Genomic DNA, 71,212 nt, shown 5'->3' on the forward strand with positions numbered 1-71,212 from the left:
ACCAATTCAAAAGTCTTGCACAAATAACTAGATACATGTATCACAATTCACTAGATACATGTATCATAAACTTTTAAAAGATTTCTTGAAAAACTAAGAGATAATATTGAAATATTAAATGATATTCTTGAAACAATAAAGAACTCCTAGAAAACATAAAAGTCAAAGATAGTATCCTTGTGAATGCATTAATTCCAACATTAATATGCTAATGATAATTAATCCTACATAATTAACGCTACTTAATACTCTCCGGATAATAAAGAGTGTCCATTTAGCCTTGTTTTCTTGGGTCAAAAGTGTGTCCACTTATCAAATCAAGAAATATTTTTCGTTATTTTTTTAGATTTGCCCCTATTAAGTGTTGTGTGAGCAAATTCCAAAACCTATTTAATTAGGGACAGTTTAGTCAAATTACGTAAAAAAAAAATTAGGAGTTAGTATTTTCTTAAAGGATGTACAAATAGTTAAGTGAACACTCTTTTTGATCAGGCGGGGGTATACTTAATCTTATTTTTCTTATAACTTTTTTATTCTTCTTCTTTATTACTAACACTATTTGTTCCCACTTAACACTACTGGATCCAACTTGACGCTACAAATTAGTATATATCATTCATCTTTCATCAGTAGTTCGGAGTGATCAGTGAGCTTAAAATTAAACAAGTTGACTAATTAACACTTTGTTGATACAAAAAACTCTTTCTATTCCACGATCAAAAAACTGGAGATGCACATCACGTGGATATAATAGTACCCACAACCGATGTTGACATCCTTGTACACATTTACAATACAAATAAACGTCACAGATACCCTGTACTTGATGCATCTACATGAACCTAATTACTCCATTTCCTAAGGCAAAAAATACATCAGACACTTATAACAGGATATCACCAAATGGAATCCCTTTCTTTCCTTTTTTCCTTTTCTAATTTGTGTAGCTGCCATATGATCATACTTCATTGAAAGACTGAGCGGTTCGAGCAACCTTGATAAAGACATCCTCTAAAGTTGTATCAGCCATACCCCAAGCATGAACTGTAAATCTACTCTTTGCCTCCTCAACTAGTTGAAATACATCTGCGATTTTCACTTCATGCTTTGGCAACTCAAACTTCTGTGTCCCTGATAAATGGTATACTCTATTGGCGTTTGGGCATAGGCGTCGCACCATGTTCTCCATTTCCACCTCATTGTCAGATGACGTAGTTACCGCAAATACATAAGACCCTCCATATCTTGCCTTCAACTGTTGATAATAAAGTTTGAAAATTATGAGAAAAACATAAAAAAAAACTAGGTAAGTCCAACATTTTTACATTGTCAATTATAATTCCAATTGGCACCACCGCACTACTTCTAATTGAACTATAGAGCATTTCTATATTTTGTAAAAGCTTGAAATTACCTCTGTAGAATTTCCTATGCACTGCAAACTTCCATCAACGAAAATTCCTAAGCGATCACATAAATAATCCGCTTCTTCCATTGAATGGGCTGAAATTATTATCTTTATCAGTAATCATATATCATTTTCATGAAAGAGGAATTAGGCAAAAACTCAAAAACCAATACATGTGGGATTTTTGCTGAAATGTGATTGACGTAGAATGCATCATATTCCACTATAATTACTTTCCAGATGAGATGCAAATAAAAATATCATGTCAAAACAGATAACAAGTAAACTAGAGATGGAAAGTTGATCTTTTACTAGTGAGAATTATTGCTCTGCCTTTCCGTGCATTCTTCACAACAGTCCACAAGGTATTTCTTGAAGCTGGATCAAGTCCAGTACTCGGCTCATCCAGGTAGACAACCTGGTAAATTTTGCATATACACAATTTCTCAATTAAGGAGGAGGAACATGAAGATATCTGTAAATGTATTTTTCACTCCAGGAAATACGACAGGACAAACGTACCTTGGGATTTCCAATAAGTGAAATAGCAACACTTAACCTTCTCTTCATTCCACCACTGTATCTTCCAGCTTGCTTGTCAGCAACGCCCCCGTTAAACAAGTTGAGACTCTTAAGAGAGTCTTCAACTGCCTGTAGTTATTGACAACTTTCGGATGTTAAGATCTGTTTATCAGCCCTCTATCAATTTAGAATGGGACCATCACTTACTTGATGTAAAACCTCTCCTTTAAGATTTTTAAGCCTTCCATAGAAAAGTAGGTGCTCCCTTCCTGTTAATGTATCCCAAAGCAAGCTATAGATGATTTCCAAAGAGGTAGAAGATTAATTAGTACTGTATTTAACTCTATGTCAACTTGACTTTGTAGTGCATCGATCGATTCATACTCATGCTGAGGACATACACCCATGATGGTGTATACTTTGTCCATCTCTGTATTTATATTCAGACCGTCAACAAATGCAGCACCGGAGCTTGGCATTGTGAGCCCAATCATCTGTTAGCAAAACTTTGTTACTAAGAAATGGAAAACAAACAAAAACTAGTTAATGTTGGATAACATATCTGGCAAATTAGATCACAGAGTACTGACCATACTAATAAATGATGTTTTGCCAGCACCGTTGGGGCCAAGCATACCCAAGCATTCCCCTTCAGGCACAGCAAGTGACAGTCCTCTCACTGCATATTTATCGGGGTTTCCATCTTGCCCTGGATAAACCTTTTTCAGGTTGTCAACCACGATGGGATAACCTGCTGTCGACCCTGCTAGCATCTGTTCAACCCTTTCCCTCTGTGAAATTAATGGGAGGAAATGTTGAATTGTGAAACAATAAACATAAAAAAACGTAACAGAGCTATATAAGAGATTGCTGATATTTTTTCATTATGAGATTCAATACTTGCGTCCTAGTAACTACTTATATTCGTAGGAGGTATAAATCAGTCAGTTTTGCTCTGATGTCCACAATTATATTGTTTCAATGGTTTGTGTAGGTCTGCGTACAGTCTATCCGCGTACAGTCTATCCTCCCCAGACCCCACTTGTGGGATCACACTGGGTTGTTGTTGTTGTAATGGTTTGTGTAAGTCTCTTTACTACCAATTTTCCTTCCTATCGTGATGTTAAAGAGAATAGTAAACTTCCTAATGTTTTATCAAAGGAAAGAGTATCAAGTAAACTTACCTCTTGGGCAACATCTTCTTTGTCCATTTCAAGACAAAGCCCAGATTCCTTCTTTTCTAATAAGTTCATAGTGGATACTGTCTGCTTCTTCCGGGAGTTGCGCAAGAAAAATAGGGGACTTTTCCCAGATGAATTGATCTGGTCCAAGTAAAAAGCAACAAGGAGAACCACTGCCCATTCCAGAAACATAATAATTATAGTCTCTTTCATCCCATTACCAGGATCATTCAAATTTTTCCATGTCATGCCACCTTTTTCACCCGTATAACTGCCAGTGCTAGAATATTCCCCAAACTCGAACAATCCACGATAAAGAGAAAATCCAGGATATAGCTCCAACAATATAACCCACCCTTCTGCAATATCACATATCAAAAATCCATGAAAAGAGATTTCGTATTAGAAAGAGCCAAATACTAAATAGCAACTTTATGGGTGTAAACTTCAAAAAAGGTGAAAAATCAAATGTTGTATAAATTAAATCATATTGGAAGCTTTTTTAAAGAGTCTCACCAACCAACTGTAAAACCTCCATCATGTTAATTTTATAATGCCAAACTTCCTAATAAACTGTAAATCCACACAAATAAAATGGTTCAAGAAAATAAGTGATCTTCAATATGGAGGACGACTAGTATGATGCAGGTGGGAGAACAGCGATGCAATGTTACAGCTAGATCACGAAAGTGTTATGCTTGTATCCTTAAATTTCCTCAATTTACCTGATATTGATGTATCCGTAATAAAGCTTGAGAAAAAGAATGCTCCTAAGAGACCACTTGCAAACACCAACATGTAGCCCATGACTGATACGGAAGTGGATGAATTAGTTTAATATCACATGTTATTGACTAAAAAACAAGGGGGAAAAGGCAGATTCATCCTTCTCATGATATATATATTTTTAACATGAAAACCCGTCTTGCAATAGCGACATCTAGTAAAGATATCAGACCTGTGGCTGTCTTGACATCTGAGAAAAATCCAGCCAGCAGAAAAGCAAATGCAATTTGCAAGTTTATGTAGGCGAAGTAGAACACGAACTGGATGCTGTAAGCATTATAACGAAAGAACTTTAAATCTGCAAATGGCGGAGAAGAAAAAAGATAAATTACCAAGCCACTAAATATGAATTTCGTGAAGGAATCAATTTAATAAGCTGCAGCATTACTTAAGACCGAGCCAAACCCCACAAAGCCTAGCATGTAGAGAGATGATATGACAAGAAAATAAGCATAAGTAATAGTCCAATAGGGGCCGTCCTTAAGTCCGTGCATTTTCATCATGATTCGTAGCCTCTGTTGCTTTTCATAAACCAGAGCTACAAAAACAACCTGTAAATAGTTAACCAGAGAATGAACATGAGACACTTAAAAAGGCAGGATAACAATATGACAAATGAAACTTATACCGTCATGCGGAGGCGGATTAAGGATTTAAATTCTATGGGTTCAATCGTATGTTTTTAGTATTGAACCCATTATCCTTTTAAAGTTATTGATTCATATCTACTGTTTATTACTGTTTTATTATTCTTATTTTTAATGTTTATTTCATATGAATGACAAAATGAAACTTAAAGAGGAAAGATAATTCTTACAAGAAAAATACAACATCTCCCACATTTTTGGAAAACCTTAAAGGTTGATAATAGGAGATAGTGACACTATGAAAAGAAGTTGAAGTCAAGGCCAGTTTAATTTTGATTGATTCCTATACATATTTCATGGAGTTTACATTGTAAAGTTTAGGTTGCCTTAAAGAATCAAACTTTTGTAGCTCTTCAGAAAAATAAATTACTTTTTTCCTTGTTCTCGAAATCAGAAACAAACCGCTAGTCAGCAGAACAACTTAAATTCACCGGGTATGATTGAATATGATGAAGTACTTATCCTCATGAGAAGAGGTCCACAGTACTAAAAGAGGCAACTTTAGATATTCTACTATAGTTGTTTAGAGAACAGATATCAGAGTTAATCAGAACAAATGGTATTAATAAAACTAATTACACTGCTGTACGTAAAATCAGTACTTGTTAATTTACTCACTGGAAAAAGCTGTAGAATCACCCATGAAAACATTACCGGTCCCATCGGACCGACCTCCGGGATCTTCATACTTCCGTGCTTGGGCATTTCTTTGACAGATCCAAACACAATATTAGTATCTGGTCCAAGCAAATATTGAAGGAAGGCATTCGATACCTGTACAAACACATAGTTTCTTTAACTATAAAAATCATTTCATTTCCTTGGTTAATACTCATCAATGTGGTAACAAACTATTCTTCCCTAAACTTACCATTTTAAGCGAGGAAGAAAATCAAACTAATATTTCTAAGCCTTGAAAGAATAAGATAAAATTTATAAGATTCTCCAATACATTTTGAAACCATCCCGATATTTCTATATCTAGTGAACGCAGTCATGAAGTATGAGAAAAAAAAAAGGAGTTCGTTTCCTCTGGGAAAGCACACTAATGATTAATCCGATCATGTGGATACAAATTTGACAATTGTTGATAAGGAGAGGAACAACATGTAGGAGAAGGTGGCAAAGAGTAAATGATTTACCAGGTTCACCATAGTAGGCACCCGTGTATATGTTGGACTTGGTTGAGAATCCCTATCGGTACCGTTATACCAAATACTCACATTGAACCTACTTCGATCTGTATTTAATAAATCATATGCTGCAAAAATAAGGAGATCATACAACTTGTTAAGAAAAAGATTGATATTTACATGATACTAAAATAGCATGTTATGCAAAGCAGACAACCTGCTACTATCTCGTTTATCTTTTTCGCCGGATTCCCCTTCTTGTAACCTTTATACAGCTCTTCATTGATCTCAGAAGGATTATTACGCCATAAGGGTAAGCCTTCACGACATTTTATATCTGCAGTAGAACATTAGGAAAACTCAGAGCCACTTATAAATTAAACCAACTTCCGTTTTCAAACTTTTTGCCAGCTTGTGTCTCGTGCTAAAAAATCTAACATAAACTAGATTAGGGTGTTGCCAGATAGAAGTAACGAGCACAAATTGTACCAATTTCACTGAAATTTTCAACCGGCACTCTATACTTGAAGTTCGGAGGACACTGAGATTGAACAGTATACAACGTCTGAAAGTAAGCAGGGTCAAGAAAATTTGTATGCTCAGGTTTAACCGTTGAACCCTGAAAGATTTCATAGGTAGTTCACTATCAAACAGGGTCCATGATATATAGCAGTGAATCTCAAGGAAAGCACAAAAAAAAAAAAAAAGGGAGGGGGGGGGGGGGGGGGGGGGACTCACAGTGATTAAGCTGGAGTACTCGACATCATCACTATCATCTAGATGTGATTCATTTCTGAGCAAGTTCTCACTGATACCTATGGAGTTCCATATCAATTGGAAATACATTAGAAGCCTTCTTTAGAAAACTAGTCTTATTTGCATATGGTATGTAGAATCACAGAAGATAAAGCATACTTTTTCCAAGAGTCTGATCAGTTCCAGTCAGAAGTACAATAGCTGGACAAGATTTAGACATTTTGCACGACTCATTAGGCAAGTCTGCATATGTAATATAATCAGTTCGTACAGCACTATATTCAGGATCTGGTATCTGTAAAATGGGTTGCCATTCGTATGGATCTTTAACTTCACAAAGGTCTGCTTGTGCCGGAGATGAGTATTCCAGACCACATTTATCTTCACATTTTCCGGTACCATTAGTGTCAATACATTTGCAGCCGCATTTAGATTGTTTTTGCATCATCGCGCCAGTAAGAATTTCAATGGTCCTTAAGAAAAGAAGGAGAAAAATAGGGACCGAGATAAGGCGACAATTTGCCTTGGCATTTCGTTTCTGTAACAAATTGAAAACAAACCAATCAGAATACCATTCAGTCTGGAAGGAAAATATGATACTGATTTTAATAACGATAAATTTCATGAATGGTCACTTAACTATCACTTTTTTTCACCAAAGTCACTTAATTATATTTTCTAATTGAAAAGTCACATAGCTAACATTTTTTTTCATCAAAGTCATTTAATTATGTTTTCTAACACAAAAGTCATATAACTATCATTTTTTTTTCCACTAAAGTCACTAAACTATATTTTCTAACACAAAAGTCACGGTCCTACTAAAGGATTCAACTTCCGATGGGTCATTCTTTTGTTTTTAATAATTGATACAAACTCAATTAAAAAGAATCGATCCGGTGCAAAACTGATGCAAATATTAAAATATTAACGAAACAAAACTAATCCTTCACCAAATAGGCAATCCTTCTCTCCAGGGGCTCTCAAGCCAAAAACATGTGAATTTTATTGGCCATTTTTTCCAATATATACTGAAAAGTGTTACATATTGTTGGATAGTAGGAAATTGAATTATACGGAGTAATAGTTATTACTATTTGCATCGATAGCAATAATCTTGTGATAATTCTTTTTTTTTTCAAATTTATTCACTCTTTTGGTATTTTAATAGCTCCATATAAGTTTTGAACCAGGTCAATTCTTTTTAATTGAGTTTGTATCTATTAGATAAAAAATAAAAAAGAACATAAAAATATTACCCATCGAAAGTTGAAATTTTCAGTAGGTGTGACTTTTGTGTTAGAAAATATAGTTAAGTGATTTTGGTAAAAAAAAAAAAGTAATAGTTAAGTGACTTTGGTTAAAAGGAGTGATAGTTAAGTGACATTCATGACTTGAGATTAGTAGCTTCGTTAGATTGCCATAAATCCATCAGATTTACTATAGAAAGTTAAAATTATATTTTTAGCGAAGCCATCACGTTCACTTGACCAAGGTGGCTACTAGTATCAGGAGCAGAGCCAGCCCAGAAGGGTGTGGGTTTGGCCGCACCCAGTAGCTTTTGTCCGAACTATATATTTGTATTAAAAGTTTTGTTAAATATGTACAAATTATTAATTAAGAATCCAGTAACTTTAAAGAATTAGAACTCCGAACCCACAAACATCGACTCCTAAGGAGCTCCGTCTCTGGCTAGTATCATCCTCAACAGAACGTACAAATAGAACGACGTAATTCCAAACCATTGTTTCGTTTTCGTCAATGATCAATCTCTAGTATACATTCAGATCCAGTCTCCCCTTCCTGACAGTATTACATGTTCCACATTGTTTATCCCGAGTTACTTCACCTATTGTCAAAGCTGGATTATCAGGTTCTTTAATCTTTTTAACATGGGGCATCTCGAGCACCTTCTCTCAAATAACAAAAATAAATAAGAAAGAAAAAGAAAAAAAAAATCAACTCCTTTTCTATTGATTCATCAAAAACAATTCTTAAATGAGGCCATGGATGAATTGAAAAAAAAAATCCTTATTGGTTCTACCTCCTATTTTTATGAAGAGAATGACTGTTTTTCGTGAAGGATTTTAAAAAAAGATCCTGATCTCCTACAAAGAGAGGAATGATTTGGAAGATCCAATACCAAAAATAGTGGTATTAATTGTGTTAGACATTTTCTAAGGATGTATAATGATTGTGTTGAGTTCTTATCGAGCTTTAAAAGGAGTTTATAATATTTCAGTATTACTCCACCCACTGCCTTAAATTTCAGGTCACACCCCGTACCCCACACTATTAAGAAACATTTCACGCACGGGTAAGCCATTAATTTTTGTATCACAGAGAGCAAACCTTGCACATACAAAGCCAAAAGAAAAAGAAAAATTGTTTCTATAATAGAGTGCAAGACTTGCAACTAGAAAGGGAAAAAATGAAATTGTTATTCGAACCGAGATCACGAGTTCGAGCGTGAAAATAACGTCCTACAAAAATGCAGGATAAGGTTGCGTATGATAGACTCTTGTGGTACGGCCCTTCTCCAAACCCTACGCATAACGAGAGCTTAGGAAAAAATGTACCTGATACGTCAAATTCTTCCTAAGCAAAGCATCGGCTTGAGTCCCGTAACTCGCTGGAGCTGTCACCGAGTCTGCCATTGAACGACCTCTGTTTCAGCCCCAGTAAAATAGAATAACAATTTTTTTTTTTTTAAACTTAGTACAAATGAGTTCGTTAGGAAGAATAACTAACTCTTAAATAGGGGTTGTTTCAGGGTAACAGTGAACAGCCCTTTCTTTCGGCTTTAAATCTGGCTGTAAGTTAATCTCTTTAAAATGACTAAACTACCCTTTGCACGGTTAATTAACTACTCAAATGTTTAGAGTCAAAAACCACAGAAAATTAGTCCTTTTTTAAAAAAGGAAAATATTAGTCAACAAGAAGCAAAGGGCAAAACGGTAGTTCAACATATATATCTCTGTCACCCAAAGCAAGTTAAGGTAAGAAAAATTTAAAATAAAAATTCATGGTGCGATACAGAACAGTTAAAAAGTACGGTGTAACGAACAAAACATCTTTGAACGTTAAAACATCCTTATTTCCATGCACATAACTCGGTTAGTCACTAGTTCATATCAGTACTTTTTATTTATTTAATAGAAAGGCAGTTATTCCAGTTAAAGAATAGTGAAAACAAAAAGAACGTTAGAATTTGAAGAGGGGAAGAAGAGAGAAGAGCAAATGGAATTGCAGGGGGGATTCCCTCTGCTAGTGCAACAATACAAAGCATTATTCAAGAAAAATGTGTTACTTGCATGGCGTAACAAGCCCGCCACATTCCTACAGCTCTTCTCGTCTTTCTTCTTTATCTTCCTTCTCTTTTGCATTAGAACAGCTAACGAATCGCGCAAGTCTGCTTCCACCTTTGCCAAGGAATTGCACGATCCACAGACGATGGGGGGCCCACCAATCCCGCCCTGCGAGGACAAGTTTTTCATTAAGACTCCCTGCTATGATTTCATTTGGAGTGGCAAAGATAGTAAAACTATCGGGGATATTGTTAGGAAAATTATGGCAAATAATCCTGGTAGGCCTATTCCTCCCAACAAGGTATGGCAACTACCTTCTATTGTCAGTGGTGCCTACGGCTAGTTTTTTTATTAAGTAATAAATAACGAGAAAACTAGGTCTTACCTTACTAATCCTAATGAGATAAAGAATCTCTACTAATTAACAAGCACGGAGAAAATAAGAGCTAGAGAAAATTAGATATATTCTATGATTTTCATAGATTTTATAATATCTACTTCTCCCTCCATCCCAATATAAATGGCTTAGTTTGACTGGCACAAAATATATGGAATAAAAAGAGATTTTTTTAATCTTGTGGTTAAAGATTTGTGTAATGTACTAAAATGTCTTTGAATCTTGTGGTTTTAAACTTGTCATTGAGGATGTTTGAATTGTCACTTACTAAATACAGAAAGAGATACTCTTTTTTGGACAAACTAAAAAGAAAAGTAAGACATTCAAATTGGGATGGAAGGAGTATGTTTTAATGATTTAACTCATATAAAGAATTTTTACATTATACAAACAGGTTATTACTTTATTTTTAAGGCTATTGATCAGGATTATTATCGACAATTACATGTTGTTATCGGTCATCTAAAATATATCACACTGTCTGAGCACATATGTTAAATTCAACAAAATGTGTTACATTCACAGCTGCATTTGCTCTTATTCCTGTACCTAAATGAAATGATTAATGTGAAAGAGAAAGCCACAATGACGGTGTATTAGGACCCATGTAGTTATCAAGTTAATACAGAGAAAGATAGATCACATTGTCTACTGCAATTTTTGCGCGTATATCCTTTTTTTTATTATTATCAACTGTGCCATGATTCCTTCGATTTGATGCATTGACAGTTAAAACTTGTGTTTGTTGTACCAGGTTCTAGCATTCAACACCAAAAAGGATGTGAATAAATGGCTTTTTGATAATCCTGTGCGTTGTCCTGCAGCTGTGCACTTTAAAATACTGAATGGGAATAAAATTGGTTATAGTCTTCAGACAAACTCCACAGCCGTTGTGAAACGAGGACAAGAAGAAGATCCAACTTTTAAATTCCAAATCCCACTTCAATTAGCAGCAGAGCGCGAAATCGCGAGGAGTCTGATTGGAGGTACATACCTCTTGTTATGATCCATTTACTAGATAATGATGGTTAAAAAGAATTTGTTCTTTTCTTAAGCACACCTTTGTTCTGTGTTTTAACTTTTAAATACATTTTCAGATCCAAATTTCCCCTGGGATGTCAGCTTTAAGGAATATCCACATCCTCCTGGTGATACATTTAATGAAGAGGCTTTAACAACAATAATTTTTTTCTTGGCAGTTGCTATATTTGGTTTTGTCTTCCAAATCAGTGCTTTAATCACTGAAAAAGAACTCAAGCTTCGGCAGGTATCTCCTTTGCCATTTTGATAAGATCGAAGGATCCAAAATGTAAACTTGATAGGTTCAACCTTTATGATTGGCCGACTGAAATTATTTTATTGTTTATAAGGTAAATAGTTTTGTTAATGTTGCCAAAAGATAGAGGAACATAAACCTAGGGTTGAGTTGAACCAACTTGTCCTCCTCTGGCTAGCTTCATTGGTTCATTTTCTAAATGCCATATTTGCCTTGCAGGCAATGACTATGATGGGTCTTTTTGATACTGCCTATTGGTTGTCCTGGGTCACCTGGGAAGCACTCCTCTCATTTTTCTCTTCTGTGCTCACTGTGATCTTTGGAATGATGTTTCAATTTGATTTTTTCTTGCGCAATAACGTAATAGTCGTGTTCCTTCTGTTTTTCCTCTTCCAACTTACTATGGTATATCTCAATCATCCCTTCTAAACTTTTTACCATATACACAGTTTTGGTAATGCGAAACTTTTTTGATAAATGTTCTGTTCCTTTTGCAAGGTTTCCTTTGCATATTGGCTGTCTGCTTTCACTACCAAAGCAGCTTCAGCGACAACTCTGGCTTTCGTCATCTTTATTGTTGGTTTCATTACTATGGTAAGTCCGTCCTTAACTTGAAATGTTTTATTGTTTATTACTCATCTGGGGATTAACATATTCGTCATGTTCCATTTTTCAGGTCATTTCAAATCTTGGATTTCCCTACAGCCCTCAGTTTAAAGCTGACTATAGGACTTTATGGTCACTGTTCCCGCCAAATCTTCTTACTATAGGTCTTCAGTTACTTACTAAAGCAACTGAAAGTCCTAAAGATCCTGGTATTAACTGGAGTAATGTGGCAAAGTGTTTACCTAAAGAACCAGGCTGTGTAGTTACCATGGTAAATAAAAATCCCTATCGACACCAAATTACTCTGAGAGCATACGGTCTTTTCAGATTCCAGTCACGTGTTTTATTTTTTCTACCAACTAATTATATATTCCCCTTCTGTTAACAGCAAGATGTGTATATACTGCATGTGAAAACGTTTTTTTTCTGGTTCGTTCTGGCTATATACTTTGACAACATAATTCCAAATATCTCTGGTGTGAGAAAATCAAAATTCTACTTCCTATATCCTGGGTACTGGACTGGAAATGGTGGAAGTAGGGTAAAAGGTAAACACAATACATCCCACTTTACTACACTAGTCTAGTCTTCTGTAAGCTGTAAAAATCTAATTATTCTCTTCCTTTTTATGTTAGAGGGAGGAAATAATAGCTGCTGTTCAGGTTCATTGCCACGGTTGGAACCTATTACACCAGATGACGAAGATGTTCTTAAAGAAGAAACCACCGTTAAACAGCAAGCTACGGAAGGTGGATCTTCCAACATTGCAGTTCAAATACGCGGTCTTGTTAAGACATATCCTGGAAAGTCAAAAGGTTGCTGCAAAAGGAGTCCTCCTTTCCATAGTGTCAAGGTACTTTATCTATGGTCCTAGTAGTAGCTATGTTGATGGTGCAATTGTGATCCATCATTAGAAAAAAAATAGGAGAAAAAATTACAGTATTTCTGATCCATTGAGCATGGAATCTGCCACTTTGACAGTTAGTCATCTCAAAATTTTGAAGCTTTTCATTTCCGTGGCAACCTTTTCTGGCGTTATTGGGAGTATTTTATCAATCAGCAGGCCCATGTGTGCCATAAAGGAATACAAATGATGACTTGGTGGAAAATGAGAAGTCCAAATTGCAAATAGGGACGGATCTGAGAGGCTCGGTTACGGGTTCACGTGAACCCAGTAACCCCAGTAGTTATTAAGAAATCTACTAAATAACTATAAATATGATTGTATCCCAATTATAGTTTGTAGTATTTACCTGAGGTTGTTGCAGAAACTCATAAACTTTAAGTTCTGGACCCCTCTGAATTTCCAAACAAGTATTATAGCAGGAACGTCTTTACTCTTTGTTTAACCATCCAAACTTTCACGCAATCTGCATCTTGCTGTTTAGAGTCCCTCTCTTTCTAACGACCATTATTTCAGCAATAGCGAGCTGAAAGTTATGGCCTCACATTTCTTAAATGATGATCGTAGGGCTTATGGTTGAACGTTGAAAAGGATCAGTTACTTTGTATGCTTGGGCCCAATGGAGCTGGGAAAACTACTACTATAAGTTGTTTGACTGGGATTAACCCTGTTACTGCAGGAGATGGTAATAGCTTTGATCACTCACATTTTTACGTTCATTAAAGTTGCACATGTGTAACATGAAGCATTTTTCAACAGCATCTGTATATGATCAGTCCATACGAAGCTCTATGGGCATGACAAACATTCGAAGGATGATGGGAGTTTGCCCCCAGGTAACAATTTTTTGTGTGTGATCTTCTCTTTTCAAGTCTTCAATGGAACCAGCTGATAGCATGCTTTGTAAAAATTGATTCATTTTTTCGTTTTATAGTTTGATATTCTTTGGGATGCATTATCTGGTGAAGAGCACCTTCAGCTTTTTGCCAACATTAAAGGTCTACCCCCTGCTGAAATAGACACGGTATTGCACAAAAGCCTAAAACTATATCGATCCTTCTATACCTTTATATAGATTCTATGAATTAGCTGTTCTAAAAATAATCAAATTTCATTCTTCAATCAAAAACAGGTGGTAGCACAACTATTATCCCAGTCAAAAATCACAAAGGTGGCAGCCAAGATGAGATCTTCTAGTTACAGTGGAGGAATGAAACGAAGACTTAGTGTTGCTGCAGCTCTTATTGGAGATCCAAAGTTGGTTATTTTGGACGAACCGGTAGGTGCTGGTAGTTAAAATTCTTCCATATGATGTTTTATGAACTTTTATGCTAAAAATAGTTCTGTTTCCAACATTTTCATTCCCTAATATCTTCATAGACTACTGGTATGGATCCGATAACTCGAAGGCATGTTTGGGACATAATTGAGAATGCGAAAAAAGGGCGTGCCATTATCTTGACAACCCATTCAATGGAAGAAGCTGATGTCTTAAGCGACCGCATTGCTATCATGGCAAAGGGAAGGCTTCGTTGCATCGGAACTTCAATAAGGTTGAAATCAAGATTTGGAACTGGTTTCATTGCTAATGTGGGATTTTCTAGTGAAACATCATCTCAACCTGAAGCTGTGAAACAGTTCTTTAGAAGAGTATGTCAAAAGCTACTTCTTTTACTTTTTTTTTTTCTTTCAATTTTCTCTCTTTAAGGACTGCTAATTCTGATATATAACTATGTTGACAGCGCTTAGATGTGGTGCCTAAAGAAGAAAGCAAGTCCTTCCTAACCTATGTTATTCCTCATGACAAGGAGAGTCTGTTGACGGTAATATCTAGAATAACTCAAGGGATTTAATTTATAGTCGTTTTGTTACTGGGATTAGTAATGTTGTGATTAGTTATTCTAGGATTAGTAATGTTGGGATTAGTTATTCTGGCATTGACCATTTGTTTCTTTTTGAATTAAAAATAACATGCAATGCATACTACCAAATAATACTGAATAGGGTGTATAAGAGTAGTACGGATATTGTTGATCCCATGGTTTACTATGTATAACGATAGTACTGAATAGGGTGTATAAGTAATAATGGTAAATATATTATATTTACTGACTTAAAATTGCAACCAAGCATTATGCTAAAAAACACCAGCATTATTCTACCTAATACACCCTACCAAATTCATATCTTAAAGTGTAATACATTATAGTTTATGCTTTTTTATGTGGACTGGATAAGCACACAGATTAGGATTTGAAGCTTGTCACATTCCATTTGATGATTGGCTTTTCACACCTACCAGGAATTCTTTGCTGAGCTTCAAGCTAGAGAAAGTGAATTTGGTATAAAAGACATCCAGCTAGGTCTTACAACTCTTGAAGAAGTTTTCATGAACATAGCTAGGCAGGCAGAACTGGAAACTGCAATAGCTGAAGGAAAATTTACAACTCTTACATTGAGCTCAGGGATCTCTCTTGAAGTAAGTCAATTATCAGAATCTTTGTTTATATTCCACAGTGGGAAATTTTCCAATCTATATTCATGGTGAATAAGTAACCTTTTTTTAAATATATATTCAGGTACCTGCAGGATCAAGATTTGTGGGAATTCCAGGAACAAAATCTCCACAGAATCCTGGAGGAATTATGGTGGAAGTATATTGGGAGCCAGATGAATCTGGTAGTCTTTGTATTTCTGGCCACTCAGATGAAATGCCAATACCACCTCATATTCAACTAAGTGATCCTCCAAACACCAAATCAGCTAAAAAACGGGGAATTGTAATCGACCCTGCAGAACTCAAAAAGGAGTCATAACAAAGTATTACTAGGAAATATAGGGACTGAGGTACATAAACTCAGATAAAGTAAGAGATCACAAGGGTCTACTGTGTATAGTCTTATACTATCAGTCTGAATTTACCATAAGCCACTACCGCTTCAAAGGTGAAACTCTAGGTCTTAGTTAACTTGACGAACTATTTTCGATAGGAGTTCAAAGGTTTTGCATATCGATATCATTTAAGTGTATAGGACCATATGTAATTAACATGTAAATGTTGTGATTTTCTTGTATCACAAGTAATTCTCCTTTATAGAATCAATTTTGGGTAAGGAATCAGTCTACTACAATATCATAGTGATATTCAATTTTAATAAGTTGCACTCCCGTATATCAATTTTCTCTGTCAAGAATATAGCACTTAGCAAATTGGTTACGAGTTTGAATCGCGTTCTGTAGCTTAATGATGGTAAGCATTGAAGTATATGGTAACTAATTCCAATTCCGGAGGAAGCAATTATGGTAGGTCAAAAGCGTTGTGATCAAAATTACCAGGTGTCATGTGTCATGCGGAAGCTAGCAAAGCAAATCTTGGACGATAATAAGTAAGAGAACGAAAAGAAATATATCAAAAGAGACGTAATAATTTAACATGGTTTGGTCAATTGAACAACATATGAGCAATTCATTAATATAAATCAACAATCATTCTTGTCTAGGAAAGAACCAACTTTAATTCACTTATATCATACAAGCAAAAGATAAAGGATTCAACAAGCAGATGAAACCTAGCTACTGTATAAAAACATACACTAAGATTATTAGTAAGAAGTGATCACTGTGCCTCAGTTGCCACCTTGATGAAGACGTCCTCCAGCATTGTGTCAGCCAAACCCCAAGACTGGACTGGAAATCTCTCCTTTGCTTGTCTAACCGCTAGGAACACATCTGAAATTTTCACCTCATATTTCGGAAGCTCAAATTTCTGAGTTCCATACAGATGGTACGTTTTCTTCGCGTTTGGAGATAGACTTTTCACTAAGTCTTCCACTTCACTCCCATTTTCTGGTGATGTAGTCATGGTGAACATGTAGGATCCCCCATACCTAGCTTTTAACTGCCATTCAATAGTTAACATACTTCAAATACTATATGATCAGAAGTATGATTCTGTTATGTTCTTAAGGGTTGTAATCCAAAAGAATTGAAATTGAAATGAACACAATCTGGAATTTTATTGATATTCAGTCGATATTACAAAATGGAACTCAAATGTCACAGCAACTCCATTAATGAACTGAACTCAAGTTGGTACCTAGAATTGAAGAAGAAGATTGGGAAGAAGAGAAGGTTGGAGGAGAGACAGAATGTTGAATACACCAGATCTGATTAACTGCTTAGTTGCTAATATAACAGCTTACCCGCTGCTTAATCTCCACCATCCATCTGGACTGTCACGTGGTTTAGCTGGACCACTCTATTGCGGCCAGGTGTATGGGCTCCACTTATTCACTTAAATCCCCAATTCGAATCCTAATTCCTCAATTGCAATCCCTAATTCCTTCCTTGTCCTCAAGGTCGGAGTTGTGCCACAAAGTGACCCTCCCAAGTTGCTTCTTCCTCACATAGGTTGGACCGGTGTACCAAGCGTCGCCGGAGAATAGCTAACGGTTGCATCAGTACGTCACACGTTCGCAGTTGGGACTGAGTTACAATGGCAGGCCCAATGCGTTTCTTCAGCAGCGAAATGTGAAGAACTGGGTGTATGCGTGACCCCCGTGGCAACTCTAAACGGTAAGCTACTACTCCAATCTTCTCCGCTATCTTGTAGGATTTTGCAGTTAACTTCAAATTCTTACGAATAGCAATCGAAGCCTGTCGATAGTGCTGTAGTTTCAAGTAAGCATAGTCCCCTACCTCTAAAGTTCGATCAGATCTATTCCTGTCTGCAAAAAACTTCATTCGAGCTTGAGCTTGGTGTAAGTTGTCACCTAGTTGATGAAGTAGGTGTTGTCGTTGCCGGACTGTGAGTTGAATGGGGTAAGGACCCCGTGGGAATCAGGGGTGGTGTAAAGCCATACAAGGCTTCAAAAGGGGTAGATTTGAGGGCTGTGTGATGGTTGGTGTTGTACCACCATCAGCCAAGGGCAACCACTTAAGCCAGTCTTTAGGATTAGCAAAAACCATAGCCCTTAGATATGATTCTAGACATCGATTAAGCCGCTCCGTTTGACCATCCGTTTGTGGATGACAAGCTGTGGACATGGTGAGTTTAGTACCAAGGTACTTGACTAATTGTTGCCAGAAATGACTAGTGAAAACAGCATCTCTATCAGTTACTATGGTCTTAGGAAGACCATGTAACTTGTAAATCTCTTGTAAGAACAGGTCAGCCACCTCCTTAGCTGTAAAAGGGTGTTGTAATGACAAAAAATGCCCATACTTTGTAAGCCTGTTCACCACAACTAGAATTGAGTTTTTATGCCCGGATGAAGGCAACCCTTCAATGAAGTCCATGGCAATGTCTTGCCATGCTAGTTCTGGTATAGGTAAGGGCTGTAGGAGCCCTGGTGATAAGATATTCTCAGTTTTGACCCTTTGACACACATCACAAGTAGCAACCCAAGTGCAGATATCTTTCTTCAAATTTGGCCAGTAGAAAAGCATGTGAACTCTTCTGTATGTACCCAATTGTCCTGAGTGTCCTCCCAAAGGGGAAGAATGAAATGCAGAAAATATTTTGGCCCTGAGATCTGTTGATTTCCCCACATATATCTTGCCCTGGTATCTGATGATGCCCTGATGTAGTGAATAGTTGGGTTTACTGTTAAGATCAGTGATTAGCTCAGTCAACAGTTGCTGTGATATAGGATCATGCTCATAGCTCTGTGTAACCTCAAGCATCCATGTAGGTTCCACCCCTATGATAGCATTCAATGAAGCATCTTCCTCTTGCCTTCTAGATAAGGCATCTGCAACCCTATTTTCTGTCCCTTTCTTGTACTGCACTTCATAATCCAGCCCTAAAAGTTTAGTAAGCCCTTTTTGTTGTAAGGCAGTACTAACCCTTTGCTCCAACAGATACTTCAGACTATGATGGTCTGTTCTAATAATAAAATGAGCCCCTTGTAGATAATGCCTCCATCTATCAACAGCACATAGGACAGCCATATATTCTTTCTCATAAATGGACAAACCCAAGTGTTTTCGGGCCAATGCTTTACTGAAATAAGCCCAGGGTCTTCCTTCTTGCATCAGGACAGCCCCCATACCCTTAGAGCATGCATCAGTCTCTATTACAAAAGTCTTAGTGAAATCTGCTAGTGCAAGTACAGGGGAAGTAGTCATAGCTGTTTTCAACTGGTCAAAGACTACAGCAGCCTCTTCATTCCATGAAAATGCATTCTTCTTAAGTAGATTGGTCAGAGGTCTGCTAATGATGACATAAGATCTCACAAAGCTTCTATAATATCCTGTAAGACCAAGAAATACCCTTAATGACCCTTAATGACTTCAAGGACTTAGGAACTGGCCATTGTGACATTGCAGCTATCTTGCTTGGGTCAGTAGCTACTCCCTCTCCATTAATAAAATGCCCCAAATACTCCACTTTGCTTTGATCAAATGCACATTTAGACAGCTTGGCAAACAGTTGCTCTTTTCTCAGAATTTGCGATACCATTCTAAGATGAACAAAATGCTCTTGGGTAGTAGAACTATAAGCCAAGATGTCATCAAAAAATACTAATACGAATTGTCTCAAATGATCCCTAAACACATGGTTCATAAGACTTTGGAAAGCGGCAGGGGCATTAGTTAAGCCAAATGGCATCACCTTGAATTCATAATGGCCTAAGTGAGTTCTAAAGGCTGTTTTGTGCATATATCCTTCAAACATTCTAATTTGGTGGTATCCAGCCCTTAAGTCAATTTTGGAAAAAATATTTGAACCATGAAGCTCATCTAGTAAGTCATCCACCAATGGTATAGGAAATTTGTCCTTAACAGTCATTTTATTGAGTTCCCTGTAATCTATGCAAAATCTCCAGCTCCCATCCTTTTTTTTTTTTTAAACTAAAAGGACTGGTGAAGAGAATGGGGAGCGACTGGGCTGAATTATTCCATTATTCATCCTGTCCTTTACTTGTTTTTCAATTTCATTCTTCTGAAAAAAGTTGTACCTGTAGGGTCTGATGCTTAGTGGTGCAGAATCAGGCTTCAGAAGAATATAGTGGTCATGTTGTCTTCTTGGTGGGAGTGAGGTGGGTTCCACAAAGACATCTGGGAACTGCTTCAGTACTTGATCAATGTCATCAGGTATGCTTTCCTCTGTCTGCACTTCTGTGGCTGACAGTGTAAACAGATGTGCCCATATTGCTTGGCCTTTTCTACACAACTGTTTGACCCAATTGGCTGTCATAAGTTTGAGTTCTGCTTGATGATAAATGCCTTTAAGTTCCACTCTTTTTTCTTTATGTGAAACTTGTATTTCGTACTCTTCAAAGTCTAATAGTACAGGGTTATGGGCCCTCATCCAATCCCCTCCTAAGACCACATCATTACCCCCTAACTTGAGAATTCTGAATGTATCCTCAAATTCTATTCCCTGAATCTTCCATTTGAAATTTGAACAACAGTATCTGCTCATTAGGTGACCCCCATTTGCAACAGTCACTCTCATAGTTGAAGCCTCCTTGATAACACATCCCACCTTCTTAGCAGTCTCCATATCCAAGAAGCTATGTGTGCTTCCTGAATCCACCAAAAGTGTCAACTTATTTTTCTTAGCTTTCCTCCTAATGACATAGTATTTGGAACTTCAGTTCCTGACAACGCATTTAAACTGATAGTTCCTTCTATGATTTCCTCTTCTGGTACATCTATTTGGTCCTCCACTTGTTCTACTACCATTCCTTCTTGATCCATTTCAGCTGAGTCAACATATGCATCCAAGGCATTGAGTTGTTTAGGTTTACACACATGGCCTTGATGGTACTTGTCTCCGCACTTGTAACACAGCCCTTGTGCTCTTCTGGTCTCAAACAACTTATCCCTTGAGTCACTTCCACTGCTATTTCCTCCACTCCTGTAGTTGGTCGGGGTTCCAGTGTTTCCCCATTGGGAGGAACTACTTGGAACTGTGGTTCTACTCCATTGAGTTTTCCCTTTCCTATTTTGTGCTTCTATCATGTTTTCTTGATGTCTAGCTTTTTCTACAGCTTTTGAGAAGGAAAAGGGATCTAACAGCTTAACTGTATGCCTTATGTCATCCTTTAACCCCTCAATGAAGAATTCTAGGAAGAATTATTCAGGAATGGTGGGGTTCCTGATCAACACCCATGTTTTTAATTCCTCAAATTTCTCCAGATATTCGTTAACAGTGCCCTTTTGTTCTATTTTCTTAAATTCCCTGATTAGATTTAACTTGCTATTTTCTGATCCTTCAAATCTTTTAAAAATCTTCTCAGTAAATTCAGACCAACTAACTCTTCCTTTACTGACATGATAAGAGAAAAACCAAGATTCAGCCTTACCATTGAGTTGAAGAACTGCTGATTCCAGTTTTTGCTGAGGGTCTGTGATGTTGTGATACTGGAAATATCTGTTACACTTACGCAACCAACAACATGGATCAACCCCTTCAAAGTATGGAAATTCAACCCTAGCACTGAACCCATTACCATGGGTTTGATTCCTTCCAAAGGGTGATTCTGGATTCCCTGTGAATTAACTTGCAAGGTTTCTGCTGGTCCCATTCCCAAAATACCTCGGTGATTTGGTGGCAAATTCTCCATTGGACCAGGCTCAAAAACTCCATTTTGCGAGGGAGCAAATTTTTCCATCAACAGATCAAGTTTTCTACCCAAATCATTCATCTTAGCTTCAGTTGCTTCTGCCCTTTTACTAGACTCAGTTACATAAACTGTTAATTGTGACTCGAGTTTTTTTACATTTTCCTCCATACTTTTTGATCTTTTTTCTGTAATTGTCATCTGTACTGGCCAGGATAGAGCTCTGATACCAATTTGTTATGTTCTTAAGTGACACATTACAGCTTTGAATTTCATAAATTCACCGAAAGTACACTTTATCTCATATTTTGTAATTTAATATTCATTTAGGAACTATTTCCAGAATTCATGTTTTACACAAGTTCATTGACCCTCGACTTGTATTAGAACCTCTCTTTTTCCTTAACAGAGAATTATGAAGTCCCATAGAAGTTTCCAGTATTCTGATATGCCTAGAATTTTTTTAAAGAAACAAGAGGTATTAAGCATAAAGTTTGAGTCAATAATTCTGCTAGAAGATATTCATACGGACCAATGAAGTGTTCGCGCGAGGATCACACAAGATAAAAATCTTTATGAGATTGATTAGCAATCATATACTAGTTTAGGTACTGAATTAATGGTCCACCAATAAAACAAAATTTAAAATCCAAGCTCCCATTGCCTCTCTCCCAAGCCTAAGCGCGCTAACTCCTTTAATAGATGTTTATCCTATCTAATCAGTAGGAAAGAAAATCTAGAATATTAACTTCCTCCAGCAATTCGCGGCCTCAATGTTATAGTCAAGTTCCAAAAAATTTAATTGTAAACAAGTTGGTAAGGCCTTAAAACTCACCTCATCTGTGGTTCCGAAGCACTGGAAGTTTCCGTCCACAAAGATACCTATCCTATCGCAAAGATATTCTGCCTCATCCATCGAGTGTGCTGAGAGGAAGAGCAAGAACGGCATCACTAATGCTATCCCAAAGGAGCGAACAAGTGAACATAGAGCCTAAGTTTGAGATCCCATGATAATTGCCGGAAAAACTTCAATATAACTACAAAAGAACAACCCAAAACAGAAATGCTTGTACTATATACAACAACTAAGAATAGAGAAGAGTACTGGTGAGAATGATTGCTCTATCTTGCTTTGCATGCTTCACGACATCCCACAACATTTTTCGTGAAGCAGGATCAAGTCCAGTGCTGGGCTCATCCATATACACAACCTTAAAAATTTTGAGTTCTGTTAGTAATAGCATATTGGAACCCAAAACTTGAGGACAATTTCAGGTCATAATATAAGAGTACAGATCTGTACATACTTTCGGGTCCCCAATCAATGAAATGGCTACACTGAGCCTTCTCCTCATACCTCCACTATATTTTTTCGCTAATCTGTCAGCAACTCCTCCTTGGGAAAGATTAAAACTTTTAAGAGATTTCTCCACTGCCTGTTGCAATAGGATAGGATAAAAGAGAGGAAGAAAAATGCACTAATCAATCATCCGCGATATTGGGCTTTTTCGGAATAAAAAAATTGAAGATTCTGCCAATGATCAAATGTACAAATTCTTGCGCAGCAGCATTGACCAGTTAAGAACATTTTCTTCGTTATGAAACTGTCTGTATACATACATGCATATGCAACAGCAAGAGACTAGGCTAATCTTTTTTCAAAATATTATATCACTAAGCAAAATAAATATATAAGAAAACTATCCTAACCGATCCTTAATATGGCTTTAGTTAAGCAGATGCTGAAACGAAGTTGATGGTTATATTTGCATACTTGGTTTAAAGCAGCACCCTTGAGATTTTTCAGTCTTCCGTAAAAGAGTAAGTGTTCCCTTCCTGTTAGGGTATCCCAGAGCAAGCTAACAAGGATTGGAGAAAGAGAAAAAATGCAATAAGTCAACACTTTGAAATGCAAAACAAGAACAACAATGATGCAGCAAGTGGTCGTGGGGCATGATAAAAACAAATAAACTTACTCATGTTGTGGACACACACCCATGCTACCATATATTTCATTCATTTGAGTCCGCAGGTTTAAACCCTCAACATACGCACTCCCAGAGCTTGGCTCCAAGAGCCCAGTCATCTGTCATTTAGTACCATAGCTTAATAAGTTCCAACACTTTGAAAATGCTAGGAAAAAAGTGCAATGGACATAATTCAAGCAGATCTTATTTACCCCAAGATAACATGGCATATGTGGGTAACTAAAGTTCATTCCCAGTTACTTTATACAACTTTTACTAACCATGCTAATAAAAGTAGTTTTGCCTGCACCATTTGGACCAAGCATGCCAAAGCATTCCCCTCGCGGTAAGGCAAGAGTTACTCCTTTAACTGCAAATTTATCGGGGTTCCCGTCCTTTCCTGGATACATCTTTTTGAGGTTGTAGCAAATGGCAGAATAATTTGAATCTGGCTTTTCCAGCAACTGTTCAACCTTCTCTCTCTGTAAAAGAAAACCAGAAAACTACAATGAGATGACCCTACTATAGGCATAATGCAGAATGTTTAAGTGATGGCAACTAGAACATGGAAAGCATGCATATAATCGTAATAGACACTAGGAATATACTTAATGAGAGTTTTGAAAACAAATGGACATTGGGTCTAACTCAACCCCAAAAGGTAGCTCATGAAATGAGAGTATCCAAGACTATGTAAGGAGACAACAACTAATAATGTGAGATACTTTAAGACCCATACTCGTTCAGGCCTAGACATCTGGAGCATGAACAAACTAATAAGGGGCCCACCATTGGATAAATCAAGAATAGGGATGGGTCTGACTATGATACCATGAAAGAAAATGGATCTTCGGCTTAACTCAAACCCTCAAAACTAAGTCATGAAGTGAGGATCAGTTAAAAACATACAAAAGAGATAACACCCCATTCCTTTTAACCTATGTGAGACACTTAACACCCTCCGCACGCCCATGCGACATTTGGAACTTGAACAATATAACTTGGGGCACCAACATTGGATAAACCAAGATAAGATGAGCCTACCCCTGGTACCATGTTAAAAAAAATGAACATTGGGCCTAACTCAGTACTAGAATTTAGCTAATGAGACAAGGATTGCCTAAAATCATATAAGGTGACAAAAACCCATTCCATCAACTAATGTCTTACTCAACCACCCCTCTTTGGATTGGACAACTAGAGCGTGAAAATCATAAATGGAGGCTCAACATTAGATAAACCAAGAGTAAGAATATGTCTGGGGAGAAAATGGACTTTGGGAGTAAGAATATGTCTGGGGAGAAAATGGACTTTGGGTCTCAATCAACCCTAAAACCTAGCTCATAATGTTAAAATTTCCCAAAACTATATAAAAGGACAACAACTCATTCCCTCAATCTATCTGGGACACTTAACACTCTCTTGCATGCCCTGGACCGAATATCTGGAGCATGGACAATATAGCGTTGGGGCCCAACAAGTTCGAAGTACTGTGCTTGCATTTAAGGTCCATCAGTTCATGAATCACTTCAACAACTTCACTTCATGAAAATCTCGAGTAAAGGAGGCAAGATCAGTTACCTCTTCAGAAACATCATTGTTTTCAATTTGAACACTAGATTCCGCACTCTGTTTAGAAGCTTTCTCCAATGATGTTAAATGCTTCCTTTGAGAATTTGGCAAGAAGAACAAAAGACTCCGACGGTTTCCACTTCCAGATGATAAAATTTGATCCAAGTAATAGGAAACAATCAGAAATACCACCCACTCTATTGACATGATAATCAGGACCTCTCTCATGCCATTATTGCTGTTACTAAGATACTCCCAGAACATCCCATAAGTCCCTACCCTGAATCCCCCTTGAGCATATTGGGACAGCTCATATAACCCTCGATACAGAGAAAAGCCAGGGTATAATTCCATTAAAATTAGCCAACCACCTATTTCAAAAAAGAACCCATGTTATATTCATTGAGCACGAGAGTTACAAGTAGATTAACAGATTTATGAAATTGGAATGAAGTAATTCGGATAGGCTACTTACGAGGAAATGATGCATCATCAACTAAGGGCTGGAAAAGGAGAAAAGCCAGGATGCCCGTCCCAAAGACAATTGTATAGGCAACAACTGCAATAGCCAATGTTATGGTTATTATTCATGAAAATCAGTTCTCTTTTGAGTTGATTACTCATTTATTGCAAAGGATTTCCACAGACATCCGCACTGGCACCAACCTGAGGCAGTCTTCAGATTTGAAAATACTGCAGATAATAGAAAGGCCATAGATATTTGCAAGTTTGTGAAGACAAAGTAAAAGAGGCACTGGACACCATATGAATTCAGCTTGAAAATTGTTAACCCTGTAAAACAAGAAAACAATATTGAACCAGCTCGTATAAACATGAAATAAGCAGCTGAACTGTACACTGCATTACCTGTCAATACACCAAATCCAAAGTAACAGCACATGTAGATTAATGAAATGACAAGAAAATACGCGTAAGTAATCATCCAATAAGGAACATCCCCAAGGCCGTGCATCTTCATCATGATCCTTAACTTCCGTTGCTTCTCATAAACCAGAGATGATAATATAACCTACATGAAAATCACTTTCCTCTTATATCAAGATGGAAAAAGGGATTTTAGCAGCTCAGTAGTCACCTAAATCTATAACTCTACATAGAAAGAAAGTAACTAATATCCTTCTCTTAAGTACCAAAAGTGGATTCGAAGTGCTGGATCAGAACTTTAATGCCATAATGAAATGAATAATAGCATATGAGTAGACGAAATCAAATCTTTTACAACAACTGCAGCTCGTAAACTAAATATACGGACTACTAAAATGAATTCAACTGGAAAGGAAGTAAATGATCAAGAATCTAGAAACATCTAATAAATGATAAATGCAAAATACTTCTACCAGAAAGCATCTTTGACTCAACCATGCGACTTTTCACAAACAAATATTTACCGGAAATACTTGTAGAATGACCCATGTAAAGAAGACAATATTGAGAGAGGTAGATATGTCGCCTGGCCTTTCGAAGCCGCCAGGTATTGGCATCTCAGCTACAAAATCTAGAACCATCTTTGTAGCGGAACCACGTAAAAATTGGAGATAGGCATTTGTTACCTACATAGAAAAGAATAAAGTCTCATATTTCCTATATGCTGTGAATAGAATTCTACACTATAGTAGACTTAGGAAATAACTAGTTCTATGCTACTACATTGTTAAACAATAAAAGGTGCAATACATTGAATCAAGAAGGCGGCCTGCAAATTCTGGCACCAAGCAAACTTAGATCAGAATTAGTATTTGCCTGCACATATTAACTAAGAAATTAAGCTGTGTGTTTCATCTTTAATTTGTTCGCTACAGAGTCGGTCTTATAAATTTCAAGCTTTGGGTATCATATTTTTTCTCCTTTATCTACATAATTTCTCATGATTCCTAATGCTTTGTTGACTCAAATTCACAATACTACTTCCATTCAATATATGCTCTCTTACTATAGCGAGTACAACGCTTCTTCTTTTTTCGAAGGTTGTTGTAAAGAGAAACATGATGCTGAAGAAGAAGATTTAGGTTCATTTATAAAAGCAGCAAGCTAAATGTGCTAAGTAAGATCCAACAATGAACTGAAAATAAATTAAGAGCATTCTAAGCTATGTAGAGCCTTTTTTTTAATAGGTAAAGCCTCAACTCTCTGCATAAAAAAGGGTTTAAGGGTATACCATGTTCTCAGCACGCGGTATTCTCAATAATTGTGGTTTTTCACTTAGATGATTGTCCTCATAAGTAGAATTATATTGAATGTTGACATTGAAATTTTCTCCACTTGTATCCAAGAAATCATAAGCTGTGGGAGACGAGAAAAGTATCAATAGGACGCATATCCCTGCAGGGATGTTAAGATATGAGACAATAAAGTCGAGACATCTAAGAGAATAACCTGCCAAAACTTCGTTTAGTTTCCCCTCTGTATTTCCTTCTCTGTATCCTTTGAATAGCTCATCATTAATCTCAGCAGAGCTGTTGCGCCACAAATTTAAACCCTCCACGCATATGACGTCTAAATCTGGCATAGAAGTGATATTTAGTAGTACAACAAACAACAACAACAAGCCCAGTATAATCCCACCATGTGGGGTCTGAGGAGGGTAGAGTGTACGCAGACCTAACCGCCACCTTGAAAGGTAGGGCGGTTGTTTCCGAAAGACCCTCGGCTCAAGAAAGGAGAACAAGAGAGGAAAAACAAGACAAAAGGTTAGATAGGATTAAGCATATCGAAAACCAATATGAAATCAAGGAATAACAAAAGCGAGAAAGTCAGGTTAGAACAGTCTGGAAAGAAAGGAGCATTAACTACTATAGATAACTAAGGCCACCAAAGTACAACGACCCAACAAATATAAGCAGCAATCAAATGCAAAAATCAAATGGCAATAAACAAATGAGCAAAACTACAACTACTAAGGTGAAAGGATTGGCCACCTAGCCTTCTATCCTAATCTGAGTCCTCCACAACCTCCTATTTAATCTTATTTCTACTGTTTAGAAAATCCCACAAGGAGGGAAAGGATACATTATACACAAGCAAATAGAAGGCCTGACGGACAGGGAATGAGCAAGTAAAACTCAACTATATAAGTTTTGGTGAGTAAGCATGAGAAAGGGTTGGATTTCACTGACTTAACTTTTTAGATTGTTTTTAACTGCATAAATTAAACGGTGTTGCGGAATATGAAAAATGAACTAGAGAAATTGCTGGACATAGGCAAAGAGATAGATCCAGCTATGCTCTAAAGACATTAGCACCAATAGACAGTATTAAAGGACATTACCAGTTTCCGCTGAGGAGTTTCTGAAGGGCGAAGGAATTGCTGCAGAACACTGAGGTCGAACATGAAATAGTAAGCCGATATATCTCATATAATAGCTGGAGTTTGTCCCCTGGAATATTTCCAAAATCATGCATTACAGTGGCAATAAAAAGCGTGATAAGCAGTATAAAGACTTCAAAGTTTCTACAACCTGATCCAACAACCAAGACCAAGATACGAGGACAAGAAATAAATATAAAATGAGGCAACAATCAGAATGAAGAGGAAAAAAACTCACGAAAATGCCATCGGCAATAATTTCGAAATCAGTAGTTGAATTTGGTTCAGAAGAATCTATGAACATCTTCCCAGCCACACCTACCAAAATTGAAAAGTTAAATTTAGAAAAATTGAAGTCCCAGTCCTGATTTTGCATAAACCCGCCAAGTATATCCTTTTTTTTTTTATAACCGCGGTGTCCGGGCACACCTCAACTACAATGGGGGAGCCACATGTAGTCTTTGCTGAAAAATTACACAGTGTAGATAGATTAAAACAATTATGTATATATACTATTTATTGAATTCCCTTGCTTTGTCCGTATGTTTACTTTCTCATATTTTGACACCTCTTGATAAACACCCTAACTCCGCCACTGCTTGACTAATTATACAGCCAATGCAGGTATCAGGTAACTCTAAATATCTTCCTTTTTTAAAAGAATCTATGAACATCTTCCCAGTCACATCTATCAAAATTCACGTATTTAATTTAGAAAAAGAGAAGTCCTAGTCCTGATGTTTTCATATCTTTCTGTATTTGATAATCGTGGTGTCCAGGCCAACTTGCGCACACCTCGACTAATTGCACATGGCACCAGCTAGCTCCCACCAGCACAGATACCAGGCAACTCTAAATATCTTCCCTTTTTTTTTTTTTAATGTACTAAATGTAGCAATGTCATATATGGTAGGGAAACAAAAGAAACTATTACTTTCTCCAAGGGTTCTGTTGTTCCCTGTGATAAGTACTGTTGCAGGACATGAACCAGTTCCTCTGCAAGATGCATCAGGCAATCCAGGAAACAGCATTGAATCAGTCATCACCGCACGAAATTGGGGAGAAGGAATTTGCAATAAAGGAGGTAATTCATCTGGAAAAACGGGGCCTTTTTTCTCTCTTTTAGCCTTGTTGGTGTAACTTTGCAAACCCCCTAGCAATATAAAGAGTACTGCTGGGAACAAAATGACCTTCAAGTGTGACCTCACATGCCGTTTCTACAATATAGAAAAAAAAAATAAACACTTCAAAATCAATATTCAGAAACTGCTGAAAATAAGAACAACAAGACCATACCTCTACCTTGTGACCAGTGCCAATCCAGGATTTTCACTCAGGGGTTCAAAAAAAACAAGAAAAGCTAAACATAAAAAAAAAAATGTTGTTGTATTAGGGACTTAGTGGCTCAGTTAGTTGGCTACTTGAACTTTCACCTTGTTAGTGAGGATTAATTGTAATTCCCTCTTCCATTTCCCCTTTCCGTGCCCCCTATGTTATAAAAACAAATTTTAAAAAAAAAAACATGTTGTCCCTTGGTATCGAACATGGGACACTAATAGAATTTTGAACACTCTGCACCACTTGAGCTATCATTTGGATTTGTTTAGGGTGATCAAAACTTATATATGTACATAAATACATAAAATGTACCCTATATATACAGTGTAATGTTTTGCCGAGGTTGTTCGAGTGAACATCCTCCCACCCCCTAAATCCGCCCCTGCTTGTGACAAGTAGAGAGGTTGTTTCCAATAGACCCCGGCTTTCAAAAAGAGATAAAAAAGCAGAAGTAATAATAAGCAGTAATAGCGGCAAGATAATAAGATAAGAGTGAATGAAACAATCACGACAAGTGAGGGATGGCTCAGTGGTTAAGCATCTCCACCCACGACCGGTAGGTCCTGGGTTCGAGTCACACTGGAGGGGAAGTGTGGAAACACTATAAATCCTCCTAAAATGGGAGGGGAAAAAAATAAAAAAAAAAAAAAAAAAATGAAACAATCACTACTAAAAAATCACTATTTTCAAACTGAACAATGTTTATTGGCTATTTCCACCGAATGTCGGTGAGAAAAATCTAGTATTAGTGTTTTCACCCGGAAAAAAAAAGGAAGTTTTTAAGCATTTCAGTGGGCCTGTTTCCCACCATGTGTTTTCTAGTGAGCGTTTTCGGTGGGAATGAGGTACGAAAATTATGTTTTATTTGGCAAATTATCCAGAAAAAACTATGGTTCCGGTAGTGAATCAGGTAGTGCTATGAATCTACGTATAAGCAAACATAACAAAGATACTAATACTCCTATCACAGATGCAACCTACTAACCCTCTGCCTGATCATAACGAAGAAGAATGGAAATAGATACAAAAATTGATGATATGTAGAGTTGTTGAACTTACGTGATATATGAGGTTCTTGCGGAATAAAGCATTAGCTTGATTCCCAAAATGAGCCATTGATGAAGAGCGTTATGTTTCTTCCTAAACAAAGGAGAATAATAAATAGTGGGTACTTAACAACAAGAAAACAACATTACATAGGTGCAAACCAAGTGCATGTTCGACTTTACCGAAGACTATGAACTGAAGTCATTTGTCAGTTTCTTTAACAGTTTTTCTTAATACCAAAAGTACCCTTTGGTCGAAAGTCTAAAATACCCCTGTCATGATTCTTGTCTTATATTTTGTTGTCTTTAGAGCGTGAGACAAATATACACGACGGTTAATTCCATATTAATCTCCGTTTCCCGGGATATACTCTATTTATTGAAAATGAAATTCAAGCTTTAAAAAGAATGTCAGCATTCATTAGTTATACCAGCAATTTACCAGCTATGAGATAGACAATTTAGGTGTTTGCGTGGATATTCATCTTGATTTCAGTTTTTATTTTCTATCTCGAACCATATCAAGGATTTAGAAAAATCTTTTCTTTTTTTTTTTTAAATAATGGTCACATTATACTAACTCTGATATATGAAAAAAAAAAATGGCCCAATATTTCAATTTGAACTCTAATATCCTATTTGGTCAATTCCATTTTACGGGCTTTTTTTGTTATGACATGGAACCCGCCACACAGGGCTTACTATAATACTCATATTAATTGGTGCATAATTGTATTGAAGTTGGGAAAAAACTTGGAATGAGTAATAAATTTAAGGGTAAAACAGGGAAAACAAATTATTTTTCTCTTTATATGCGAAAGTGGACAAGTAAAAGTAAAAATCTATTTTTGAAATAGTGGACAAGTAAAAGTGAACGGAGGGAGTATTAATTACTACTTCTTCCGTCTCAAAATATTTGTCATTTTTTTATTTACACGCCCATTAAGAACGCATTTATTAACATTTTGACTATATTACCCTTAACATATTTCATTATATAATTTCTCCTCAATAAATGTTTATTCTATCAGTGATGAAAACCTCTTAAATGTTGCTAATTAATACAAGGATAAAATAGGAAAAAGGTACTTAATTTTATCTTGGTTAAATAACACGATAAGTATTTTGAAACAAATATTTTTAGTAAGAACCATAAATATATTGGGGAGAAATGATTTTTTAATCCTTTACAAGCTTTTTTTAATTTTATGAAGTTTTTCATTATTTACCCATAAGACATCTGAAAAAGTTATTTTACACAAGTCAAAAAATCTTATTCCGTATGAAGACGCAGCGAGTAATAAGGTGGGAATTCCTATAAGAGCTTAGGGCTCCCCCTTCCTATAATTATAACAATGCGTAGTGACATTTATGTACATTTTCTTTTTCTTCCACCAAACTCAAAGAGTCAAAGGTGCAATTATCCCTGTCAACTGGTTCCAACCGGAACCGGACCGGGAACCGGTTAGGAAACCGGCCGGTTCCGGTTAACCGGTTTTAAGGTCCAAACCGGAACCGGTCCGGTTTGGATTCGTTAAAATATTTTTTATTTTTATTTTTTGTATTATATATATATATATATATTATAGTATTTATTTGTATATTGTAGGTATATTTACATATGTTATACAATTTTATAATTAAAGTTTAAATATTTACTGACTAACAGCCTAACAGCAAGTCAGCAATACAGAATAGTGTTTTTCGTACACATATATATGTATAACTTACATATACTTATATATATGTAACTTAATATATATATATATATATATACTATATGTACTTATATATATGTACTATATACTATATATACTTATATATATGTATAAGTTAATATATATACTATACTATATATAGGATAGCTTAATATATATATAGGTATAACTTAATATATATACTATATATACATATCTACTATATATACAATATATACTTAATATATATAGTATATATACTATATATACTTACTTATTATATACTTGTATATATGTACTATATACTATATATACTTACTTATATACTATATATACTATATATACTTATATACTATATATACTATTTTTTCTATATATATATATGTTTAAGTATACTATATAACTTAATATACTTATAAGTATATTCTTAGTATATTTTAGGTATATTCCTAACTTAATAAAAGTAAAAATATGAACACAAGTAAATAGAAGAAAGCTCAATGAGCCATATATTTTATTCATTCTTGGATAACATTTATTTGCAAGTTGTATTTTTTTTTAACTTGCAAATAATACATGAGTTATACAAAAATAGTAGAATAATAAAATCACCAATTTTGAACCATTTCGTTAATTTCCCCCACATCATATTCGGTCATGGAAATATCTTCAAAGTCTTCCATTTGGTCCGGTCCACTAGCTATCAAATCTTCAATTTCTTCCTCTTCGCCTTGCTCCGCTTCTGAGTTTTGGTTGCGTCGCTCCGATCTAATCCAATCTCGAATGCACACTAGTACTTGCAAGCTAAAGCCAGATAATGAATGTCTATGGTCTCCAATTTGCTGTCTTCCTTGGCTAAATGCGCTCTCCGAAGTCACGGTTGATACTTGAACCGTAAGGATATCTCGAGCCATTCTTGAAAGTATCGGATAGCTTGCCTTGTACTTCTTCCACCATGCTAAGACGTCCACCTCATCCAGTTGGCTGATATCCACATTTGGCTGCATCAAATAAAAGTTAAATTCATCAAAGTTTGCAGTAGAAGAAGAAGTAGGCTGTGAATGTAAAACTTTTAAACCCGACAAGCCCTTTTTGCTACTATGAGAAGTAGTAGGGCGTGGAGCAACTGGTGTAGCACGTTCTTCCAAACTAGAATAATGAGTAAAAACTTTTCTAAACTCATCATCAATAGCGAGATCGGCTTCAGCTAAAGATGGTTGAACTCCCTCTTCAATTTCTAAAAATGTATAAATTTGACTAACCAAATTTTTAGTATAAGACACTTTTAAACAAGGATTTAAAAGGGAACCCAATATAAATAAAGTTGGGATGGGAAAAAAATACTTCTTAAATTTGATTATCATTTCAAAAATAGCCACTTGATAATCGGGTTTATATTTATACTCTTGTAAAACTCTAGCTATTTCCGCTAAGTAGGCTAAAATTCCGGTTACCGTGGGATAGAATTGTCTAGAAAAAGCAAGAGTTGCATTATAAAAAATTTCTAAGAGTTCAATACATTCTTTAACATCTTCCCAATGCCTATAAGTTAACCAATCCTCACTATCAATATTATATTTGTTGTGAACTTGTTGTATGGGAATCCTATACTCATATGCTTGTTGTAGCATAATGTAAGTGTAGTTCCACCTAGTCTCAATTTCTACTTGAATTTTCCTAGGTCTAAGGTTATTTTCCACACAAGCATTCTTAAAATCTCTAATTCTTCCCCTATTAGCATTACAAAAAAGAAACGCAACAACATTTCTAACTTTTTGAACAGAATCATCAAAATGCATAAGACCATCTTTAACAATTAAATTTAAAATGTGACAACTACATCTTACATGAAAAATATTTCTTAGAGGAGGGTTTATTTCTCTTTTTAAAAGACCAATTGCCTTTGTATTATTAGAAGCATTATCTAAAGCAATACAAAGTGTTTTTCTATAAATGTTAAAAAAATCTCATTATAGTAGACATTGAATCGGCTAAAAATTTTCCATCGTGACGACCTTTTCCTTCGTCGTATAAAAAAGCTATAATTCTTTTTTGCATAACCCAGTTGTCATCAACCCAATGACATGTAATAGCAAAGAAATCTAAATGGTTAATACTAAGACCCAAATCAGCGGTAAGACAAACATTACAATTTAAAGAATTAAATACATGGCGCAAATAAAATCTATATTTTTTAAACAAATCTATAACATCGGCTCTACAAGTACTTCTAGGAATACCCTCAAATAACGGGTTATAACAACGTTGAATGTAAGTAACAAACCCTAAACCCGAGGGAAAGGAAAATGGTAAACAATCATAAGCTACCATTTTAGCTACTTCTACGCGTTCTTTTTTCTTGTCATACTTAAAATTTCTACCGGTTCGTGGGTCTATCGTCATTTGAATCCCCCCCACATTTGAACCCGTTTGCTCTCCCCAAACATCCATATGTTTGGTTCTCATATGAGCATTTAGTGTACCCGTTCCACCATCCTTACCAGTTCCTTGCTTAAAACTAAATACTTGTCCACATAGGGTACATGTAACTGATTGATTTTCCCTATCCTTAGTCATAAATTACCAAACTTTAGATGTTGGCCTACGAGTTCTAGGCGGTTTGTCTTGTGTATGTGATTGTGCAGGACCTGTATCTCCTATGGGATTTTCGGGGGGTTGTGTTTCATCATCATCATCATCTAAGTCTTCATTAAAAGTGTCGGTAAAATGTTGTTGCATTACCTCATGACCTAAAAGTGGATTATTTCCACCAACATCAATACCTAAATTAGGTGTTTCTTCCACAAAAGTTTCCTCATTAAGCGCACCCCTAACAGTACGACTACTACTACCGACACCACGTCTTAATCTCTTTGACATTATTAAATAGAAATAATTTAAATCACAATCAAATAAATCACAAGAAAATAAATTACAACAAATTAAATTGCTAGAATTAAATTGCGTAAATTAAATTTCAAAAAATAAATTGCTAGAATTAAATTGCGTAAATTAAATTTCGAAAAATAAATTGCTAGAATTAAATTGCAAAAATTAAAGACAGAGTTGGAACGAAGGTACCAAATTGCCGGATTAATTTCCAACTAAGCGAAGATGGCTAGAATTGCAAATCCACCAAAGCTACTTCGGATTGTTGCAATATCACCAACTCCACCAACAATATTATAATTGCAAAATTAATAATTGAAAGTTGAAACTATAATAAGACTTTGTGGCTAATTATTGCAAAGTAACTATAATTGAGAGATTGAGATTTGAGAGAAAGATGAAGAAGAGTGAATTGAAATGAAAATGAAGAAGGGTTTATATAGGGGTGGGGGAGGGGTTAAAGTGTTAAAAAAAAATAATTTGGGGGCCAAAAATTAAGAAAATGACCGTTTGGCAACGGCCATTTTTGCAAATGGACCGTTGCCAACGGTCCATTACCGAGGCGAGGCCCAACGGCTCTTTACTTTTTTTTTTTATTTTTTTTTTAATTTTAACCGGTCCGGTTCCGGTTAAAAAAAATTTGGAACCGGACCGGTTAACTAATATCCGGTTAACCGGAACCGGTTAACCGGTTATACCGGTTCCGGTTCCGGTTTAACCGGTCCGGTTACCGGTTAAAACCGGTTACACGGAACCGGTTGACACGTTTAGGTGCAATTAATGTTTGAGCCCTTAATGATTCTTAAAATCCTTAGACTTTATCTAACTTTTCCAAAAGCAGAAGAAACAAAAGTTCCCATCCAAAATTAGGTAAGAGTGTCAATCCCCAGTGGAAATTTTTAGAACATTCACTTTCAATATCACAAAATAAACGCTCTATTTCATGGAAATTAACAACTACTCACCGTCAATTACAATTTGGTTCTACAAGAGCAATAGTCGGCCAAGTTTTTGAAAGATTTAATATACTTATTTAAAAGAAAAGACTTAATTTCGAGAAATGAAAGTAGTTAGAAGTTTATGGTGAAGAAATAACTATCTTTCATTAGGTAGAAGAAGCTCTTTCTAAAAAAAAAAAGTAATTTCTTGCAAATTTAAGTGCTTTTGATTCTTTTAATACAGGATTATCCATATCGAAATTATATCTATCAAATTAAATTAGTAGTAACCTACTTTTTGTAATTTAACACTCAAATAATTTTGAAAATATTGTCCAAACATATTACTACTGCAGTCTCCATAAAAAAAATATCAAAATAATTCAGTCAAATATAAACTGTTATTCTCTCAAAATGCATTTTGAATTTTTTAGAGAAAAAAAAATTACTTCTCAAAATAAACAAGTTAATAAAGCAAAGGAAAACGGAAACTGATTCCAAATAAATGCAATCTGTTTTTGCCAAAATCAAATGGTTTTCCAAGTCACCGTCAACGCAGCGTACTGCCTACGTCCTCGTATCTTTGGAATTTTTTCCTCTTTATATGTCAATGATGACAGACCTTTCTTTTTCTTTTTTTTTCCACTAATGACAAGTTGATAACAACCTTGAATATGACAACAATAAAATTGTCATGGAGTACGTCCCAATTTGTTTGATCAGTTTGGGAGTTAAATAGCTTTTTTTTTACTTAATTTTAAACATAGATTCGTATTTTAGAATAAAATTTACATATTTGAAAATCATTTAAAAAAAATCACAGTAAAAAAAAGACCTGTTTGACTCTCAAACTATTCAACTTTAAACAAATTGGGACGGAGGGAGTACATAGTATCCTTTTCTCATCACTTGTTATTTTTATTGGACGGGCAAACTATATTCTGGTATTTCTCTTAAGGGCAGAATAGTCTTTCCATGTGTGAAAATGGCGCAAGTATTTTAACGGTTATGAAAGAAAAGCATGTTGGTTTCCCCAGAGAAGAAGGAATAAATGACTAGCCATTGCCTTTGATAACTTCACCATGGCCATATTTTAACCCAAAACATCAAAAAAAAAAAAAAAAAACTCTTATTTCTTGAATTCCCTAGTGTATAAGTGTAGCAAAAGCAAAAACGCTTAGCAAAAACAGAGTCATTTCGAGAGAAATGGCAATGGAGTTGCAAAGTGGATTTTCTCTGTTTTGGCAGCAAACAATTGCTTTACTGAAAAAGAATTTCTTACTATCAATGAGAAGCAAAAGAGCCACATTTCTTCAGTTATTCTCTTCGCTATTCTTCTTGGGACTCTTATTAGGAATCCAAAAGGCTATGGATTTTCGCTCTAAACATCCTTCAGCCATCGGTGCAGTTAATGATCCTCAGCCTCTTACTAATCCTCCAATACCGCCATGTGAGCACAAGTTCTTTATTAAACGTCCGTGTTATGACTTTGTGTGGAGTGGCAGTGGTAACAAAAGAATTGAATCCATTGTTTCTGGAATTCTGGCTAATAATCCAGGTCGACCTATTCCTTCTACCAAGGTATAAATTTTATTTTACTATCTGTGTTGAGGTTTTCCATTTACCATTTTTTTGCTTTTGAAGGATGTAATTTGCTTGCTTTTATGACAATTAATGATCATTATATCCCTTCAATAGCTTGATTTTCTGATCAAAATGACCAAGTGGTTACAGTTGCAGAGAAATATAGCAGAAGAAAAGTAAATCGGGAAAATTTTCTGCTAGCCCAAGACCGTTAACTAAGATCGGAAGATTCAACTAAAGAAGAGAAAGCTATGAAAAATGAGAATTTGGTTGAAGAAGACTTTCTTAAATTGGCTATGAATTGGATTTGTATTGGGTTGATTACAAATGAATAAGGTCACCCCTATTTATAGGGGTGTAGGGATGGTTCTAGAAATTATTCTAAATACATCTACAAGAAAAATCTAGTAAACTTTATCTTCTACCACCACTCTAGAATATCTAGATTTTTCTTTAAGATAATTATCCAAGGTCCTACACTAGACTATTCTAGATCCCTTACTAAATACCTAGGATTTTTTGTACCACCAAAAAATTAACTTTATTTCTTCACAACAGTCAAATTTGATATAAAAAGAAAATATTCTACACCATACATGAAGAGTTCCGGCTAGTGTGGGTAGGGGAGAGCTATGTTGTTCGGACTCTTCAAAAATGTTAACGGGTGTGTTAGATCCTTCAAAAGTAGTGTATTTTCGAAGAATCCGACATGAGTCCGGCAGCATTTTAGGGGAGTCCCTGTGAAATTTCTAATTAGATGAACACTGCTCAGTTGCATGACAACGATCGTTCCCTCTTATAAAAGCCAGTATCTCATTTGCTCAGGCTCATCCTCTAAATTTGATATATCAAATTGTTGGAATTAAAAATTCATAAGTTTATTATGCCAGCTATAAGGTATTGTAGCACAATCTCGCTTCTATAAGGTAGGTTACATGTAAAGAGAGAAACATGAGATGCTTTGAGAGCAAAGCATAGAACATTCACATATTAAAGTGATGGGAATAAAATAGACCCGCAAAAATAATATTCACGGTATTAGTGATAAACGCGGAACACTAACTTATGGTTAAATCAGCAAGAATAAAATGCAGCAATAATGACACCAAGATTTTACGTGGAAACCCTTCTGAATAAGGGAAAAACCACGGCCAAGAGGAGCAGCTGATATCACTATAGAGGAATTTTACACTGTGTAGTAACGAGTACAAATACTCCTAAAACCACTACACCCTCAAAAGAAATAACACTCTTTTGATTTTCCCACCTCACTACAATATCACTCACACTCTATTTTTCTTCACAGACTATTTTCTTACAGTCTATGGAATACCTCACTTTTGCTCTCACTCAGATGTATTGTCTGAGATTTTTGGTGTGTTACAAATGAACCATAAGCTGCCTATTTATAGGAATGAATTTCCTATGGTGAGGTAAGCGCTTACATCACGATTATGATGAGGTAAGCGCTTACATCATGAAAATGTGAACAAAGAAATTGGCTTGTTAGCCAAGTCCACAATTGTTGCCAATGTATAATTTGTCAAAGGAAGAAAAATCTTCCTTTCTTAAAATATGGGATAGGGGACTGGACCCCACAAATCTCCCCCTCCAGTCCCATTCACCTGAAGGAGGGTACACTGGCTTCTAATTTGAGTGCATGCCGACAAGTTCTTTGCACGATTCGAACTTGTCTCTCGGTACCGCCTTGGTCAGCATATCTGCAGGATTTTCATTCGTGTGAATCTTCTTGACTTGGAACAATTCGCTTTCCAATTGCTCACGAATCCAATGATATCTGACATCGATGTGTTTTGTTCTCGCATGGTACATGGAGTTCTTGCTCAAGTCTATTGCACTCTGACTGTCACAATAGACAACATACTCCATTTGCTGCAATCCAAGTTCTTGAAGGAATCTCTTGAGCCATATCATCTCTTTGCCAGCTTCAGTAGCCGCAATATACTCCGCTTCCGTTGTAGATAGTGCAACACACTTCTGCAACTTTGACTGCCATGATATAGCTCCCCCTGAAAAAGTAAACAAATATCCAGTAGTGGATTTTCTGTTATCAAGGTCACCTGCCATATCAGAATCTGTATAGCCCTTCAAAATTGGATTTGATCCTCCAAAACACAAGCATTCATCTGATCTTCCTCTTAGATACCTGAGTATCCACTTCACAGCTTCCCAATGCTCTTTCCCTGGATTTTCGAGAAATCTGCTAACAACACCGACTGCATGAGCAATATCTGGTCGAGTGCATACCATTGCATACATTAAACTTCCGACGGCAGAGGAATAAGGAATCTTGGCCATTCTCTGTTTTTCCTCTGTTGTTGTAGGACACATCTTTTTGCTCAATTTCAGATGACCAGGAAGAGGTGTGCTAACCCACTTAGCACTCTTCATATTGAAGCGCTCTAGTACACGTTCTATGTACTTTTTCTGCGACAAATAAAGCTTCTTTTCATCTCTCGAACGAGTAATTCTCATGCCCAAAATCTGCTTAGCATGACCCAAGTCTTTCATTGCAAAAGACTTACTCAACTGTTTCTTCAACTCGTCAATCCTGGAAGCATTTTTGCCTACAATCAACATATCATCCACATATAGCAGAAGGATGATAAAGTCACCATCAGAAAATCTTTGTACAAACACACAGTGATCTGAAGAAGTCTTCTTGTAGCCTTGCTCCCCCATAACAGACTCAAACTTCTTGTACCACTGTCTGGGAGCTTGCTTCAATCCATAGAGACTCTTCTTGAGTTTGCATACAAGATTTTCTTTACCTTTTGCCTTGAAGCCTTCAGGTTGTTCCATATAAATCTCCTCTTCTAAGTCACCATGAAGAAAAGCAGTCTTCACATCCATCTGCTCAATCTCCAAATCAAGACTAGCAGTCAAACCAAGAACTGTCCGAATGGAGGACATTTTCACGACAAGAGAAAATATTTCGTCAAAGTCAATACCTTTCCTTTGACCAAATCCCTTAACAACCAATCTAGCTTTGTATCTGGGCTTCAAGCTGTGTTCTTCGGCTTTAACTTTGAACACCCACTTGTTCTTCAAAGCTCTCATGCCCTTAGGCAAGTTCACCAACTCATAAGTATGGTTCTCACGCAGAGATTTCATCTCATCTTGCATGGCTTCAATCCATTGATCCTTGTGCTCATCTTCCATGGCCTCCTCATAACATTCAGGTTCTCCCCCATCAGTGAGTAATACATACTCATTAGGTGAATAACGGGAAGAAGGAACATGCTGTCTAGTAGACCTTCTAAGTGGAATATCTGACTCATCCACGACTTCATGAGTAGGAGCATCTACTTCATCAATAGCAGCATCGTTATCATCATCAACATGCTGATCTGGAACATGATTCTGGGCATCACCATCGTCATCGAGCCCACCAACTTCATCAGCATTTGTATGAGGAACTTGATCAAGATTAACTAAACCTTCAGAACTTGAAGATTTTATCTTCTCCGCTTTGTTAATATCTTCAATGGTTTGATCCTCCATGAAGATAACATCACGGCTTCTCACAACCTTCTTCTCAATTGGATCATATAGCCTGTAACCAAACTCATCAAGGCCATAACCAATGAAGATGCACTGCCTTGTCTTGGCAGTTAATTTCGACCTTTCATCTTTAGGCACATGTACAAAAGCTTTACAACCAAACACTTTCAAGTGGTCATAGGAAACATCCTTTCCATACCAAACTCTGTTTGGAACATCACTTTGCAAAGCAACCGCAGGGGATAGATTAATAACATGTGCAGCGGTCAATAAAGCCTCACCCCAAAAGGAATTCGGCAGCTTTGCTTCAGAAAGCAAACATCTGACTCTTTCCATCAAGGTCCTGTTCATCCTCTCTGCTAAACCATTAAGCTGAGGAGTCTTAGGAGGAGTCTTCTGGTGTCTGATACCCTGTTGCTTGCAGTATTCGTCAAACGGTCCACAATATTCACCACCGTTATCAGTACGAATACACTTCAGCTTCTTTCCAGTTTCTCTTTCAACTGAGGCCTGAAACTGCTTAAAGACACCCAACACTTGGTCTTTAGTCTTTAAGACGTAGACCCAAAGTTTCCTTGAGCAATCATCAATAAAGGTAGCAAAATAAAGTGCACCACCCAAAGTCCTTGTCTTCATTGGACCACATAAATCTGAATGCACCAACTCAAGCAACTCTGTCTTTCTTGAAGGAGGATGAGACTTGAAAGAAACTCTATTTTGTTTTCCAGCCAAGCAGTGCTCACACTTTTCTAATTTAGCACTTTCGAAATTTGACAATAATTTCTTTTTGGCCAGAACATTTAGTCCTTTCTCGCTAATGTGGCTAAGCCTCTTATGCCATAACGTTGAAGAGTTATTGCTCTCAACTGCATTCACCATATCAACACAGGTAGAGGCTGTAGTCCAGTATAGACCACGACGCTTTTCGCCACGAGCCACAATCATGGAACCTTTAGTAAGCTTCCACTTTCCAGCACCATTGGTACTGACATATCCCTCATCATCCAAAACACCAACAGAGATCAAGTGCAAACGAACATCAGGTGCATGCTTTACATTGTTTAAAACTAGTTTAGTTCCAATACTAGTTTTCAAACAAATCGTTCCAACACCAGCCACCCTGGATAAAGTCTCATTACCCATGCTCAAAGTTCCAAAGTCACCCGGAGTATAGGATGAGAAAAATTCCTTCCTTGATGTCACATGAGATGCGGCACCACTGTCCACAACCCAGCTTGACTCATCACAAGCAATATTTATCAGATCCGCATCAAGGACAGTAACAAGATCTTCTGTAGTGACAGCGGCAACACGATTGCCATCTTCTTTCTTTTCCTCCTTTTCTCTATTCTCTTTTTTCAAAATCCGGCAGAACTTCTTTGTGTGCCCTTTTTTCCCGCAATGATAGCAGTCAATATCTTTAAGTCTGCTTCTGGATTTGCTTCTATGATGTTCTCTATTTTGAGAACCACGATTCTTGCCTCTCCCCCTAGTGTCAGTCACCAAGACATCTGATGAGGAGGAACCTTGAGATTTTCTTCTCATCTCTTCATTTAAAAGACTGCTCTTGGCAAGATCCATAGAGATCACACCATCCGGAGCAGAATTTGATAATGAAGTTCTAATAATTTCCCAAGAATCTGGTAGGGAACCAAGTAGAAATAAGCCTTGAATTTCTTCATCAAAATTAATACCCATAGCAGATAACTGGTTCATGATCCCCTGAAAAATATTCAGATGATCTGTCATTGCGGAACCATCGTGGTATTTTAAACCCAGCATTTGCTTTATCAGAAACATCTTGTTATTACCAGTTTTTCGAGCATACAAACTTTCAAGATGCTCCCATAGGGTCCGAGCATGTGTCTCTCCAGAAATATGGTTCAACACATTATCGTCAACCCACTGTCTAATAAAGCCGCAAACTTGTCGATGCAACAAATTCCACTCTTCATCTGATTTATTATCAGGCTTTTTATTTCCAAAGACAGGTTGATGAAAATTCTTGACATAGAGCAAATCTTCCATTTTGCCCTTCCAAATGGCATAATTTACGCCACTCAAAGTAACCATTCTACTAGTGTTGGCTTCCATCGTTTATCACAAATACAAATATTATTTTATTCGAAGACCAAAGTAATTCTTTTCTGATGTGGAAGTTCAGACTGTGCTGCAACCACAGAGCATACTCAGACAGAACCTTGGCTCTGATACCACTTGATGGGAATAAAATAGACCCGCAAAAATAATATTCACGGTATTAGTGATAAACGCGGAACACTAACTTATGGTTAAATCAGCAAGAATAAAATGCAGCAATAATGACACCAAGATTTTACGTGGAAACCCTTCTGAATAAGGGAAAAACCACGGCCAAGAGGAGCAGCTGATATCACTATAGAGGAATTTTACACTGTGTAGTAACGAGTACAAATACTCCTAAAACCACTACACCCTCAAAAGAAATAACACTCTTTTGATTTTCCCACCTCACTACAATATCACTCACACTCTATTTTTCTTCACAGACTATTTTCTTACAGTCTATGGAATACCTCACTTTTGCTCTCACTCAGATGTATTGTCTGAGATTTTTGGTGTGTTACAAATGAACCATAAGCTGCCTATTTATAGGAATGAATTTCCTATGGTGAGGTAAGCGCTTACATCACGATTATGATGAGGTAAGCGCTTACATCATGAAAATGTGAACAAAGAAATTGGCTTGTTAGCCAAGTCCACAATTGTTGCCAATGTATAATTTGTCAAAGGAAGAAAAATCTTCCTTTCTTAAAATATGGGATAGGGGACTGGACCCCACATAAAGTACTAATGTCTTCCTCCTTTGGTTTGTTGGTGTAAAATGAAGAATATAATTGAAATATATAACTTAATATGCTTCCTCAGTTTCTCTAAATAAGAATAGACAAGGAACTGATCAGTTTTTGTTATTGAAGCACAATATAAGTGTTATTTCCATCTCAGTAAAATTCATTTTGTTTGCTATCATAAAAGATACTGTGGCAGGCGTTGCATTTCATCAGGATAATGTATATTGAATTTAAATACAAATGTGGAGTGAATAGAATTTGATTAGCGATGTAGAGCACTCAGGTCTTCGAATAAATGTAGCCCAATCATTGCTCTTTTTCTTTATCAATTTAAGAATTTGGGGTAACTCTTTGATCTGCAAGTTGCTCATTGAGTATACTGCAGCCACTAATGTTTTTTTATCTTTCAGGTCAAGTCATTTGGGACAAAAGATGATTTGAACAATTGGCTTCTCAGTGATCCAATGCGTACCCCAGGAGCTTTGCATTTCGTGGAACGAAATGCCACAGTTGTAAGTTATGGTGTAGTAACAAATACTTCTACATACATTCAAGTTCCAAGGATACCTGAAGATCCAACTTTCAAATTCCAACTTCCCCTTCAATTAGCTGCATCTCGAGAAATTGCGAGGTCCTTGCTTGGAGGTAGTATAAGATAGTAGTTCCCCTTTACAAAAACGATCTTTGATAAATTCTTAAAAATCTTTAAGACTGCATCCTTCTTTCACAGATTCAAAGTTCCGCTGGAATGTTGGTCTCAAGGAATTTGCGCATCCTGTAATAGAAGATCCTGAAGCTGGAGATTCATTTCAAAAATTTGCTTTTGTTGCTATTTTTAGTCCAATCTTCTTCTATGCAATCTCTATATTCGGTTTCGTATTCCAGATTAGCTCAATGGTTCTCGAGAAGGAGCTCAAACTTCGACAGGTAATTAACCTGTATTTGCTAGAATCTTTGATTTTATATTATATTCAACTTTTCTGATTTCCAATTTGATATACAGGCAATGACTGTGATGGGACTTTTTGACTCAGCTTATTGGTGCTCATGGCTTATATGGGAGGGAATTATGACATTCCTTTCATCACTCCTCATAGTTCTTTTTGGAATGATGTTTCAACTTCATCTTTTCTTGAAAAACAGCTTTTTGATTGTTCTACTTTTGTTCTTTCTTTTCCAATTAAACATGGTGAGTTCCGTTTGGATTATAAAGATATCAATATAATCTACTAGTATAGCCACTGTTGCAGCGTCAGGACTGAAAGCATGTTGCATCCTGATGTGCTAGGTTGGTTTTGCCTTCTTAATATCAAACTTTATTCGCAAGTCTGCTTCGACTACAACAGCTAGCTTTGCCATATTTGTAATTGGTTGTGTGACTCAGGCAAGTCAATTCCCAGATATAAACTTTCAGAACCCATAAATGAATCTTGTAACAAATTTTTTTCATTCTCTTGCAGACATTTTCAGCGGCTCTATATAGTGACACAAACCATAAAACCAGCTATAGAAGAATAATTTGGTCCTTGTTTCCGCCTAATCCCTTTTCAGGAGGTCTAAATCTGTTATTATTTGCAGCAGATCATGACGGGATTAGCTGGAGTAGGCTATCCCAGTGTGACATTGATGACGAGGCATACTGCTATTCAATCGTATGGTCAAGTTTTAATTTTAATGTTTCTTTTTGGTTTTGTTGGAAAATAATCTATTGTCTTCAATTGTTGGTCTTTTTTGAAATCCAACTCTCCATGTATTCGAGATGATAAGAGAACATAAAATGCATGTTAAAGCTTAATACCCTCTTCCTTTCTAAAATCTTGTTGTTTGACCATTTCCGGAACTATTCTTTATGACCTGCTAGCTCCATTATTATCGATGGCTCGTTGCAACGTTCTTCCTGTGGCTTGTTTTGGCTATCTACCTTGACAATATCATACCGAACTCAGCAGGCGTAAGAAAACCCTTTTATTATTTTTTGAAACCTGGATATTGGACAGGAAGAGGTGAAGAAAAGTTTAAAGGTACTACTATTTCACTTATTAGTCTTATTTCCTCAGTCGTTATATTGATATCCTTCAGTAAGTACCAGATTTCATCTTCTCTAAAAATTCAGAAAACGCTCCATGTTGCGGTTCTGGTTCTGCGCCTCCAAATGACAATTTTACTCAAGATGATGAAGATGTTCTTGATGAGGAAAATAGGGTGAAACAAGCAGCGAAGGAAGGGAATGTTGATCCTAATGTTGCTGTGCAGCTACAAGACCTTTATAAGATGTATTCTAGGACAATTAACTTTAGTTGCCATTCTTGCTGCCTTCTCTGTTGCTACTGTAGATGCAAGATTAAGAAACCTTATAAGGCTGTCCAGGTGAATTTCCCGACGCTCCTTTTCTACGAAGTAGTATTTGGCTAAACTGAATGAGAAAATGAGAATTTCTTCATCGCATCAATAAATCATCAGATATTGGACTTCCTCAGTTGACTTTGTAGAACGATAGTTGGTTTTTGTGCATCTCTTTCCCTTGACGTGATATAAGATGCATATTGTCTAAATTCTATCATTCAGCATCCGCACTTGATATAAGTGAAGGCATCATCCACATACGGTTCTCATCAGACATTTTACCCTCCGTTTCTGCAGTCTGCTTCCCTGAATGCTACATTATTAAGACAGCATAGGAACAACTTTTGCCAATTTCCCATTTTTCATCGTAACATTTAATGAAAATATGTTGCAATGAAAGGTGCAGTTTTTATTCAGGGTCCATGGTTAAATCATAAGATGATCACTTTTTACTCAGGGACTCTGGTTAAATCTTGAGAAGGATCAATTGTTCTGTCTCCTGGGACCAAATGGAGCTGGAAAAACAACTGTAATTAGTTGCTTGACTGGTATAACTCCAGTCACTCGTGGAAATGGTAATAGCTTTCCTTTTGAAAAGTTTCGAGTTAGAATGTGTTCTCTTTTGATTGAGATGAATTGCTTAACTTATATAAGTTGCTTTCTGACAGCACTAATCTATGGAAACTCTGTTCGAAGTTCGGTTGGTATATCCAACATAAGAAAGCTGATTGGTGTCTGCTCACAGGTAACTTACCGGAATCTGCTAACAAGTTTTGCACTCCTTCTTGGCTTGGTTTTTATTTCATTGACTTTGTGTGGTCATGCTGCAGTTCGACACACTTTGGGATGCATTATCTGGACAAGAGCACCTTGAACTCTTCGCCACCATCAAAGGCTTATCCCCAACTTCAAAAAGATCAGTAAATATTTGTGACTTCACTGGCTTATATTCATAAGTCATACAGCATATATTTTCATCCTAAATAGATTGCCACAATTTTCCATTGACTCTTTGATTGAAGAAGTGGCTATGATTTCTCACTGAGAACTTCTCCATTTACTTGAATGGCAGGAAGCTAAAAAATTGTTGGCTGATGTGAAACTTGATGATGTTGCCAACGTGAGAGCAGGTAGCTATAGTGGTGGAATGAAACGTCGCCTCAGTTTAGGAATAGCATTGATTGGAGATCCGAAACTTCTCTTTTTAGATGAACCAGTATGCAATTTTTAATAAGCTTTAGTGTAGTATAATTATCAATGTTTTGTTTCTTCGATCCTGAAGTAAATTCATTGCAACTTGTAGACAACAGGTATGGATCCTGTAACTCGGAGGCATATCTGGAGTGTAATTGAGGCTGCAAAGCAGGGGCGTTCTATTGTTCTAACGACACATTCTATGGAGGAAGCTGATATATTATCAGATCGCATTGGAATTATGGCAAAGGGTAGACTTCGTTGTGTTGGAACATCAACCTTGCTCAAGTCTCGATTTGGAGCTGGATTTATTGCTAAAATTAGCTTCAGTAAAGTTGCTATTGACGTAAATGCTATGGCAAATACAATAGGCATCAAGCATCACGAGGCTGTCAAAAAATTCTTCAGTCAGGTGCTTTCTAGTAATAAAGCTTTTAAAGATTATATTCAATTAATAAATTAAACAAGTGCTCGACTGAATTATTTGTTTTACAGCATATAGATGTTGCACCAAAAGATGAAGATAAATCCTTCTTGACTTTTATTATCCCTCATGAGAAGGAGAAGCTACTCGAAGTAAGTACCTCTGCGAGGTTGCTCTAGACAAATGTAGCTTGTATTTTGATCACTCAATACTATGTTTCACTGATTTATTTGCACATTTTGTATCAGAATTTCTTTGCAGAGCTAGATAATAGAAAAACGGAGTTTGGCATATTAAATATTCAAATCGGTCTTACAACGCTAGAAGAAGTGTTTTTGAACATTGCAAAGAAGGCAGAGCTAGAGGTTGCTGCATCTGAGGAAACTATCAAGACGCTGATTTTACCATCAGGAACTACTCTCCAAGTAGGTGCACTACTTGGGAATTATATTTATGTTATGAATTTAACTCATACACACTGACAGTATAATTGGTTTTTACATTATCGGGAAGTTTTCACTTATCCACTAAACAAAAGAGATGAAAAACAAACTCTATTGATTTGCAATACAGGTACGTCTAGGATCAAAGTACGTGGAGATCCCTGGCACAATTTCCACAGAGAATCCTCGAGGCCTTATGGTTGAGGTTTATTGGGAGCAGGATGATCATGGCAATCTCTGCATTTCAGGCCATTCAGATGAGACTACAGTGCCACCTAATCTTCAAATATCAAGTTCCAGTTTAGTTATTGCCAAATCCAGAGTGTAAGATTGAGAACAGTGGCCAGTGACCAGTTTATTAAGTATTTGTTTCCGCTGTTTTTCTCAACGAACTATGTTGTATAACGAGACGATACAAATTTTTAGAATGTAGGAGTAGCTTTTTTTTAATAGGATTTTCAGTTTGGTCAAAATGAATGTTTATATCGTGGTCTAAAAGATCTACAAGTTACAAGAGGAATAAAAAGAAGATCATTTACTAAACAGATATCTCAAAAGGGACAACTGGCTAAAGATTGCGTAGATAAAAATCATGTCTAAAAAAGTAGAAGACGTTTGATCAGTTGAGAGAGGAGAAGTGCTGACAGATTGGTCTTACTGATCTAATAAAAGTTTACAGCTTAATAATTCCTCTCTAACGATTCAGTTTCGAATGAAATGTCGACATAATTCAGTGTGACATCCTACGATGACAATACAAAGCAAGTGAACATAGGAATCCGCGACTTAAATAGCACAAAAAAAAAAGTTGAACCAAACTAGCACAAAAAAAAAAAAAAACATAAGTAGTATTCACGCACGAATTTCGTGCGCGAAAGGACCAAACTGCAAAAACACAGTTTTGGCTTTTCACGCACGAATTTTGTGCTTGAATGGGGTCATCAAAAAAAAAAAAAAGGAACATTAGTAGTCACGCATGAATTTTGTGCGTTAATGTTGGGGCTTCTTTTTTTTTTTTTTTTTTTTTTGCGTTACCTTTCCAATCACGTTTTTTTTCATACTTTGGGCAAAGATTAGTCATGTTTTAAAATCCCAAAATATCAATATTTTATATAAAACTTAATATCTTTTTTTGCGTACAATAATGTCGGCTCATTACATGAAGTCCACCTAAACGTTTGGATCGTCGTTTTAGGGGTTCTAAAGTGCCCCGAAGCAAGTTTGGAAACTTGTAATATTTATAGGGTTTTGATTTAAGTGTTTTATTATATTTGAATGTACAAATTTAAATATTTGATTTAATAATAATTCATCCAATACGAGAGGTCTATACTAATTAAAAAATAATTCATTCCATTTAATTACAATACTAATTCAAAGCAATACAATAATAAATTACAACAACTTTCTATGCGTGAAAGTTGTAAGTTGTTGCACTTTCACGCACAGATTTTAGGGTTTAGTTGTAAGTTGTTGCACTTTCACGCACAGAAAGTTGTTGTAATTTATTATTGTATTGCTTTGAATTAGTATTGTTATTAAATGGAATGAATTATTTTTTAATTAGTATAGACCTCTCGTATTGGATGAATTATTATTAAATCAAATATTTAAATTTGTACATTCAAATATAATAAAACACTTAAATCAAAACCCTATAAATAGTACAAGTTTCAAAACTTGCTTCGGGGCACTTTAGAACTCCTAAAACGACGATCCAAACGTTTAGGTGGACTTCATGTAATGAGCCGACATTATTGTACGCAAAAAAAGATATTAAGTTTTATATAAAATATTGATATTTTGGAATTTTAAAACATGACTAATCTTTGCCCAAAGTATGAAAAAAAACGTGATTGGAAAGGTAACGCAAAAAAAAAAAAAAAAAAAAAAAAAAGCCCCAACATTAACGCACAAAATTCATGCGTGACTACTAATGTTCCTTTTTTTTTTTATGACCCCATTCGCGCACAAAATTCGTGCGTGAAAGGCCAAAACTGTGTTTTTGCAGTTTGGTCCTTTCACGCACGAAATTCGTGCGTAAATACTACTTATGTTCTTTTTTTTTTTGTACTAATTTGGTTCAATTTTTTATTTTTTTTGTGTTATTTAAGTCGCGGATTCGTGAACATAGGTGTCCTGTAGTAAAGAACATGCAATTTCTAAGACATCTAACATGGTGTTTTATAGATCATTATTAATCACTAATATATACAAGGTGTGTTTTCAACGTGTCTTTCATGACATGTTGGTTAGTTACGTACTTTTACTTCTCATTGAGCACTTAAATGTCAAGAATATTTCTTCCGACTATTTAATGTTTTGGAAGAAATATTTGTCTGTAACCAATTTAGTTTCCAAAACTAATCATTTTAGCTATCCAAATAAAATAAAATGAAAAACATAACAACAAAGAACTTAAAATATAATTTCGGACTAAAGGTATTGTACTATACACCTTCAAACCACAACTTCTGGTTGAAATTAAAGTTCTAATTACGTTTTCAATTTCATAAACAAACCTTAATTTGCAAGTTGAAACACCATTATTCGCAAGTCAATTCCTCAAACAAATGCACCCTAAAAGTCGTTGTTCCGTTTAAAATAAAACAAGCAAGAAGTTACATGTACTAATTATTACTACTTAATATAAGCGTGGATAGCTGCTTTTGGTCGTCCTCACAGGGGTCTTTCAGAAATTGTGTTTCTTTATTGTTTTATGGGTACAATTTCAAATCCTTATATGCTTACACGTGGGTGCTATAATTTAGCTTTTCCATGCATTGCCCTCATTCATTAATAAAGACCAGACCCTCATAGACCTTTTTAAATTGCGTCCCATGTCCATTCAACTTTTGCCGGTTATTTATTGCCCTTGCTTTCCATTTTATTACTTTAATTGTCTTGTATATTTTTGTAAATAAGTCCATCTTTACATGCCTTTCTATAAGGCTTAATTGATACTTCTTCTGCTCCAAAAAAAATTATCCTATTTTCTTATTAATTTATCCCAAAAAGATTGAGACATTTCTATATTTAGAAATAATTTAACTTTATAAAATGATTTACAGACATATAAATATCTAAGATTTATTTTGGACCATACATTTCATTTATTTCTTAAATTTTGTGTCAAATCACACTAGGACAATTTTTTTTGAAATGGAGGGAGTATATTTTTCGCGTAAGAGATGACATGACCTTCTAATGTGGGGTTTTCTTTTAAGCCTTCTTTTAAAATGTTTGACAGTCGACAGTAGAGGCAATCCAGCGATCAGCAACCTTAAATTTCTATTTCTAAAGTATTTTTGATCTAATATAGCATTTTCTTTATAATCAACAATTTTAGAATTACATTTAAAAGTTTTAAAAATAATTCTAATCCTTCACCAATTTGCTGCAGTATTATTTTTCATCTACTCAAGTATAAGTTTACTTTGGAGTATGCGTTTAACTTTTATAGTTAGTCCAAAATAAATTACTTTTAATATTCTTATTTAGATAAGTAAATTTTACATAACTAAGAACCCATATTAAATTAGTTCTATTTAATTAAGAATAATTTAGTAAGAACGCTTCTTACTTTTTTGGGGTGAGTAATTTCTTAAGGAGTGTGCTCAAGCTAAAAACATCTATAATAGGGACTAGAGAGTGCCTTTTACGTTATTTGTCCTTATACATTAATTTCGTCTAAAACTAAAGTTAAAAACCACATTTAACTAGCATAAACACTTGACGCATAAAATAATGAGTGAAAACTAATAAATAATCAAAAGAAATTTATTTCTATCTATAAATAAAAATTAAATGCTCACAAATTCATTAAAATACAAAAATAATCTTTAATTTATAATATTCGTGACTTATAATTATCATATATACTTTATCATGTTAGTTTATAGAACACCTAATCACTTGCATTCCTTTGGTATTTGCTAATTTTTCTACTAAACGTGCTTCCTCATCAATATATTGTCTTTGAAAATTATCGAATTATACTAAGAAGAGACTTTAATATTCATGAAAAATTATCAACAAGATATGTTTAACCTACAATTACATTAAATTATTTATCTGATAGAAAAATATAGCACAAAATACTTATTTAAGAAAAATTACATATTATATTTCTATCTTTAGTTTGGATTCGGGCTTAGAACGTACCTCCTGCAACTAGTATGTTAAATAATCATGGTTATGTGTATGTAATCTACTTATGGATTATGTTTGTGAATTTTGACCAAAACAGTGTCATAACTGCCAACTCATCCTGCCAGCAATCTGAATCAACGGTAAGGAGTCGTTCAAAATTTGAAAACCCAAAATAGAAAGTTTGTGTTGGGCCCAGCCCAAAGAGCCGTTCTAATATTCTCGACTTTTTATTTGATTTTAAAGCAGTTCTCACATTTCCCGCTCGAACACTGTATATAAGCAACAATTTCATCACTTCCATTTCATTCATCTACACATATCATAATTTCATCTATTCAAACCCTAGAATTCATCATGGAGGATTCCGCTAAAGATCAATCTTCTCTTTCTGGTATCAAAATTCTCTGGGCTTTTTATCGCAAAATCTATGATTGAGATTATATATATCGGTATTTTGTGCTCAGATTTCTGCTATTATCTGTTATTTCCTGTGTTTTGATTATCCTGTGTTATCTGTGCCGCTTGCATTATTTCATTTCATATCGCTTTGAATCTCTTAACCTTATCTGACTTCTTTTTATGCTTTTATTAAGCCGAGAGTCTTTCGGAAACAGCCATCCTACCTTGGTAGGAGTAAGGTCTGCGTACACTCTACCCTCCCCAGACCTCACGATGTGGGATTTCACTGGGTTGTTGTTGTTGTTGTTGTATATATCTGTATTTTACGTGTATGTCTTTGAATTTTTTTTCGTTTTGCAGGAAAGGCTAAGCAATCATCAACAAAGCTTTTGAGGTATCCGTTGCGATCGGCTTCTAAATCGAAGGAAGAGAAGCCGCCTTTGACTGATTCTTCCAACTCTTCGGCTTCTTCAAGGTCTTTGATCTCTGTTTATCTCCGTAAATCCGTATTTTATTTTATTTTAATTTAGATATCTGATATGCGTATATACTGATTATTATAGAAACACTTGTGTCTATGGTATATACGTAGGATGATCCAATGATCCGTTGTTGGCTGATTGGCCTGTAATATCATACAGTGAAGAGTTTCAACCTTGATCACCTGTTTTCTGAAGTTTCCCCTTTTTTTTTTTATGGTACTGAAACTGGTTATGAGGAATTTTTGTTGATTTGTATATTGCTTCATCTCTGAGCAATATTGAACGACAATTTGTGGTTGAAATTTTTAATTTTTGGTTTATATTGATACGCGCTGTCTTCTTACCTTTCACTTGGCTGGTTGTGCTGTATTAAGCTCACCTTCCCTTTTAGTCCGCGGAAGTTTCTGCATTTCATTTTAGGGACTAGAAAATAATAAAAACTTGTTGTATGCATTTTGGTACTTGTAACAAGAAATGAGGCATATTCTCTAAGAGCCATTGCATATTCTGCTTGTGAGAAATGCATACAGTTTATGGTCTAGACTCTAGAACCAAAGAACCCCTCCAATAAAATTAATTCTGAAAAACTTAGTTTTCTTATTTTTATTTCAATTGTTAAGCCTAACTATTTGTCCCTTGATTCTGTACTTACATTATTCTCTGTATTTCAGGAGAAGACCAGCATCAAGTGTCAGTAAGAGCGTTGCTGCTCTTCCTCTGTCTAGTAAGGAAAAATCGGCAAAGCCTCCAAGAAGGCTGTCTGTTCCGTCCAAGTCAATTGCCAGCCCGGCTTCTAGACCACTTGGCCCTAGAACTCCCATTTCTGAGACTAGAGCAAAGAGATCTGCTACTAACCAAGGAAAACCGGATACACCACTTCGAAATGTTTCAAAGTCCTTAAGTAGAAAGAAATATGACCTTATATCCTCAGCATCCTATTGGCTATCACAGATCAAGGTTTCTGAATCTGCTGCTAAGCATTCAATTTCCCTTGGTTTTTTCAAACTTGGTTTGGAGGCTGGCTCTGAGGTATGATATTGTATCTTCTCCCACATGACTTTTACCACTTCATTGAAAAATCATGAGCTTATGGAAGTATTCTTGTGGTGACACCTTTAGTTGATCTGCCTTTCAATTACAGTACAATTTCTGAAGATTTGGTAGTGACTTGGTGCTACTTTCACTATTCCATTAGTTTCCCATTTCCTTGGTTTAGCGAAAACTACTCCCTCTGTTTCAATTTATGTGAACCTATTTCCTTTATAGTCCATGCCAAAATGAATGACCTCTTTCCTAATTTGGAAACGAATTCACTTTATGAAATGATTTACAGCCACACAAATATTCAAAACTTATTTTGAACCACAAGTTTCAAAAGTCTTCACTCTTTCTTAAATGTCGTGCCCAGTCAAATGGGTTCACATAAATTGAAATGGAGGGAGTATATACTATTATTTAAAATCAGATTGTTGATTTCACTTAGTAAGCTCATTGCTCACCTTTCTTGCATTGCAATGTGGGTTAGAAAATCTCTGTTTCCAGAAACAATTTGGCTTTTATAGTTGGTTAATTGAGCCAATATGATTGAAAATACTTACCTCTTTTCTGCTTTCATTTCAGCCTCTTCAACGTCTGAGAGATGAGCTGAAATCTTATGTGCAAAGACATAAGTTGCAAGTTTCTGAACTTGAGGAGCCTGTGAAACAATTGTTAGACAGCTATAATATTCTACAAAATACTGAGCAGTTGCAAGTTTCTGAGACTTGCTCTCATGTGCCTAAAGATGGGTCACGTTCGTCTGATGATGACGTACATAGCTCTTCCTCTATTGCGAACACGGAGGGGCTGCAACCCAAAGTCTTGAACAAAGATTCTTCCGAAACAAAACAAGTGAAAAAACCAACAATCAAGGAGAAGTCTTCAAGGATTGGAAGCGCATCTAGGACCCGGAATTCTGTAAACAAAACTGCTGCAACTGTGAAATCTACATCACCAAAAACTGGAGGTCGTATCACAAAAGAGAAACTTCAAAAACCTGTTAAGCCAGAAATAAATAAGGATAAGGTGAAAAGACAGGGAAAGAGAGCTGCTCAAGGGGAAGGTAGTTATGAGTGTCTTTGTTAAAAATCATTCAGCTGTTTGAGCTAAACGTTAGTTACTAATTTTTTCTTCTTTTACAGGGCCTGTTAATGTCTGCACTTCAGAGAAAATTCTCGAAGAAGAGAAAGAAAATGTGGTAAGGGGCAAAAAATGTTTTTTAATTTTGATGAGTTGTATTTCTAGTGATCGAGCTAGAGAAGCCTTGTCTCATAGGTTGATTATTCCCAGTTGCATACTTCTTTCTACATATTGCATTTTAATTGTACTGACTGCTATAAAATATTTATGCAGGATGCTGCACAAACTGAAGTGATTAGCACCTGAAATTTTTGGCAGGAAACTTATCCTTTTTAAACTCATATCAGTGGCCAAGGTGGAAGTGTTTGAATCTGGAGTGTGCATTCCAAAATATCGTATTTGGTGTATTTGTTTGTTTCTTCTTTTTTATTTTTTTATTTTACCGAAGCCATTATACAGCCGTCCAGTCGATTCATTCGTATTGGAATTCATTCATGCAAGACGTACAGTGTGTTCTTTTTATTCAACAGCATATATGCTCTTGCAGTTGAATACTACTTGGAAGTAATTGTTATCTATAGAGATTGTGATATTGTCATCTGGATTACAGTATATTGACTTCGAATTTTTTTTTTCCACATTAGGCGGTTTTCATATTTGTAAAATTAGCATGAAATCAACGAAAGGTTGCTTGAATTTGTGTCTGGTTCTGAATCCTGCTACCCAAAACCCTCAAGTGTAGTGATAGTGCCCCGTTACATGCAGAAATCTTCCATTACTGCTATATATGATGTTACTTTATTTCTTTTTGTCAGAAGAAATATCACCTCTTGGACAAGTGAAATATGATTCACCTCTGCTCCTATTGTGAAGCGCAGCCTTCACTCTGAGATGATCGTTCGGAATAACACGGATGGGATGGACATGTGATTTTAAGTCATTTCCAATACCCCAGAGACATTATTAGCCCTTTAAACCTAACTTGCCCTTAACCTTCATTTCGAATTAAAATGCCCCTCGAAGTCCCACATATTTGACACCAATTGTCCTTAACGGTTAAAAATACCCCTCCTACCTAGTGACGCAAATTGTCCTTTAAGGAGAGGCATTTTAAACCTTCATTAAGGACAATTGGTCTTCAATAGGTGGAATGGGAGCAAATTTAAGCCATTTCCAGCACGTTAGGGGCATTATTTTTTTACCCTTCTCCGAATAAAGACTGCAGAGTACTGTGATAATTATACAGTTAATTAAAGCTTCTCTCTTACCTTCACTTAAATATCCTACCGCTAGACTGAAGATGCATAGAGTATAAGCAATAGCTCATCGGTAGAAACATCTTTGCAGTGAAAGGCTGAATATCGTAAAGCTTATATTTTGAATGATTACATACCAATAGAGGATCATTGCCTCTTTCACTCTACGATGATAAACAGTGCTACTCGATCAAGTAGAACCTCAAAATTTCAAAGGATAGCAAAATATATGAAAACCAATTCCCTTGCGGTATGGGAAGTTCCTTGCATTTCTAAACCAAAACGCACATCCATATATTACAGGAGCTTGTCAAAGCAATGTAGCAAATGACAATTAGGCAAATAGCACCAAGACAGAATACTAGGACCAAAACAAATGTGTTCCATCATAAAATCAAATTTCAAAGAGGTTTCAATCCGTAAATGTAACATAGATGAGCCATGGTGCTCCGGATTTGAGGTCGGCAATGACATCTTTCTTCCATATAATTAGTCTGCCGTCCAGCTCTGCTCCACAATTTCTCTAACTCTGCGGTTGTAATCCCTTTTATTCTCACTGAACATCCGAGCTGCTTCAGAATTTGCAGGTGAATTGGGGTTTGGATCACATAACAATGACTGCAATAATTGGAGTGTCGGTCATTCGCAAACAAGAAACTCATAGTTTTTTATATTTTTTTATTAGTGGATAAGTACAAAAAAGCCATAGTTTTATTCAAGTCTTCATATCCCTCTGCATGTATGTCCCCAGTAGGATGTAGTAAACATCTCAGCTTAACTCTCTATACTCGCTTTACGGATAATCCAGGGCTACTATCACCCTGCCTCCTTTCCATTTCCCCAGCAAGGAACAGTCAAATTAATTAACAAATTTTTACAGTTACCAGTTTCAAAAAAACAAATTCCAAGCAGGATCTTTATGACGCTACCATTTCCTTAAGAAATACCAACAGCACCATTTCCTTGCTGCATTACAGCAGAGCTAAAATGCTTAAAACTAATGAGAAGAGAACTTTAAATCATGCTCCTCACTTAAGTATTTAAGCAACAATTGCTTGACACAAAGCTTCCATCAAGAATCGTTATCATCCATGTAATAACGATTCTACTTCTGCTTGGGCATCTATGCCTTGAATTTCACACATTAAGACATAGGTCTAATACCCTTTTTACTCAGCCAAGATCAACTATAAACTAGTGAACATCCAAATATACACAAGAGCTCGATCATCTCATTGTCAGATGTACTTGTCATGAAACAATCTATATCCACGCACCAACATCACACCCAATTCCCCACCCACCACCACCCTCCCCCCCCCCCTTTTTTTTTTTGGGGTGGATAGTGGGTGGTGAGAGGGAATCTTGATAAGTCAAACACCAAAAGTTAGGGATTAAGTAAACATCTTCATGCAGAATATTACTTGCACCTGATCATAACTTGTACGAAATTTACTTTACGATCATAGGAGTGATTGACACAACTACGACCATAATCTTAAGTTAAGGTTAAACAAACATACCACTTCTCTCCATGATCCAGCAGCTGTAGCAATCGAAAATTAAGCGGGAATTTGCACAACCACTAATTACCACGCTCTCCCAATACTGGGAGAACTAACACGATGAGTTATCACACCCCCTTAACTACGTATTTAAGGAAGCACAATATGCTTAGGGGTCGTTTGGTGCATGATATAGGTTGGGATATCCCAGCACTAATTTTTTATACCGTGTTTGGTAGAAGGTATAAATTTATCCTGGGATAAATTTGTACCTCCTACCAAACACGGTACAAAATGAAGCCTAATCCTAAGGGTGAGATATCCCACCCAGATGGGATAAAATAATCCCAAGAAGTGGGATAAATTAGTCCCGGAATTATAATCCCGGGATAATTTTGACTACCTACCAAACGACCACTTAGGGTTTTCCTTACAATAGCTAAGGAAAGGAAGTTGGTCTGTATTTATAGAGAAGCTTCAGGCCAATATAAATTGGGTCTCCCTCATCTAGAACATAATTTAATTAGATGATTAGGCTTTATACATTTTATTACAACTTGGGTCAAGCCACTACACTTTGCAGTCAACAAACAATCAATGTAAAGTCAGTTCCAACATTTTTTCACTTGGACGTTGTTAATCTAAAAGAAGAAAGTAATTTTTGAATTTTTTTATTTTTACTGAAAAATCATTTTAGAAAAGACACGACTCTAGTGACCACATTACTAACATAGTCAGGTATTGAATAGCTCTTACATAACAATCCATCACATTCCAATGAAAAATACTAACAGTGACCCCATAGGAGACACTATTTCAAGGTATGAATTCTATCTAAGATCACATATATTACAATTCCCATCAACATGGATCTGACATGTATCAAACATGTACACTGAGTACATATCCTTTCTAAACAAGACGAATAAAACAATAACCCCTAGAAAGATTTTATCCTCCCAGTGACATAAAAAACATATCACCTCAAGAAATTTCTCTTGTGCCTTACCAAGATAAATTCACAGCCGCAATGCTCGACATTATCATGAGTTTCAAACAATATTTAATCAGAGACAATGATGAAGCATCATAGTCAATAATCAATATACACATGACAAGCATCCATAAACACAAGCTTGAACATCAGGAAGGTAATATGCATCAACCCAAAAATATGCAAGACATATTCCAATGACACTTCCCGATAGGCTGGTCAAGATTTTTTTTTTTTTTTGAACAGTTAACATCTATTATCAACAAAGAAAATACACCAAAGGTTCGACAATATGCAAGCCATAAATTTGTTGGGTTCAACCTTTCAGGTCCTTAGTATTGAACTCATTATACTTTAAAAATTATATATATTCAAAACTTAATATTCGTTAAAATTCTAGTAGTTTTCACATGTATATATATGCGCTCCATATAAAAATATTTGGTTCAGTGGATCTTGTAGTTTGTAAACTGCTTTCCACTAACCAAAGACAGCAACAGACTCTTAACGCACTTTTATTCTTAAGCATGTCGTTTAAAAACTATAATTCCTCCGTTCCATTTTATAATGAAGGTAATTGATTAGGCATGAATTTTAGAAATTATTAAGTACATTGACATCTAAGCCAAATATATAAAAAGTAGCAATTTTATCCTTCTAAATAAGTGGGAATGAGAGTTCCACGTGCCTTTTCATTTTCTCTCCTTATAAAAGAATGAACTTTTACATCAAATGGACGCCAACAAGTCATGTCTTCAAGAGTAAAATAATAGGCACCAAGACAAAGGATTAGCTATAAAAGAAATATGTCCCATTCTGTTTTTGACAGACTACCGAAGAAAGTGTTACATAAAATGGGACACAGAGAGTAGCTTAACTTTCTTTAGCCAAAGGCTTAGCTATCAATAACATCAATGTGCAATATGATCAATGATTATATCATCCTTTTCACCATGTCTCTCACATTAAGAGGCTCCAAGCCAACATGTTTAAACTCATGATGCTGATAGCCATCAATAACATGAAGGGGGTTGTTTAAGCCCCATATAGATTTGTTAAGTTTGCACCCATAATGTGTTTACCCCTAACTTTGTATTCACACAAAAAAAAACTCATCATATGGTGATGAGGTATAATCTTACATCCCTTGGTAGGCTGAAACTACCCTGAAACAACAAAAAAACTAGAGCTTACAGATGTCCTATAAAATCAACTAAAGATTCTACTTCCCCCACCATATCCTGTTTACACCAAAAATAAAGTAAACTAAGGCACTTCATCTTGATCTTTTGAGTGTTGCTGCCATTATCATGAAAACATCTTGCATTCCTTTCTTTCCATAGTGTCCACCAGATGCATGCTGGTATATTCTCCCGCCAGTTCTCCTTAGATCTTCTTTTTCCAATTCCTTTCCAGCAGTTCAAAAGTTCAAAAGTGGTCTTTGGCATGACCCAACTCACTCCAAGTAAACATAAGAACATGCTCCACAAATTTACAGCTGTTTTGCAATGTAGGAACAGGTGACCATTGATCTCTGTTTCTTGTCCACACATAAAACACCTTAAGCAAATCTGAGTACCTCTTCTCTGTAACACTTCATGAGTTAGGCATGCTCTTCTGATCACCAACCATGTACAGCAGGCAACCTTATGAGGAACTTTGACCTTCCAGATTAGTTCCCAAGGCCAGTCTACTAGCATTAACTGATTGCTATTCATGTTCCAATAACAAGATTTTACTGTGAAATCTCCCTTGTTATGCAGCTCCCAGACAGGTCTATCAGGGCCAATTGAGGTGCCCTGGAAGGTACCTAAAATCTGGAGCAAGTTTGTTACTCTGTCTATTTCCCAATCGTTCAAGGCTCTTCTAAAAATCAAGTTCCACCCTTGATTGCTCCACAATTGAAAGACACTGGCATTTTTCTGAAGGCTTATGATGTATAAGTCTGGGAACATCTCGTTTAGACTAGTATCTCCATTCCAAAAATCTGTTTTTAGTCCATTCCTCACTTTTATATGCATTTTACTATTTAGCAAAGGCCACAACCTTCTAATTGTCTTCCATACACTACACCTAAAGGTTCCATCAACTTCTAAAGTGGTCCACTGATTAGAAGACCATATTTCTGTGCAATGAATCTTTTCCAGAGGGCCCTATCTTCAAAGCAGAATCTCCATAGCCACTTAAGTAGTAGACAGTTATTCTGTATACTTAAGTTCTTTATCCCCAAACCTCCTTGAGTTTTACTAAGAGTCACATCATCCCAATTCACCAGATTATGACCTTTCTTTTCTTTGTTACCATGCCAGAGGAAATTTCTTCTCAATTGGTTAAACTTCTTTTCAATGCTTTTTGGGACTGGGAATAGGCTCATCATGTAAGAAGGAAGACCATCCATCACAGATTTTATCAGTGTCACTCTGCCCCCCAAAGATAGATACTGGCTCTTCCATCTAGCCAGCTTCCTTTCACATTTTTCCAGCACCTCACACCAAATTTCCAATTCTTTGTTTTTAACACCCAAGGGCAGGCCCAGGTATTTTGTGGGCAGAGATCCCACTTGGCAGCCTAAGTTCTCAGCTATCTCCTGTAGGTTCCCAACTTGATTCACTGGAAAAAAATGGCTTTTGTGCCAGTTTACATGCAGCCTAGAAATACCTTCAAAAATGGTAAGAATAACGCTCAGATGCCTGACTTGTAATACCCCAGCTTAACAAAAGACCAGAGCATCATCTGCATACAGCAGATGAGTTACTTCCATGGCATGACCCCTATTTGTTAGAGCCCTGAAACCCTTCATCCAACCATTTGTCTTAGCTTTCTTGATCATGTGATTGAGCCCCTCCATGGCTAAAATGAAGAGGAAGGGGGAGAGGATCTCCCTGTCTCAGTCCTCTTTGAGAATTAAAAAATCCTTTAGTATTTCCATTGATGATAAGTGAAAATTTAACATTGGATATGCAGAATTTAATCCAATTCAACCATTTGTTGCCAAATCCCATACCCTTGAGAATCTTCAAGAGATATTTCCAGTTTACATGGTCATAAGCCTTCTCTATATCCAGTTTACAAAAGAATTCCTGGAGTATTATGCCTCACCCTAGAGTCCATCAGTTCATTTGCTAGCAAAGCTGCATCCAAAATTTGTCTTCCTTTCAAGAAAGTCATTTGGTGGACATCCACCAATTTATCCATCACTGTTTTCAACCTCTCAGTAAGCAACTTGGAGATTATTTTGTACACCCCCCAATCAGACTTATAGGTCTAAAATCTTTTAGTTTCTCTGCTCCATGCTTCTTGGGGATAAGAGCTATAAATGTAGCATTAAGGGATTTCTCAAAAAACTCATTCTGATGGATGTTTTGGATAGTCAACATCAGTTCATCTTTTATTGTTGTCCATCATGCTTTGAAGAAACTCATAGTGAAACCACACTTCATCCACCTGCAAGGCCACACTTGTTTAGCAATAGCGTCCACCTCCTTGTTCACCTTTGTTTCTTGAAAGCAATAAACATCTGCCTTCCATTTTTGCATAGCAGTCTTAACAAGATTTCTGTTGGATATCTTGTTAAGTCCCCTCACATTCCAAGTGATTATTTTGACATTCATCTGAAAGACAAGGCAAGTACTCTCCCTCTACTTCCCTCTACCTCTTTATTTAAAAACCTCATTTCATATAACTTCCACTAAGAAAAGTTGAGCTATCCCAGTGTTCCAAATGTTATCCCTTGATGGAACAAGAGAAAAAGCTTTTTCATGGTAAACACACTCCTTTTGCGTAAAAGTTTCAGAAACTAACTTTTCCATGTAGTGGTCGGTGTTTCTCTTCAAACTACTTTGGTTTTAAATGTCTATTTGAGCTATCGATGAATGTTTGTATTGAGCTGACAAGGAGCATGAAGAGATGGAAGGTCAATACAGAGATTCATACAATCCAATGTACACAATGGAACGACTCTATCATTCTATCTCCTCAATTCTAATTATCAATACATGAAGAGCCCACGCTCCAAATTGATAACACATGGAGGGGGGAAGATAGTTGACCAATATTTTGTCTGAATGAGTCTTTGGAAGATGGCCTTACATTTCTAGACAATCTAGAAATACAAACCCTGCTCTAGGCAAAAATGCTTGAGACACAACAGTCCTCTCGAAGATTCCCCGACCAAAGCAATCTTTTGCAATCACTTCGATCTGATTTCTTAACAATTGCTTCATCATCATAAATAAACAGATTCAGAAGGCAAATGCGAAATGTAAAAAGCAAATGTAACTATGTAGCTCAAAACTAAAACAAAGGGAAGTCAAGCTATCACAAGGATGATATCTCTAACTCTATGGAATGAGGGACAAGAAGCTACTACTTTGCAAAACATCATTTTCATTTAGCGATGCTTTCAACTATTGGCTTTAACATAAAGCTCAGGACAAATACAAGGATAACTGAAAGAGTGTGACATCTAAAAATCAATTACAGCTCTGTACCTGAATGGATGTAAGTATAGCTGCAACATCATATATTGGACTCCATTGATTTTGAAGAATATCCAAACATATACTTCCATCTGCATAAACTGGAAAACCAAACGGAAATTTCCAGACTTAAAATTGTCTGTTCCTATTCTCTGATTTACCGAAAAAAATTCAAATCTTAAACAACAACTTACTATTAGGATGGAACATGCGAGAAACAAACCGCACTGTTGGTGGCTTATTGGGGTAATCCTCAGAGAATTGAAGAGTCAACTTGAACGTACCTGATGTTCTCAAATAGTAAAGTTACAAGAGGACTAGGTAATTCATGTAAAAACTAAGGCATTTGAAAGGGAAAAAAACAATTCATATTATGTCAAAAGATGGCAAAAGTAAAAAAAAAAAAAAAAAAAAAAAAAAAGAGGAAGTACTTGCTAACACCAACAGTCTTTACTTTTAGGCATAGAGTAATACACTGACAGGAGATGACAAAAAGTGACGTGGAAAAGCCATGACTGGGAATGCTTGGCTGGAAGATCAAAGAAAGGATTCAATCATTTACAACACTAGAATATGCATCACCTCCTTCTGATGATTCATAACATTCATCACTACTTTTTCTTTCAGTAGGAGTGTTCGGGAGGGACGAGGGGAGAGAATCTCCAAAATGATTAATTTCAGATCACAGAAAAGAGAGACTGAGATGTGATTTAAACAGCATTGAATTGTATGGACAACAAAAACAGAAACAGTGGATGTGCGCCAACTACTACGCTTTAAGCCTTTAACATTCTTCTGCCACTCTGCACTAACGACCGAATGCAAGGATAACTCACCACCATCCCAAGGAGTGTCATCAGGACTGCAGGTTACACCAAAACGAAGAGAAACCAGAAAGTAGATTATTCAAACCATACGAAAACAACTGCCAGAAACCGACATCAAACACATATTTAGCGCATTTTAATTACACAACTCACCCAAATATCACGGCATTCCAAAGCATAATGTTGTTGTCTTGAGGTGCACCACTAATACCAGCAGGAGGGTCCTGCTGCAACCTCTTGAAATCCCTCATCAACCTCTTTCTAGCTGGAGTCGACATTGCAAGCACCTGCAAATTCTCATGGTCAAATTAACTAATAAAAAAGGAAGGAAGAGGAACAATCATCTAGGTAACAAACCCAACCGAAGAGAACCACTATTGAGCTTTCTCTGTTTGGCCTTTTTTTTATGACCCAGAAATCAGTCTAGAGCCAACCCTTTGGTCCAACCACAGACTTTGAAACTCGGGGATGATGGGCCCGACCCTCTACCCTTCTCCACTTAAATACTGCACTTAAGGTCGTTTGGTAGCTGGGTAAGAGCTAAGTTATTCATGTATTAAATCCTGCATGAGTAATATCGTGTTTCGTAGCATTTTTTTGAAATGTATAAAATTCAACACACCTAATACGATGTTTGGTTTACAATTTAGAAACCCACATAACTAGTAATTTTATAAGTTATGAGGGAATCTATGTATTATTTTATGCAGGATAGAAGATGGAATAACTAATGCATGTATAAGCAAACCCTACAAACTAATCCCTGCATAAAATAATATATAGACTCCCTCATAACTAATCAATCTATTACTAATGCCTGCATAACTCTAACCAACTACCAAACGACTCCTTAGTTCACTTGGCGCAAGGTTCAAATTTGTGACCTAAATCAAAATTTTCATTTCTAAACACCACTCCGGTATCAAAAGCTGTTTAAATGAATCTACACGAAGTCATCCAAAGGTTTAAATCAAATTCTCAGTTAGCTTAACTCGTGATCCAATCCTAATCAGCTAGAATTCCTCAGCTACGCAACCGGAAAACAAAGGTAGATAGTAATTCCTGAGCTAGAATTATCCATTTTTAGCTGTATCAATTATCATTCACATGTTTACCTCTTTTTAAACAAAATTTCAGTTCCTTTCCACGAACTCTATAGATCCACAAGCTACATCCTTTTACACTCTCCAACCGCAGTACCGTGATTTGCATAGTAATTCACGAATTCCTGACCTAGAATTATCCAGTTTTAGATGTATCATTTCTTTTATCAGGTAGTTTTAGATGTATGATTCACATGTTTTAACTCTTTTTAACGAAATCTCAGTTCTTTAATGATCCACTAGAAATTGTTGAAATCAATAATTGAACAATAACCAACTGTAGCACACAAGAATTAGGGCTCGGAAAATTCTGCTTATATAACACTTACTATTTACTGAGATTAAAAAAAACTTCTCCCTAATAGTCACAAAAATCACAATCGCATCCACGAGCTTACATTAATTTACCGTCTCCAACTACACAAAAGGTACATAGTAATTATCTGTTTTAACGAAATTAGAGTTATTTTCCTCGAAGTATAAAGATCGAGTGGAAATTGATGAAATCAGAGATTGAAAATAGAAAATCTAAGGACTTACCGATAAGCAGGAAACAAGGGGTGGGTGGAGCTAGGGTTCACGGGGGATGGGGGTTCGTGTTCAGTGGGAGCTGCCCCTACGAGAAGGAGAGAGAGAAATAAAGAGATACAGAGAGACGAATATATATAATTGGGTGGGTTGGTGGTCAGCTTTGAGTTGGTCCCACCTTAGCTGGCCCCCACAAAGGGAATCAACCTCTATGTACATAATAATATCTCATTCGTTGCATTTGGCTTTTGCATCTCAATATATTGCAATGCGTGACGGTAATATAAATATATTTAATCCTTGTATTTTACGACACGGTAATTACTTAAAATAAATATTGTTTGCGTTATTTTCATATTCATACTGTTTTAAATTTCTTATTCTTATCTGATCTTTTTTATCTTGTTTTTTCTTGATTCGAGAGTATTTCGGAAACAATCTCTTTACTTCTCAGGATGAGAGTAAGGTCTACGTATACTCTGCCCTCTTCATTCTCCACTTTGTGAAATTTCACTATCTATGTTGTTGTTGTTGTTGGTATTTAATTAGATAAGCATATAAATAAAATTATCTGTCCTATTTTAAGTGACTGTTTGATTAGCTACGAATTGAGACATATCTAGTTACTATATATAATAAGGGACAATGCAAAGATTTTGTGGTATGTTCTAAATAAATCAAAATACTTCCAAAAAATATTTGTAATATTATGCATGGCCTCTTTAATTTGTTCAACTTTTTGTAAGTGAAATATGTACCATAACTTCTTTTTTTTTTTTTTTTGGTCAAATATTTAGCCTACTTTATTCTTTTATTACTTAGGTTGCCACATTCAATTTGATAAATATAGTAAAGTTTGAGACCCTTTAAAATGCTTAAAAAGTTGTGAATAGTAATGATGTCATCTAAAAGAACCAACTATCCATAAAGATAAATAAACAATAGGACACCCTCTATCTCAATTTATGTGACACCGTTTGACTAGATACGAAATTTGACACATTTGTGAGTAGGGAGTTTGAGACTTTTGAAATCTGTGGTCCAAAACAAGCTTTAGATATTAGTGTGTTTGTAATTCACTTTATAAAGTTAAATTGTTTGTAAACGTAAAAAAGTAACATTCTTTTTTGGAAAAGAAAAGTGTGTGACGTAAATTGTACATAGGGAATAGTAACTTTGAAGAGCTCATTTTGTATTGAGAGAGAACTCTGTGAATGATATTTTCACTTTGTAAATTTTAGGATTATAGTTAGATTTATCCTAATCTTATCTCTTAATTATCTTTTTATTTTGAAAATATAAACTAGGTATGATATTTTAACATAATCTTGCATAGTAAAGAAAATCAAAATTAATCCTTCAGAAAAATAAAAGCGAGAAGGAACAAAATTATTAGGGACGTCGTTGCATTGAGACATGATTTACTTATTAAAATTTAGTTGATCGTAACATTCTTTGACTGATAGCATAGTTATAATATTATTATGACGTAAATTATCAAAATAATATTCCACGTAGACTTTAAAAAAAATGTAAAAGAAATGTCATTTCCTCACATTCATCTTTTTAAAAGAAAAAGAAAGTTTAAATTAAGAAAAGTAGTAGTTCTTCATATTTTGTATGATTTAATTAAAATTAGCATATATTAATATCATTTTAAAGTGTCAATTTTTAAATTTTAAATTTTATCTTTATTTATAAGTAAATTCACCAATTTCTCAACAGAAGAGTAAATGTAAAATGTATGGTTTGATATTTTTTTTCTTAAAGCAAATTATATATTATTATTCCTTTTTTTTTTTTGTAAAAAGTAGGTTATAGTTCATAAAACATGGTTTTTACTAATTGTGCATATGTAAACCACTATTCCTTTTTTTTTTTTTTTGAAATATTGCATTGAATCTTAGTTTTTCCTACTGCAATATCTTTTAGTATATATTATGGTATTAAAGCTTTTCAAGAATTAATATATTAGGATCTTTGAAAATAAAAATAAAAAGAATTTTTAAGGTTTATTCAATAATTAAGAGGGGGGTGGGGGTAGGGGAGAGGGGTGTCAGAGGAGAGTAAAAAAGAGAGAGATGTAACCGTGTCTACTACGTGATCGGCTCCTTAATCTATTTTTAATAACTTTTAACCTTTTTAATAATTTTGAAGATTTTGAAGTTTAATTTTGTTATTTATCTTTTTTAACTCATAAATCCTTTTTTCTTCATAATAGAGAAAATCTATTATCTTTTAGCTTAGATTTCGATAAGTAAAATGATCCTTTTTTCAATATGAAGAAAAAAGGATTTTCTCTCTCTTCGATGGCTCTAGGTGTACGTTAGCTAAACGTACGTCGTCGTGAACAGCCATGGCTAGAGGCAAACGGAAGAAAGGCAAAGCTCCAGTACAATAAGGGAATGGACAGGGACGTGCTCGTGGAAGGCCGAGGAAGGTTCCTATTGCAACTTTTGATAGCTCCGTCGGAACTCGAGTGTATGTGGCTGACGGGGTTGAATCCACAGCTAATACGCCGAAGGTCGGTATAGTACCAGGGTCAGAAAGGAGGACTGTCACTAGCAATGAGGTTGGGTCGGCGTCAATGACCCCAACGGCTCAAAAACGACTTGATTTGAGCTCCCCCCATCTAGGGTCTCATGGGTCAGCTCCACCATCAATCTACTATGTCGAGACAACTTCAAATGTGCAGAGTACAGAGGATGTTCCTGCGGTTGATGTGGACCAAGTAGCTCCGGTACCGGCTAGAACATGGAAAAATCTCTTTCACAAAAATAGGTCAGTTGCCAATGGACTTGCTCTTAGTTATATTCCCCCTAATTGGTTGACGGGAAACCAGTTGTGCGCCTGAATAAAGAAGCTTATGACAGGGAGGAGAGTAAGTGGAAATGTGCCCTAATTGCGTATTCCATTGGTGAAACCCCAAGGTATAATGCCATGTATGGGTACATGATAACGTCCAAATCCACCCTATTAATTAGAATGGGCACGGTCGTATGCAAATATAATTTACCCAACTATGAGTCGGGGTCGAATCCCACAGAGAACAATATGTAGGTGATTTAAGCAGATTAGGAATTATCACTAACAATAGCTATGCCCGAACGCATCAATGGTGATTTTTTATAAGGTTTTGATAAAATACGGAAATATAAATTCTACTCTAGAAAGCAAGTAAATTGATCAATGGCAACAAGAATGGAAGGAGGGAAACTACTTCTCAAGTAACGATCCAATCTATTTCACGAATTGTAAATAATAGCAAGTTTATGTTATTTAGCCTCGGATAATGACTCTAAATTAACTTCTTCCGAAGATTAACTAGACTACCCAATTGAAGATCCCTCAAGCAATTAGGAGCATTAAGAACACCCGAATATGGCTACAAGTGGTATTGCCTATTCCTAGGTCAACTTCCATTAGATGAGGGTTAACACCCCAAATTCATGTTAATTATCCTATCCCAACTCCGTTTTTCCTCTTCCGAGTTTCAAACAAAGTAAATGGGCGAGTTCAAAGGTTAGCTAATCCCTTGGAAACATTCATGAACAAGAATAATTAAAATAGCAAAAACTTACTTGATTAAGAACAATGCAAATGAATAAATAAGCACAACAAGAGTATCAATCTTAATTGTCACCAAGAGATTTCCATCAACAAGGATTAAAAAGAAGAGAGAACATTTTTGTAGGAACCCTAGCCTCCAACTTGTGGGAGCTGCCAAAGATAATAATATTTTTGCCCTAATTTTCTATTTATATGAACTGGAATGGAAGAAATCGTCAAAATCCGAGTTCTGGTCGAAATTTCCGAAAATCCTTCAACGCGATCGCGCCATGTGTCTGCGCGATCGCGTGGATGACGTCAGCTCCCCTGCTCCCTTAATCGCGATCGCGTGTCGAGCCTGCGCGATCGCGTGTCATTAACAACGCGCGTGGGCGCGGTCGCGTTACATTACAGCGCGAACGCGTGGAGTGCAATTCCCGCGTAGGCGCGATCGCGTGGGTACTCTGCGCGATCGCGTAGAGTATTTTTCCACGGTATTTTCCAGAACTTCCAGTTATTTCCAGTTTTGCAACTTTTTTTGCTTGTTTTCCACACTTAGGCTCTAGGGACCTCGTATTACCTGAAACATGACAAAAACTACGTAAAATGACATAGACTTGCTTAAAAACAAGTAAAACTTATAGTTAAAAAGCATCGATTGTGGCGTAAATCACGCCACATCAACACCCCCAACTTAAAGTATTTGCTTGTCCTCAAGCAAGCCATACGAAACCATGACTCAATCTAACACCTAGATATTATAGAATAACAATGTCTACATTGGTTTTGACTCTGAACTACCGGCATGCATGTTTTCGTTTAAACGACCACCCCAATTTCCTACTTTAAAGCAATATGCACAACTCAAGAACACTACGACTAACAATGAAGCTTCAATGAATGACATTACATTATCGAACATATTATGGTGCACACAAACGCTACTTTAGGCGGTCACTTTATTTTGTTCAATTCTCATCCTTATGCCCTCACATAGACCAAAGAATGTCCCAACACACATATATACGACAAGAATGGGACGAAGACGAAAGAGAAGAGAAAAACACTCACACTCACAAAGAAATTCATATCTACACATGCAAATACAATAGGCTTGCCCTTATTTTCTATGTTCTCATCCTAGGCTCGTTCGGTTGTGATCACATTAGGACTTGTTTCGGCTTGTAATGTAGGTTTAGGGACGGGTC

The 71,212-nt window shown here is 36.1% G+C and overlaps 6 protein-coding genes across 6 annotated transcripts; 3 read left to right on the forward strand and 3 right to left on the reverse strand.

Annotated features, from left to right (window-relative positions):
- Positions 1-682: 682 nt before the first annotated feature.
- Positions 683-9,170, reverse strand: LOC132600756 (ABC transporter A family member 7-like). The gene is made up of 18 exons (XM_060314127.1): positions 9,013-9,170; positions 6,593-6,971; positions 6,416-6,492; positions 6,167-6,296; positions 5,895-6,014; positions 5,687-5,805; positions 5,163-5,318; positions 4,286-4,448; positions 4,070-4,195; positions 3,837-3,920; positions 3,115-3,470; positions 2,521-2,721; positions 2,315-2,424; positions 2,138-2,222; positions 1,931-2,059; positions 1,721-1,826; positions 1,415-1,503; positions 683-1,255 (listed from the first exon to the last, which is right to left on the reverse strand). Exons 1-18 carry the CDS (start codon positions 9,088-9,090, stop codon positions 959-961), a joined length of 2,805 nt encoding a protein of 934 aa, XP_060170110.1. The 5' UTR covers positions 9,091-9,170; the 3' UTR covers positions 683-958.
- Positions 9,171-9,614: 444 nt separating this feature from the next.
- LOC132600761 (ABC transporter A family member 2-like) lies at positions 9,615-16,004 on the forward strand. The gene is made up of 16 exons (XM_060314135.1): positions 9,615-10,042; positions 10,893-11,124; positions 11,236-11,405; positions 11,634-11,819; positions 11,913-12,008; positions 12,091-12,291; positions 12,409-12,568; positions 12,656-12,873; positions 13,492-13,609; positions 13,684-13,760; positions 13,859-13,948; positions 14,057-14,203; positions 14,305-14,574; positions 14,667-14,747; positions 15,227-15,403; positions 15,504-16,004. The coding sequence occupies exons 1-16, from the start codon at positions 9,674-9,676 to the stop codon at positions 15,738-15,740; spliced, it is 2,829 nt and encodes a 942-aa protein (XP_060170118.1). The 5' UTR covers positions 9,615-9,673; the 3' UTR covers positions 15,741-16,004.
- Positions 16,005-16,370: 366 nt separating this feature from the next.
- On the reverse strand, positions 16,371-30,921 carry LOC132600770 (ABC transporter A family member 7-like). Its single transcript, XM_060314146.1, has 17 exons — positions 30,759-30,921; positions 29,296-29,578; positions 28,600-28,679; positions 28,323-28,431; positions 27,431-27,556; positions 27,213-27,337; positions 26,446-26,607; positions 25,703-26,066; positions 25,512-25,595; positions 25,046-25,407; positions 23,746-23,946; positions 23,474-23,583; positions 23,272-23,356; positions 22,805-22,933; positions 22,603-22,708; positions 22,333-22,421; positions 16,371-16,822 (listed from the first exon to the last, which is right to left on the reverse strand). The coding sequence occupies exons 1-17, from the start codon at positions 30,813-30,815 to the stop codon at positions 16,541-16,543; spliced, it is 2,754 nt and encodes a 917-aa protein (XP_060170129.1). The 5' UTR covers positions 30,816-30,921; the 3' UTR covers positions 16,371-16,540.
- Positions 30,922-37,273: 6,352 nt separating this feature from the next.
- LOC132600784 (ABC transporter A family member 11-like) lies at positions 37,274-49,068 on the forward strand. The gene is made up of 16 exons (XM_060314171.1): positions 37,274-37,850; positions 44,620-44,854; positions 44,940-45,136; positions 45,213-45,398; positions 45,498-45,593; positions 45,670-45,861; positions 46,071-46,230; positions 46,323-46,576; positions 47,010-47,127; positions 47,221-47,297; positions 47,383-47,472; positions 47,625-47,768; positions 47,856-48,158; positions 48,242-48,322; positions 48,419-48,595; positions 48,744-49,068. Exons 1-16 carry the CDS (start codon positions 37,476-37,478, stop codon positions 48,939-48,941), a joined length of 2,883 nt encoding a protein of 960 aa, XP_060170154.1. The 5' UTR covers positions 37,274-37,475; the 3' UTR covers positions 48,942-49,068.
- Positions 49,069-52,997: 3,929 nt separating this feature from the next.
- On the forward strand, positions 52,998-56,369 carry LOC132600787 (uncharacterized). The gene is made up of 6 exons (XM_060314183.1): positions 52,998-53,156; positions 53,525-53,639; positions 54,318-54,675; positions 55,267-55,747; positions 55,827-55,882; positions 56,038-56,369. Exons 1-6 carry the CDS (start codon positions 53,120-53,122, stop codon positions 56,068-56,070), a joined length of 1,080 nt encoding a protein of 359 aa, XP_060170166.1. The 5' UTR covers positions 52,998-53,119; the 3' UTR covers positions 56,071-56,369.
- An 879-nt stretch (positions 56,370-57,248) lies between these two features.
- Positions 57,249-66,620, reverse strand: LOC132600798 (ubiquitin-conjugating enzyme E2 2). Its single transcript, XM_060314194.1, has 6 exons — positions 66,468-66,620; positions 64,978-65,111; positions 64,834-64,859; positions 64,192-64,281; positions 64,010-64,098; positions 57,249-57,638 (listed from the first exon to the last, which is right to left on the reverse strand). The coding sequence occupies exons 2-6, from the start codon at positions 65,100-65,102 to the stop codon at positions 57,510-57,512; spliced, it is 459 nt and encodes a 152-aa protein (XP_060170177.1). The 5' UTR covers positions 65,103-65,111; positions 66,468-66,620; the 3' UTR covers positions 57,249-57,509.
- Positions 66,621-71,212: the final 4,592 nt, after the last annotated feature.

This window comes from Lycium barbarum, chromosome 1 (genome assembly GCF_019175385.1).
Source record: "Lycium barbarum isolate Lr01 chromosome 1, ASM1917538v2, whole genome shotgun sequence".
Taxonomy (NCBI): Eukaryota; Viridiplantae; Streptophyta; class Magnoliopsida; order Solanales; family Solanaceae; genus Lycium; species Lycium barbarum.

Bases quoted from the DNA above. Each gene is read 5' to 3' on its own strand.
- LOC132600756 (XM_060314127.1), bottom strand. From the start codon at position 9,090: ATGGCAGACTCGGTGACAGCTCCAGCGAGTTACGGGACTCAAGCCGAT. The intron at 6,972-9,012 runs GTACATTTTTTC...AATTTGTTACAG, and splicing joins GGAAGAATTTGACGTATCAG to AAACGAAATGCCAAGGCAAA. The intron at 2,223-2,314 runs GTATGAATCGAT...AATCATCTATAG, and splicing joins GGTGTATGTCCTCAGCATGA to CTTGCTTTGGGATACATTAA.
- LOC132600761 (XM_060314135.1), top strand. From the start codon at position 9,674: ATGGAATTGCAGGGGGGATTCCCTCTGCTAGTGCAACAATACAAAGCA. The intron at 11,125-11,235 runs GTACATACCTCT...ATACATTTTCAG, and splicing joins CGCGAGGAGTCTGATTGGAG to ATCCAAATTTCCCCTGGGAT. The intron at 13,949-14,056 runs GTATTGCACAAA...AATCAAAAACAG, and splicing joins CCCCTGCTGAAATAGACACG to GTGGTAGCACAACTATTATC.
- LOC132600770 (XM_060314146.1), bottom strand. From the start codon at position 30,815: ATGGCTCATTTTGGGAATCAAGCTAATGCTTTATTCCGCAAGAACCTC. The intron at 28,432-28,599 runs GTGAGTTTTTTT...GAAATATTCCAG, and splicing joins TTATTGCCGATGGCATTTTC to GGGACAAACTCCAGCTATTA. The intron at 22,934-23,271 runs GTATGCAAATAT...CTATTGCAACAG, and splicing joins AGGGTGCTGCTTTAAACCAA to GCAGTGGAGAAATCTCTTAA.
- LOC132600784 (XM_060314171.1), top strand. From the start codon at position 37,476: ATGGCAATGGAGTTGCAAAGTGGATTTTCTCTGTTTTGGCAGCAAACA. The intron at 45,399-45,497 runs GTGAGTTCCGTT...CTGATGTGCTAG, and splicing joins TTCTTTTCCAATTAAACATG to GTTGGTTTTGCCTTCTTAAT. The intron at 46,577-47,009 runs GTGAATTTCCCG...CTTTTTACTCAG, and splicing joins AACCTTATAAGGCTGTCCAG to GGACTCTGGTTAAATCTTGA.
- LOC132600787 (XM_060314183.1), top strand. From the start codon at position 53,120: ATGGAGGATTCCGCTAAAGATCAATCTTCTCTTTCTG. The intron at 53,640-54,317 runs GTCTTTGATCTC...TCTGTATTTCAG, and splicing joins AACTCTTCGGCTTCTTCAAG to GAGAAGACCAGCATCAAGTG. The intron at 55,883-56,037 runs GTAAGGGGCAAA...ATATTTATGCAG, and splicing joins AAGAAGAGAAAGAAAATGTG to GATGCTGCACAAACTGAAGT.
- LOC132600798 (XM_060314194.1), bottom strand. From the start codon at position 65,102: ATGTCGACTCCAGCTAGAAAGAGGTTGATGAGGGATTTCAAGAGGTTG. The intron at 64,099-64,191 runs GTAAGTTGTTGT...TTGGTTTTCCAG, and splicing joins TCGCATGTTCCATCCTAATA to TTTATGCAGATGGAAGTATA. The intron at 57,639-64,009 runs GTACAGAGCTGT...CAATTATTGCAG, and splicing joins CTATACTTACATCCATTCAG to TCATTGTTATGTGATCCAAA.